General features: G+C 43.8%; 1 protein-coding gene and 2 long non-coding RNA genes across 12 annotated transcripts; 1 reads left to right on the plus strand and 2 right to left on the minus strand.

Annotated features, from left to right (window-relative positions):
* Positions 1-4034: 4034 nt before the first annotated feature.
* POU3F3 (POU class 3 homeobox 3) lies at positions 4035-7101 on the minus strand. Its single transcript, XM_062606918.1, has one exon. It carries the CDS (start codon positions 7064-7066, stop codon positions 5747-5749), a length of 1320 nt encoding a protein of 439 aa, XP_062462902.1. The 5' UTR covers positions 7067-7101; the 3' UTR covers positions 4035-5746.
* Positions 7102-10349: 3248 nt separating this feature from the next.
* On the plus strand, positions 10350-50225 carry LOC134157689 (uncharacterized). 7 transcript variants are annotated; one of them, XR_009962408.1, is made up of 7 exons: positions 19130-19492; positions 20241-20291; positions 26412-26494; positions 35465-35550; positions 44773-44899; positions 46914-46948; positions 48493-50225. It is a non-coding gene; the product is annotated as an uncharacterized LOC134157689 (long non-coding RNA). The 7 variants fall into 7 exon arrangements; XR_009962410.1 differs by lacking the exon at positions 46914-46948 and having other exon boundaries at positions 19132-19492; positions 48493-48645; positions 49109-50225; XR_009962407.1 differs by lacking the exon at positions 46914-46948 and having other exon boundaries at positions 19132-19492.
* On the minus strand, positions 13818-19915 carry LOC134157690 (uncharacterized). Of its 4 annotated transcripts, XR_009962414.1 has the most exons (5): positions 19424-19531; positions 18212-18400; positions 17293-17424; positions 14632-14834; positions 13820-14543 (listed from the first exon to the last, which is right to left on the minus strand). It is a non-coding gene; the product is annotated as an uncharacterized LOC134157690 (long non-coding RNA). The 4 variants fall into 4 exon arrangements; XR_009962416.1 differs by lacking the exons at positions 18212-18400; positions 19424-19531 and adding an exon at positions 19831-19915 and having other exon boundaries at positions 13818-14543; XR_009962417.1 differs by lacking the exon at positions 18212-18400 and having other exon boundaries at positions 13818-14543; positions 19424-19525.
* Positions 50226-71404: the final 21179 nt, after the last annotated feature.

The raw sequence follows: 71404 nt of genomic DNA on the forward strand, positions 1-71404 counted from the left end.
ACTGGGGCTGCTTCTCGACATTTTTACCTCCCCCTTTCTCTTCCCTGAGTGATGCTTGCCTCTCCAACCAGCCAGTCGGCTGCAGCTTATTTATTTTTATTATTATTTTCTTTCTTTCTTTCTTCCCCTATGGTTGCCAACGTCTTAATGTTTTTTTTTGATTTCAGAAAACTCAGAACGAAAGGGGGGATGCTGCTTGAAAGTGTGACTCAAAAAAAAAAAAAACCCAAGAAGAAAGGTTTCGCTTTACAGCCATCAGTAGCACCAGGAGACAGCTCCATTAAAAAAGTAGTTTTCCACTGCTCTTGAAAAGCCGTTATTTTTTACATCGCTTTTAGGAAGATAGATTAACAAAACATCACATTTCAAGCCACTCTGATCTGTAATTAAATGGAGGAGCCGGTTTGTATTCTCCCATGGCTTTTACAGAAGTTGCAGTGATCCAAAGTCAGGTTGCTGTGTCAGAGTGGCATTTTTATTAATGAGAATACAAAAAGCTTGCATATTCTTAGCCCGGCTTGAATTTAGTTGCTAAGCAACCGCTGTATGGTAATTCATCCGCGAAATTTAAATCTTAGAGAAAGGAGTCTGCGTTTTCCTCAATGGTCGCCACGAGGAATACAACTTGTGGGACCCGCAGCAGCTGCCGCCGCGGCACCGCGCGGCCCGCCCGCCGGCTCCCCCCGGGGCTGCCCTGCTCAGCCGGGAGCTCCGGCCCGCCCGCCCCTCCCATGCCGCCTCGCCCCGCCGCCCGGGCCGCCCCACCGGGGAGGGAGCGCGGCCGGGCACCGCAGGACGCCCCGTCGGCGCTGCCCCAGGACGGCCTTCCACGAGTGGGGGCCCGAGCGCCGTTCTCCCTGGGCGAGGTGCTACCCTCAGGGAGGAAGAGGAAGGAAGGGGAGTCTGGTCCCGGTGCAGCCCCGACAGCGCGGCCCCGTGGGCGCCCCCGAGACCCCGCTGCTCCTTTGGCGGCGGGGAGAACAGGGTAGACGGCTAGCCTAACCCCTCTCGGCCTTCGCCCCTTAGCTTTTTGTACTGCCAAAGCCTCTCAGCCCAAAAAATAAGCACCCGAGTGCAGTGTCACCGGTCCCGCGGGGCCGTCCGCCTCCTCTCTCTTTCCCCTCTCTCCCGCCGGCCATTGCAGGCGCAGCCCGCTCCGTTATTCCAAACTTCAACTCAGAATAGCGGTGGGGTAACCACCTCTCTGCATCGCCCTCCCTCGCTCCATTTATCTGTCCGTTCGTCCGTCTGTCTGGACACAGGCCACCACGCTCCTCGCCATCCTTGGCTCAAGCAAACCCGGTCCCTGCCCTAAAGCGCTCTCTTCACGCCTGCCTCCGAGGCCGGAACTTGTTGCATCCCTTTCCGAGTTTGATTAATTACCCGGGAACTCCAGCAAAGTAAAGTACATGTGGCGAAGAAGCTCTCGCCTAGAGTTTGGTCCTGCAACCTGCCAGGTACAGGGGTGATCCTTCCACCCCGGGCAAACCCGAACAAGTCTCTCTGCGCCTCAGACATACATCCCTGGATAAATGTATAGAAGTATTGATTTTGCTGTAGCTGGAAGATGTTGATCATTTATTACAAAAATAAACGAATAAATACAACAATATATTGTTGCTTTACGACAGGATAAATATTTTACAAATATATAATTTAAAAAGCAATTAAATTCTTAAAATTATTTAAAATATTACAATTTACGGATAAAATTATCAACAGTATATACTGCATTTGATAGTAGAACCGATTATTCTCTAAGCGTTCAATTGAAAACCAGTCATACAAAACAAGTTCTGAGCATCGTCATGTGCAAACACGAGCCACTACATTAAAGCATAAGGATTCTGGAAAGATCACTTTCCTAGTGGAACCGCTGTGTTTTTAAATCAAGGTAGAGCTCTCTGCTAAATTCCAACAGATACGCAGACCAACGGCAGTGAGATGGCTGTTTTCAATACACCTGAAAATGATTTCTTGTGTAAAGGCTCGATGGGGGAAGGATGGGATGGGAGGGAGTGAGGATACCGAGGACCACAGGATATGAAAACATAAACTATAAATAAGCACATGTCGGGATTACCCAGACTGATCAAACACAACTTCGTAAAACATTTGGCTTTCCTTTAGGCAGAACAGCAGGAAAAAAAAAAAAAAAAAGGGGGGGGGGGGGAAAGAAGGAAAACGATGCCGACTCAATTACCAAGCACAGAACACTGATATTAGAAATGAACATAATTACTAAATTCATTAAGAGATCTGGCGATATATAACAATATTTTCATTATTTACACGTGTAACCATATAACCCTTAGCGCAAACCCTCTCAGTGATTATCTACCTCTCGTTATCTCACAGCTTCACAACCCTGAAATTCCTAAATACATTCAAAGAGTTCCGTTTCTCGGGGAGTGGAGGGGGGCTGGGGGTGGGGGTAGAGCCTGTGGCCTCACTTTTTGTACGTGACAACTCCACGGAACGGGCATGTTTTGCCGTCCCACGGACCAAAGGTTGACCCCTATCCCCCCGCCTGCACCCCGGCTTTTCTGAGGCATCCTCCCCCCCAGGGTTGCCTTATAATAGAAACCAGTGCGAAGCCTCACGTTGGCTCTTTGTTGCCAACCGAATCGAGGAACCAAATAGCGCTCCGAAATTTAAACAGCCCTTCTCCCCGCCTAATAAACCGCTCCCCTTCACGGGTGGAAAAGAGGATCCCACCTCCTGCCTTAACGGGGCCCGGCGCTCCCCCCTCCCGCCCCAGCCGCGAAATGAGCCGGCAGCTTTTGCTAAATGAACAAAAGAAAGACCGTCCTTTACCCTTTCGTGTTTCTTTCCCTTTGTTGGTTTGGTTTTTTTTTTCCCCTTCCCCCCCCCCCCCCCCCCCTTTTTTCCCTTCGTGTCAGTGGGGCCTTTCGGATTTCACAAATCAAACCGACGGTGATATTTTACTATGAGCTGGTGGTAAAATAACGCATCCCGGTGCCCGGCTCTCAGAATGTCTTTGATTTATGGACTGACACAAGGCCTAATCTGGAAGGAAGAAATGTTTGTTGTTCCTACAGCAGTTTTCGGGGGGTTTAACCCCCTGCCTCAACAGCACATGGAGTAAATGGGGGGGGGGGGAGAACGAAGAGAGGGAGAGGAAGGTGAGGAAGGAGCCACGGATGAGATGGACCATAAAAGAAAACCTTATTCTGTGGTAGATTATCTGTGGGGGTGGGTGGAGGCGGGAGGTGCAGCTCTGTGGTTCCCACAACCTCCCCGCTTGAGAATGAAGAATGCAGAGAAGGTGGTTCACTTGTCCCTATATCACAATAAATTATAGCAGATAAATCTGACAGGCAGGTTTAGCGCATCAACCGGCATCTCCAACATTACCAGCACACGCGTGTGTTTGTGTGGGACAAAATTAGACTACAACACTTCACATCCCATAGAAAAACCCTAAACCAACAATAGCAACAACAACACCAACAGCAACAACAGAAATGGTGAACCAGGCGGACCACACGTAGGATGGGCTAAAGTATTATTCTAGTGGAAGAAAAAAAAAATAGCTGCTTAAATTATAAATACAAATATTTACACAGACATAAAATGCATCAAAATAATTTACAGTTTACAGCCCCCCTCCCCTCGCCCTCCACCTCAGATTGAACAGAGGGCAACCAAGAACGAACTTCTGGAGACAACCTTGCTCCGGGCACTGGCCCTACCCAGGCCCTGCCGGGCCAGCCTAACCCGCCCCGCACGGCCCTCCCTGCGGGAAGGGGGGCTTTCAGCATCCCTGATCTCGCCTTCCCTCCCCACGGCGGGGGGGCCCTACGCTGATGGTCGAGACCACGGAGATGTGCCAGCCGGGCAGGGGGGTATGAAGGGGGAATAGCCCCGGGGATACAGGAGGGAAGGCGACACTGCCCGGCTGAGCGGCTCGGACCCCCCCATCTTCCTCTCACTTCATCATTTGCAGTATTACCCTTCAGAGAACTTTGGGTTTTTTTTCGACACAGTGTTTATGCATCAGACACAGACTATTTCATTCTAACAAATTTATTTTCTCAATCAGCTCTTACGGAATCACTACTCAAATTAAATTACAATCAAATTATCACATCAAAAGATACCCTTATTACCTAACAACTGTCCATATTTTCATTTCATTTTGATTTGTGCTCGTCTGAAAAAAACACGTAATACAAGATCTGGGGAAAAAATAAATTACCGTTTTGCAGCAGTTCATAGGTATTCTGAATAAAATATTAAAAGAAGTCATTTAATGAAAATATAAAGCAAATTTTTTTTTTTTTTTTTTTTTTAGATCAACAACGGATCTAACAATTCTATATTGCCGTCTTTTTGAAAAGTCTGTTTATTAAAACCTACCAAAAACACTGCTTGGAAATGGCAGTATTATATAATCACATCCACAGCACCCATTCAATCAAAGTTGGCAACGGATTTAGGAGAGGAGAAGTTCAGATAAGTGCAGCTGCAGATGCTCAGTCCTTCTAAATCCCTTTATCTGAATCAGTCCAGAAATAAAAAATAAAAATATTAATAAAAAAAATATTAGCAGTGGATTTTTTTTTTTATGACTCTTCCATGATGATTGGCAGCCGTCAGGAGCAGGACTTTGACAGCCCTAAATTATTTCCCTTTCTCTTGCTGGTTCCCTTAATTCATGCAAAGTCCTTCTACAGAGCTAGAACTTTAGGGACCAACAACCTCTCCTTTCCCCCCCCCTCCCCCCGGCATCTCTCCCTCCCCCCCCCTCCCCCCTTTTCTCCTCAGGGTCAGTTTTTCGGCATGAGGGCTTTTATTTCCATATTTTTTGTTCTATAGCTATACCTATATATATAGATAAATATATATATGTATTTGCTTCCCTATGCAGTCTGCTTGTTTTTAGTGCTGTGTGCATATTTTCTTTTCCTTTTTTTTTTTTTTCTTTTTTTTTTCCTGGAAAAAAGTGGCCCCTTTCATTTTGCAGAATATATAGATATATATATATGTTTTCAGAGTGGATGTCTGCCTTGCACCAAAATCCGATGGTTTGGCCAAGAAAAACAGGGCGCTGGAATGCAGCAGACACCCTCTGATTAACCAGATTATTTTGCTTCTGCTTCCCTATTTTTTTTTTTCTGATTGCTCCCATTCAAAAAAAAAAAACAAAAAAAGGGGGAAAAAAAGGAACGAGAGAGAAAGGAGAAAAAAAGTTTCTGTGATTCATAGAAGAGAGCCCTTTTGGGGATAGGGGGAAGAGTGCGGGGAGGGGGGGGGGAGGAGGGGTGAGAAGAGGTGCAGACATCAGTGGTGCTCCTCGCTGCGAGAGGGGGATAATTTGGAGAGTGAAAATACAAATAAAAATAATAATAATTAAAAAAATAAAATTAAAAAAGAAGCTCGAGCCCACCTGCCCAAGCCCTCTTCCCACAGCCACCTCCCCGGCACAGCTGCAGTTTTGGTGCATTACGCATCTCCACCCCGCTTTCCCAGCGCGGTCTGAACGCTCTCGCTCGGATCGACCCTTCTCCACCGCTCCCTATCGGTATCGATCTTATATATATATATAGATATAGATGCACGCGTCTATCCATATATATATAAACACAAGCAGTCTGAACGAGCCTGGATCATGTGTGTGTGTGTGCGCGTGTGAGTATGTCCGGGTGAGCGGGCGGCTGTGCGCGCCGGTGGCGGTGCCCGTCCCGGCCCCCTCGCCTCCCGGCCCGCCCGCCGGTGCCCCTCACTGCACGCTGGCCTGCAGTCCGTGGTGAGGAGGCGGCGTGTCGGAGTTGACGGTGCCGACCTGGGAGTAGACATCGTCGGGGGTCTGCTGCTGGATCCCCGGGGGGGTCATCCGTTTCTCTTTCTGCCTCCGATTGCAAAACCAAACCCTGACCACCTCCTTCTCCAGCTGCAGGCTGTCCGCTAGGTTCGTAATCTCCTGGGCGGAGGGCTTGGGGCATTTCAGAAAGTGGCTCTCCAAGGCCCCCTTGACACTCACCTCGATGGATGTCCGCTTCTTCCTCTTCCTGCCCTGGGCGGCGATCTTGTCGATGCTGGTGGGGCTGCCCGTGGAGGAGTCGGCTTCCTCCAGCCACTTGTTCAACAAAGGCTTCAGCTTGCACATGTTCTTGAAGCTGAGCTGCAGGGCCTCGAAGCGGCAGATGGTGGTCTGCGAGAAGACGTTGCCGTAGAGGGTGCCCAGCGCCAGCCCCACGTCGGCCTGGGTGAAGCCCAGCTTAATCCGCCGCTGTTTGAACTGCTTGGCGAACTGCTCCAGGTCGTCCGAGGTCGGCGTGTCCTCGTCCGAGTGCGGGTCGTGGCTGTTGACGCCGCCGTGGTGCGGCGGGTGGTGGCCGGGGTGCTGGTGGTGATGGTGGTGGTGGTGCCCGGGGTGCTCTCCCAGCTCCGGCGTCTCGCCGCGCACCAGCCCCGGGTGCACCAGGCTCTGCCCGCCGGGGGGGGGGCTCAGCATGCCGTTCACCGTGAAGCCCCCGGGCTGCGAGTAGAGGAGCGACTGCTGCTGCTGCTGCCCGCCGGCCATGGAGGGCAGGTGGGCGGCCGCCGCAGCGCCCCAGGCCGCCGGGTGCCCCTGGTGCGGGGGGCCCAGGTGTGGCGGCCGGTGGTGCAGCGCCGCGCCCGAGTGCAGGTCGTCGCGCCCGCCGCTGCCCTTGACGTCGGGCGGCGGCGGCGGCTGCTGGGGGCTGCCTGTCATGCCCACGGGGCTGCCGGACCAGGGCGAACCCGCTTCGGCGGCGGCGGCGGCAGCGGCGGCGGCGGCGGCGGCGGCGTGGGGCAGGGCTGTCACCCACTGGTGGGCATGGCTCAGCATATGGCCGCCGTTGCTGGCGGCCATGGCGCCCGGCATGAAGTCGCTCTGGACCATCTTGGCCGCCGGGTCGCCGCGGTACCCGCCCGCCACCGAGGTGACGGCCACGCTGCCCGGCTGCATGCCACCGCCGCCGCCGCCGCCGCCGCCGCCCGAGTCCGCGTGAACGATGGAGCCGGCCGCCAGGATGCCGTTGCCGGGGAGGTAGGGGTTAGAGGTGGCCGCGGCCATCCCGCGCCCGCCACCCGCCGCTCGCCCCCGCCGCGCCGCCGCCGCGCTGCCGCCGGCGGCTGCCGGGCGCCCGCCGCGAGCGCCCTTGCCCGGCGCTGCCGGGGCCGCTGCCGGGGCCGCCGCCCGCGCCGCCGCCGCCGCCTTCCCAGCCTCACCGGGGCGCCGGGGCGCGGGGTTCACCTGCTAGCGCTCCGCGGCGCGCGGTCCTCCGCCCGTCCGCCCGCCGTCCTGGCTCCGCTCCGCGGCTCCGCGGCCCTTGCAGCCGCCGGCTCTCGCTTCGCCTCGATTTCCTTCTCCTTTTTGTTGTGTTTTTTTTTTTTTTCTTTAAATCGCTTTCCTCGTCTTCTTCTTTTTTTTTTCTCTTTTGCCAAAAACAAGGAGAAATATTTAGCTGTACATCTATTTTTCCTCCGCCGCCCTCTCGCCCGAGTTTGCTGCTCGCAGGGAGGAAACCAAACAAAGGCTAAAAAGCGAAAAAGAAGGGGGGGGGGAATCAAAAAGCCCCCGTGCCTTCTCCCCTCGGCTCCCCTAGGAGTACATCTCCACCTCTCAGCCTTCCCCTCTCAGGGCGAAACTTTTCCTTTTCTTCTTCAAGGCTTTGTGAGGGGGTATATTTTCCTTTTTTTTTTTTTTTTCCTTTCCTTTCCCCTCTGTCTCTTTCTCTTTCCGCGTCTTTCTCGCTCTCCTCAGCTCCCCGATCTCCTTTTGCTCTTTTATTCGCAAGTTTTGTTGTTGGTGTCCTAAGAAAACTTCCTGTGATGATGATGGTGGTGATGGTGGTGATGATGCATTTCTCAAAGTTGTGCTGGTGCTGGAGCACTTTGTCCCCTTTGAAACAAGAGTCCCGCCGGAGCCTTCTTGCGAGAGTCACGCTCTGGATAAGACATTTTTTTTTTCCCTCTCTCTACCTTTCCTTTAGGCGGTTGGAAAAAAAAAAAAAAAAAAAAAAAAAAAAAGAAGAGATAAAAAAGTTGAAATTTCTCGTTACCTCGCGAACTGTTTCTCTCCCTCTCGCGCTCTCTCGCTCTCTCGCTCGGTTTGTTGTTTTGGTTGTTGGTTTGTTGGTTGGTTGATTGTTGGATTTTTTTTTTTTTTTGGTGTTTGTTTTGCTTTTTATTTTAATTCCAGCAGTTGGTCGAGGGAGGAGGCGGAGGAGGAGCGCCTTGCTGGAGAGGTGTGGGTATGTGTGTGTGCATATATGGTATCCTTTATACACTAACTCCAGCCGGGAAGTTGGCTGCCGGGCTGGCAGCGCGCACTGGCGGTGCCGGGAGTCCCGCCGCTCGCCTCTCCCCGCCTCCCTCTCCCGGGCCGTGCCCGCGCCCTCCCTCCCTCCTCTTTCCCCTCCTTCCCTCCCCTCTTTTCCCTCCCTCCTTTCCCTCCCGCAGCCCGCACCCCCCCTCCGCCCCGCGCCGCCGCCGCCCGCGCCGCCACCACCCGACCCCGCCGCGAGGAAGCCGGTGGCCGCCGATTGGCTGCCAGCGCCGTGACGGACAGCCCGCCGCCGGCCGCGCGGCCCCCCTTCCGGCCGTTCCGATTGGCTGCCTTTTAATTTAGGCAAAGTGGCGTCGGAGCTGGAAGTTGTGTGTGTGTGTGTGTGTGTGTCGTGTCCCCCCACCTTCCCTCCATCCCTCCCTCCTCCCTCCATCCACCCCTCTCTGCCCTCCTCCCTCCGCCCCTTAACTCTTCCTGCCCGGCGGACACACGCACCTCAGGGCTCTCCCGCCGCTCCGGCAGCGGCGAGCGTGAAGGGAGTGGGAGGGGGCGGAACGCCGCTTATAATTAATAGTAATAATGACTACAACAACAACAACAATAATAATAACGGGGCTGGCCACGGGTAGGAACAGTGTTTGGGGGGCACTGCTGTGCACACGCCGCCCACGCCCCCCCCGGCAATGTCGGCACTGACCCTTAAAGCTCCCCTCCCGCCTGCCCTCCACCAGCCTTTGTCTACCCCGCACCCCGGGATGAGTCCGCCGGGCCGCCCCGTCGGCGGAGGGAGGCGGTGGGCCTGCCCTGCGAGCGGCGGTCACTCGCAGGGAGCTAGCTCCGCGGCATGAACCGCTACGTTATTTCTCGTCCGGCGGAAAGAGTTAAGGGGGGCGGGGGAAAGCGGTGGAAAGGGGGGGAAGGAGGGGGACGGGGGAAGCGGGGGGGTGTGCGGGAGGGGGAGAGATGCGACCGAGCGGAAGCGCTGCGCGGCGGCAACCTCAGTGAACCGCGGAGAAAAAGAAAGTGGCAACAAAAACAAGGGCAAATTGAGCACTCCCGGGGGCCCGCCGCTGCGGGGACACCGCTCGGACGTCTAGGGGACACGGTGCAGCTGGGGGTACCCCCGCCTCTCCGCACACGCGTGGGGAAAACACGGAGTGGGTATTGCTGCCATGGGGAGCGTGGCCCCCGCTTGGCTCCTTTATCCCCCGCCCCGTTCCCCGCCGTGTAACTCGGCCCCGAGAGGCGGCAAGCCCCGGCTCCCCCCCGGCCCCCCCGACCCCTCCGGCCCCCCCGATCCCGCCGGCCCCCGGTGTTCGGAGCTCCCACCGGCCCTCGGCTGGCGCTGCCAAAAGTACCGTGGTAGGTAGGTTTAGGAAAGCCATTAAAGTGAAGAGTACGGATCTGAAGGGCACTGGTAACCAAACCCCAAACATAACGATTATATATTTATATATATATAAAATATTTTTTTTTGTTCCCATGCGTCCTCCAAAGGTTTCTTTTTTATATCTAAAAGATCCAACACAGATTTCATTGAATAAATCTGAGATCTCCAGGTGCAGACGTTTGAATAGTCAGTGCCAGAACCCCATGTTTTCCTTTCCAGCCGATTTTGCTTGGATCAGGCTCAAAAACCGAGTGAGTCTCGTGGTTTTGTTTACACTGAATGGGGAGGATAGGAACGGTGCCATGGGGCCGTCTTTCATTAATATACAGTGAGGATTTTGTCTAAATTACTGCTATGAATTTCACAGTACACGCTTTCAAAAGCCGTCTCAGGTGGCCTGATGAAACGTGATAGCGCCTCTGCAAACAGATCTTTCTTAATAAAAAGGGGGGGGGGGGGGAGGGAGAGAGAAATCCCCCCCCCCCCCGATTAAAAAATAAATAAATAAATGTAAACCCTCATAACAGAGACAACAAAAATAAAGCTCGAGCTGGAGTAATGCTTTTTATTAAAAAAAAAATAATAAATTAAAACCCCCAAACCAACAACCAAGTTAGTTCCCCAACTCTTCCCACCCCCTCCCTTGCAGAGTGAGATTGTTTTGTCTGGAAAAAAATCCAAAGTATAACAAGGGGAGAACAGTTAGTGCTGATTTTCATTTGCATAAATTTTCATATATTTTGGTGAAAATAATAGACTAGTGGAGAGCGGGGCTTAGTGGAGTCAGTGCAAAGGAAAATCTTAACATGGATCGTTTCGCTGGAGTTGAGAACATGCTTTTTCCCCCCTGTCACCTTATTAAAATCAAAAATTAAAAAAAAAAACAAACCAAAACTCTCTCTAAATCCTGGAAGTATGATCGGTAAGTGTTTTACTTTTCTTTCAAAAATCTACTTTTGTTTTCTTTAAACTCTTCTGGATATATATTTTCAAAAGCTTAGAACAAGATAGGGAAACCCATGGCAACTGCCTGGAAGGAAACAGGCTAAAAAAAAAAAAAAAAAGAGGGAAAGGGAAAAAAAAAAATCCCACCAGCAACAAAAAGCACCTTAGTGAAATATTACATAAAAAGCGTGGATTCATTCCAAAGCTCAAGGCAGCAAAGCAATTCTTCAGAGCTGGAAAGTCTTTCTGGTTACTACTTCACTTTCCTGGGCACTGTTAATTATTGTAACACCAGGGCTCGGGTGGGGATGGCTGGGGATGGAGGGAAGGAAATCTCTCGAAAATATGACAGATTTATAAAGCAGAGGAGAGGCAGATGTGCGGGATGTTTGCAAACGCTGCTTCTCGGGGGGGGGGGGGGGGCCGGGGCCGGTGCTCGGTGACCCGGGCACCTGCTGCCGGGGCCGGTGCCGAGGGCCGGGAACGGGGCTGGGGTGAAGGCCGGGGAAGGTGCGGAGTGGCGGGTGCACGGAGAGGGTTAATATTGTAACTAGGGAACAGCCGGTTAAGCACAACATCTAGAGCTCTGTAGTGAAAGTCCATCAGAAAGAGTGTAATCAATCAAAACTAACCAGGACATCCCTTCATTTTATTCTCCGAGGAGGCTGGGGCTGGGGGATTACAGACCCGATCTCACTCGGTTTCTCTCTCCTGACAGCCCCGCTTGTCTCTCCGCGTTCCCCGAACCCCGTCTAATTGAGAGGTGCGGGCTAATGATCTGAAACTCTTTTATAGCGTTTGGGTCAGTGTGATAAATAATGTGATAAATAATGTAGGATTAAATTACTAGGCCAGATACCGCTCCTGAAAACTTTACTGAGGCTTAAATATCCCATTACGTGACTTTCATTTATTTTAATTTTGCAGTGGTATTTGCATACATTTTTTTTTTTTCCCACCCCCCCCCCCCCCCCCCTTCCCCCGTTGCTGCTCTTTTGGATACACAATGCCTGGTGATCATTGTAATTTCCTAGAATTAGTTACTTCTTTGGAAACGGTCGATAGTCAAATCAATAAAATGGCTTGTAAAACTAGGGAGGTATAGGTTTCAACTGGGGGGGTGGGGGGGTGGGGGAGAAGAATCGCTCATTTTCCACTTCTTGTTGACGTGCCCAGCGTCTCTTTTGACTGGGGTTAACTCTGTGTGCTCCATCGGAACAGATGCCGTATAGAGCTGCTCCCTCAAGATCATTTGTTTCCTTGATGGGGGAACATTTCTGAGCAGAACATATTGGTTGCCATAGAGAAAGAAATAAAAGGAAGAACACTAGTCACATTAAGCTATATGTTTGTGCACTGGGCTTTAGATAAAAGGACCTCGGTTCAAGCCAAGGGAGAACGGGGCCAAAGCACAGCTCCTTAGCTTCACTAAAACTAGCTTTATTTTGGTTTGGACTTTTACGGTTGAAACATGTAAGCTAATTTTTATTGGCTGTCGTTAATTTTATACGCTACGGCTTGCTGAACAAAATCAACTTTCGGAGCGCTACGTCAGGCGACTGACGACCGCCAGGGGGCGCCATGGACGGCCCTCGTCCGTCTCTACACCCCCCCCCCCGGCCCGTCCTGGGAAGGCGAGTAAGGGGGGCAGGTTTGGTTGTCCTCCAGTCCAGGCCTTTGCTCCCCAATTCCCCCCAGGCACCACGGCCGGGAGAGGAGAGCCCCAAAATTCCCGGGGCCGGCAAGGCGGTAGCCGAGTGGAGTGTATAGGAACTGCGGGCTGGGGGAATCGGGGTGGGAAAGGAGATGAGGGAGGTTGCTGCCCATTCAAAGGCCGCCCCAAGAGTGGTCCGGTTGGTGCGATGCCTCCAACCGACCCGGGGCCTGCGAAGGAGCGAGAGCAGCTCATTAAACACAGGCACGGGCATGGAGGCTGGGGAGAGCCTGAGGTGCCACGCAGGTTTGGCTGGGTTTTTTTGTCCACGTAAGGCACTTAAGCCCCTGAGGGTGCTGTAAAGCAACTCGTTTTGTTTTTGTTTTTTTTTTTTTTTTACATCATTTAATATTTTATCACAGTATTAAACATCGAAAAGTAGCTTTTTTTTTATTTCTTTCTTTTTCTCTGCCCACCCCCAAGGTGGCCACTCCTTCTATGTTTCCCCCCAAACTTCTCTACCTGTGAGTACCAGAGTCCCCCCCCTGTTTCCCGCCCTGCCTGCACCGGCCGCACACCGGGCACACGTTGTCGCCGCCCGGGACACTCGCAGACACCAACCTCAACTAAAACCGACACACATCGACGGCGGCCGCAACTCGGCACCGCTCGGCTCTCTGTCCCTTTCCAAACACACGTAGGCTCAGTCCCTTACCCCAAGCGCCCTCTTCTTTCCTCCGTTTCCCTCCCTAAGTGGCTGCAAGAGTGGGTAGGAAGGAGAAATTTAGTTTTTCTTGCGGTATTCCTCCCTAAACACGGTACGATGCTGGGCACACGGACAAGCGTGGCTGCAGCATCCCCTAGCGCACCTGCAAGGGGGGGAGGGGGCATGTCCCCGGCAGCCCCCGGAGCGGGAGGTGGGAAGAGGTGGCCCCGGGGCTGAGGGGAGAATTGAAGCCACTTTGTTCCCCTCCTCTGGAGCCCCAGCAGTTTCCGTCCGACTGGGAAAGTTTTATTCCTTGCCTCCATAAAGGAAAGACCAATTGGAGCCCTGGAAATCACACAGCCCATAAATATGATAGATCCTGGCAAGATGAGCTCCCCGCCTAAAAACCTAACACTTACACACACATACAGAAAAAGATGGGGAAAAAAAAAATGATGGGGAGGGGGGGAGAGAGAAAAGAAATTGAAGAGAGGAAACGACCTACACGAACATAAACTTTTCATTTAAAGTGTTTGTGGGTCTTCGTTTGGAAAACGGAGTCGAGTCTCCGTCTGTATTGACCGTGCGGGAAAAAGATTGAGATATTTACATGAACAAAACTTTCCACCTACCACGTTTGGCGAAATAAGCACTAGCAATATTCCAGACTAGTAAAACACATTTCCAGAGCGCAATTCTTCTCAGAAACGTGGTCGCTTACTCGAGATTTGCCGTAGTTAAGTGAACATTTCCCTCGCCTCATCAGCGGGTAGGTTTTTGAGTTGGAAGAGACCCCGCAAAGTCCATCAGCTCGGTTTTGGGACAAAGCGGATTTCCTCCCCCCGGTTCCCTCTGCCTCCCCTCACCCCCCAGTCCCCCCAAGTGTGCCCTGCGTTGTATTTTTAATAGCACCAAAGTTCGAAGCGCAGCTCCCTGCGCTGTGCCTCCCTCAGTCAGCAGCTTCGGGGTACCGCAAACGACCAGCAAAAACTTCACGCTAAATAGAGCAACAAGTTAACTCGGCAAAGCTCGAACTACTTTGCTCCCTGACCTCCAAAAAGCCCGGATCGGCCAGGATTGCCGGGTCCCCGCACCTCAATTGTAAGAGTGCTACAGGGAGCAATTTTTTTCCATTCCCCCCCCCCCGCTCCCTTTCATTTAATAAATGCCTATTTTGTTCGAAGGGACGCCTCTGGAAGAGAGATGTAAGAAGCGATGCTGTAGCTGAGCTAGGGAAAAGAAAGTAGAGTGTTTACCGTCTTGAGTATTCCTTTACTTCTAGTGGGAAATGATTAGGTATCTACTGATATAACCGTGGGGACCGAATGTCTAATTAGCATTCCCAAATTAAAATGTTAAACATAAAGACATACTCCGTATACAGCCTGCTATATGTAAAACTCATCCGGGCATAATCCAGCAGTCAGCTGGAAGAGCGAAGTTGACTGGCTTCCAGAGCCGCAGCCGCCTTGGCTAATGGGATCTGCCCGGGGTTTCTCAAGCTTCCCCCCACTGTAGTTCATAGGAGCCGGGTGGTAGCTGCCCCGGGAATGTTACACTAACCAGCCTGGAGGAAAGAGCAAAACACACGGGTTACTTTTAAAGGCTGGCGATAATAACGGGACACAATAGGCAGGCGGATCATCTCTCCGCACCTTTTATTCTGAAGGCTTCACTCGGAATCTTATTTTTTCTTTTGAGTATAACAGAGCACCTCGGGTCCTGTAAGAAATTAGGACAATAACACAGAACCGCCCTTGCAAAGCGGGAGAGCTGTTAAATCCGGGGTCCTTTGCTTCCCAGCCGCATAATTCTGGTATTTCCCGAGGTGTCATGCTCGGGGTTCACCTCTCACGGACTGTAGGGAAAGTTGCCAAATGAATGGAAGAATCTATCTGTTGTCTTGAGCTCAACGGAGACACATTACGTATGATGGAAAGCTAATGCTCCCACCGATGTTAAAATCAGAGGGCTATATAGTTCCAATCCAGCTTCTTGAACATGTAGATTTTTATTTATAAGAATTATTGTGCATGTAGCGACGTAAAAAGGGGATTTACAAGTTGGAGCCTTTTAAAGGAGACTGTGAAAACCTTATCCCCGCTTTTATTAAACATGATATCATCCCGGTTTGCGTGCTTGCCATCTCAATAGCGTTTCACACATGAAAAAAAGAAAGGGGGGGGGGGGGGGAGAAAGATCCATATGCATTTCATAGATTTTTCTTTTAGGTGCATAAGGACTGGCAGTCTCTTAGTGGATAAGAGGGTGAATAATTGTGATACACCAGGAAACAGTTCGTGCAGTTTGGCAGGTCTGGTTTTTATTATTAGATTTTTTGACATTTGAACTTGGCTATTGTCTGAGGAGCTCAGTGCAGATTGCAGTAGGTCAACCTTAAGGCTGCTCTTTTTGGCATTGCACACAAACATGCACACGCTGTCTGTTCTCGTTGCGTGAATGCAGCAGCTCCAGTTTTACCGGGCTTTTTCTTTTTTTTTTTTTTAAGGCACACCTATTTATATTTATCTAATCCGCTTGGGCTTTTCATGGTCGTGTGGTTAGTTTGTAGGCGCGTTCATTTTACGCCCGTTCCTCCCATCTCTGTATTTGTGCCTGATGCTGGATACTTCTAAGTACTCAGTCGCTTTTACAGCAGTATAATTCCAGCATCACGATGTTTGATAAAAGGGACTTACGGTAGCCCTGGGATTAAATGACATATTTCCCTGCCGCTTCGCTCAACTCCATCATGACTCCTACAGTCAAAAGTTAACTTTATTCATCATCTTCTCGCATTTATTCCCTCTTTCCCTCTCGGAATTCAGTCCCGCCGCCCGACTTCTGAAACAATTTCTTGCCTCTAGCGAAGAGCTGGGGGGGATCGGAGGGGGGAGGGGGGAAAAAGGGGGAGGGTAAAGGCGGGGACCCGAAATACCGGCGGGGGCCCCGCCACCACCCAGCGGCCTCCCCTCCTCTGCCGGCCTTTCCGCGAGCGCGAAGCTGGCCGCGGGCGCGCAGCGGTGTCAGAAAACGCCCGCCCAGGCGGGGCGCGAGGGGAGAGGGAGCCACTGCCAGGCAGGCAAAATGCGAAATAGGGATGGTTCCCCCCCCGGGGTGGGAGGAGGGAGCGGGAAAACTGGATCAAGTCCGGCAGGAGAGTCAGTTTGCCCTGGGAAAACCCAGAGACTGGGTCCAGATGACTTTTCCCAGGAGTGATTTGCGACTCTATCTCCTCCTTCCCTCGTTTGGTTGCTGTTGTTTTAAACTGAGGCTCTTCCCTCAACTGCTCGGTTGCAGGGATTCAGGCCGAACAACAGCCGATCTCTTCTTCTAGCAGTCTTTCATTTAAACATGTATCTATCTACATATGTAACTGTACGGATATATAGGTATACGTAAGCTCGGACGCACATACGCCTAGATTTGTTCCTCTCTCCCCTTCACCCCTCCTTCCTTCTTTATCAAGCGCCTGATAACGCGGTTAAGGCTGGTTATTTGAACTCTCAGATCAGCATGCAGAAATGTAATTGCAACGTTTTTCATCAGGAAAGAAAAGGAGGAGTAAGGGGGGGAAACCCTCCCCCCTAGACACCCAGTGCTCGGTAATCGCTGAGTCACCGTACTGGGGGTCAGTGGGTAAACACGAAGAAGAAAGCATCATCTTATTGAAAACCCCTGCGCAAACCGCATCCCTTCTCATCTCCAGCTTGGAGATCGCTCCCTCCCCTCCTTCTTCCCCTGGATTTATTAATTCGGACTTGGAATAAAGTGGCTCAAGTGCGGCCAGAGCCCTCTTTCTGGGGACTGGGTGTCCTTCTCAGGCGCAGTGGGACCCGCTTTGTTGCGGGGAGGGGGAACAGGAAGGGAAAAATAGGGGGGAGAAAATCAACATTAAACTGCTATTTAAGCTGCTGGGAGTCATTTTAAGGGGGAGAGGGGAGGAGGAGGTAAAGGGGAAGCACCGGTCAGTTCACCTAGGGATGTAAAGGAAAGAGAAAGCTTTCTTCGGGGCTGGGCTCTGGGCATGTTTATTCCTGTTTAAACGCTATTGTTCCTGCCAGCCTGTGACACAAACAGAAGGGATGGGGGGGGGCGGGGGGGGTTGGGGGGGGTGGTGGTTGGGGGTGGGGGTGGTGGTGGTGGCTGGAACAAAGCTGCTCAAACCCAAGGAACCCCCAAAGGCAGAGGAATACTTTCTTTTCTTCTCTTTAAAAATGTATGTGACATGACTTTCTGTTTGAGGTTGTTTTATGGGTGTCCCCCCTACCCTCTTCCTGTGAGCTGAGCGGAGTAGCTGGCTGTGATTCACTTACCAGGGCCCGTTTAAGGAGGAACATGTTCCCCCAGGTGGGTGCCAGGGAGCCTCGCAGGGACAGCCAGCTTCTCGGGCCCCTGGGCTGCCGGTGTGTTGAAGGAGCAGACTTGGAATCGGTTTGCGTCAAGGCCTGCAGTGGGAAACAAAGAGGCAGAAATGTTGTGAGCCCAAGGAGAGCCTGAAATACAGAGAGGCATTGAGCTTCCCTGAGATGCTTCAGCTTCTCAGTGGGGGACAGAGCAGGATCCTTTTTGGGCTGGCTCTGTGCAGTTGAGGGCTGGACTGTACAGCCCACACTGAATCAGAGGCATTGTGTGCAAATGAATAATCTCACATTGTTTTGAGATGCTGTTATTGTACTTAGGGTCGGGGGGAGGCGGGGGTTATATTTTGTGTGTGTGTGTGCCTGTGGATCTGTGTGCTTTCGAAAGGTGAGTGCAGATTGCAATAGTTGCTGCTCTGTTTTTGTTTGTCAAACAGGGCCCTTCTCTTGGGAGAGGGGCATGTGGCAGATCCCAGCCCAGGATTACATTAATCAAAGCATTATTTCCCCAGGGGTGTGCAGCACAAATGATAGTAAATCCTAATAAAATTGGATCGCTGAGAAATTGAACGCTTAAAGTAATCTGCTCTGCCTGATAAAAACTTCAAATTTATAAGATATTATGCATCCCCACCCCCAAACACCTTAGGTATCATTGCTATGCGTGTGTATTATACAGCTATCTGTAGTAGAGAAATCACTGCTCAGTTTAACAGGCTCATCACTATTGAATATATACATACACATAGATATGTGTGTGCAAGCACACTTGTATTGCATACACACAAATGCAGAGTCATTAAATAAGCAAAAATCTGCATGCACATAATAATAATGACCATGGTCAGTGTTTCAAGGACATTGCATTGGCCACCTTTGCTGTGGCAGGTGCTGTAGAAGGCTGGAATGAGGCTGTACATGGTTGTGTACCAGCACTGTAGTCTTGCCTGGGGACTCTGTTTTCTCTTGCTTTTTAGTGATGCTTACCATGGGCCTCTGTGGTGGCACCTGCGATCTCAGCCCCACTACGAGCGGCTTTGCTTTTTAAAGCTGATACCATGGGCTGGTAGGGAAATAATAACAATAATAAAATAATACATTCACATGAACATCTGAAGCTGTGGTTAGAAAGCTTCTGAGAGGACGAGCTTCAAAAGGAAGCTGCCTTGGACCAGGCGGGTATAATTGAAACAAGGAAAGGTGTTCGCAGGCCGTTATTCTGCCTTGGACATGCACAGTGCTGCACCCACAGCCCCTCTGCGCAGGGCCAGGCCACTGCCTCCCGTTGCTTCTTGGCAAGGGCCAGTGAAGGCTGGGGTAGCTGCTGGCCACTCGCTAGCTTCAGACCCTCAGTCGCAGCTACTTCCTCTCTGCAGAAGGAAAGTTTGTTTGTAATTGCAGCCGTAGGACATGACAGTAAGCTCAAAGAGACCCACTGTCCAGCAGGGAAAAAATAATAAATTGCTTCCTCCCTCTAAAAGACCGCTGCACTTCCAAAAGTGAAAGGGGCAGAAGGCATTTCCACTCACCCAGATGAAACTCTTTGAAAGGCTGCGAGCTTCCCCCGCAGTTATAAATGCCGATCATTCTTCCTACCCCCGCCCTCCCGGCAGCCCATCCGGCCGTGACACTCCGTTTCCCCCCGCGGGAGCCGGCCCCTCCGAGGACCTCCACTCGTGACCGTGACCGGTCCTGCCCAGCGACCCCGCACGCCTCTCCCTGCCCTTTCTTTCCTGGAATCGCTAGGCAGACCGAAGGTGGCTTATCCTTTCTCCTGGAGTGGGGTTTTCCTGCCTGTCCCTTCCCCGGGGGCTTGCGGAGAGGGCCCTGTCCTGCCCCTCCTGCCTGTGAGCAGGGAGAGGGGGGAAGCTGAGCCCTCTCACAGCCCCGAAATGACGCAGCCCCTGCTCCAGCATCGTCTCCCGTTTGGGCTGGCTCCATTTCAGGAGCGCCGTCTCCCCCCACCCCCTTCTTCCCAGCCTTCTTCCTTCCTCCTCCTCCTCGCCTCACCGTCACTCTCAAACACCCCCCCCCCCCCCCCCCCCCGACCGCTTCCCCCCGCCGCCCCAAACTCCTTCTTCAGGACCGTGGGATGCTGGTGAGCTCTGGTGAGAGTTGCCGGTCTCCATTTCCAAGCGGGGAGCCGCCGGGAGCGGTGAGGCAGCCGGGCCGGGGGGAGCAGCGGGGGAGGGGGGCTGGGGGGAGGCGATGAATGAAGGAGGGGTAGAGGGAGCGGCCCCTCACCTCCCCCCCCCCCCCCCCCCCCCACTTGGAGCACCCCCGCTCCCGGGAAGGGGAAGCCTCCGCACCCCGCCCGCTCCTGCCCGCCGCCGACACGGCGCAGCGGCGGCTCCGCGCTCCTCCGTGCGCTTCCTCCCCCCACAGCCGGCAGCGCTGCCCCGCTCCCCTCGACGGGGCTCCCGCCCTTCCCCGCAAGACTCCACTCGGCTTCCCCCACGCGTGTGCGGAGCGTGCGGGAGGGGACCCACTCACCCCGCCACTGACGGTGCCTCCTTTCCTCTACTCCCTTCTTATCCTAAAAGAGCCCGCACCCCACCCACCATCCCCCAAAAAACCCATTCATTTGCATACCGTTTGGCACCCTCGCTCGGTATATCCCCCTTCTTTTTTATCTCCCTTCCACTCCCTCCCAGACCGATTCCTTCCCCCCCCCCGCCTTTTCTCCCGCATCCCGGGTGCAACCGGATGACAAAAATCAAAGCTGGTTCCAATTTACCCCGGTTGTCTTCCTTTGAACCCCCGTAAGGTAGGTGTGGGGGAATACTGCGCTCCCACTCCCCGTGCGCTCAGTAAGGTGCCTTCCTCCCCTCCTTACCCTAACCTTCCCCGCTTTCCTGTCCTTAATTGGCTCTGTCTTGATGATGTGCACTTGTTTTGTTTAGCCTATTTTACCATTGAGGACGAGATAGGCAGAAAAAGGAGCGTTTGACTTGGTATGTCTCTCAGATTTGTTTTTTCTTTTTTACCCTCTCCCCCCCTTCCGAGGTTAATTTGCATTTGAGGTCTAATTCATATTTCAAAATCCTGGCGTTTGAGGATTGTATAGGAGCAGGGAATTCATTTCTGTTTCTGAGGAGGAATCTCTCCTGTATTTGCTCTTCTGTGTATAATTTCATTGTGTTCACAAGTGACAGGGATTTGCATCAGTTATTTTGCAAATTTCAGTGTTGGTTTTTTTTCATAAAATTTAGAGAGAAAAAAAGATCTTATTTTGCAAATTGCAAAGAGAGCAAACACTGGGAACTGCAAAAGGAGCATATGTTATTAACAATGTTACAAACTTAAACTTTAAGGCACAGACTATAAATTCATATAAACGTGTTAATCTGCATTCCTTGGAGTTGGATTTCTAGCTCTCAAGCATCTGTTTTTGATGACTATTAGAGAAAGTCATCTATGGAAATACTGAGGTATATTTATAGTTCCTTACTATTTACAGGTGATTTTGCTGCTGTTTGCTACTCTTGCTCCAGCACTTTATAATACTTCACTCCTGAAAGGCATTTCATAGGGTTAAATGCTGTTTTACTCATTAAAGATTTCCAGCCTGTCCAGGTGTAAGTTCCATCCACATCTCTGGAAATAGTTATCTGGCCATGTGGACTTTATGGAAAGCTTATAAAAGATACGTGGTCATATAAAAAAATTCTGGTTTATATCCACAGTTCTTTCAGTTCTTTGGATGTGATGAAGAGTCCATCTATGTTTAGGCCTTTATAGGTCTGTTAAGGACTTCCTTCCCATCTTTTGTTAGCATCTATAAAATGAATTTTGTTTATATATATAATGGTTACATGAATGGCATACGTTGCATAATATGCATATGAGGCATTTTGAGTATTTCTGCCTGCACACACGTTTATTTTTCACAAGCGTGTATGTGTGCGTGCATGTGTGTTTATACACGTGTGCGGTGAAATACATTCTGGGAGGGAAAGCTACTCAAAATAAGAACGTTCATAAAGGAAAAGCTGTTAAGGTAGTTCACTGGGAGTTTGCATCTAGTGCCTTGCAAAAGTCCCGTAAGTTACAGGCTTCACTGCAAATATCTACATACACCCCCATCTCAGCATAAAAATATTTGTGCTTATATTTGTCTTTCGAGAGCTAACGAAACAGGGCTATGAATTATGCCTAAAAAGATGCTACAGAGATAAACATGTATAAAATAGTAATGGAATATGGAATTTTATATAATGCCAACTACTTTAGCAAGATTCTTGGCATAAGCAATTTAGTGCAATTTCATTTGTCTGAACCAGAATGATATTACAAAGTGAATTAATAGAACATTAGTACTGAAAAAAAAAAGAAACACTCCTTCCTTTGAAATATGAAGTGCCACTAACTTGAGATGAAACCTGAAAGTCAGTGAATAATATATGGGAAATATTAATATTTTAAATGTATCATATTTAAAATTGCTGTGAACTTAAACAAGGTTTCATATCAAGAAAAAACAAGTAATTCATTTTAGGCTCCAATTTCATATGCAACATTTTACAAATGAAGCAATTCACTAAAGAAGTGAAGTCAAGTATGTAAGCATATTTTGTTATTTTGCACATGAAATATGGTCATTATGGAATATGAATTTAATTTGGGAAGTGATAAAAAAGAACATTTATTTTATTTTTCTGCTGTGCTGCAAGGAAAACATTTTTAAGCAGCTGATTAATGAGATGAAATGAATTGATATGGCCCATCATACCTGCATGGGCTTTTATACCTTGTGAAACTTCACCACAACGGGACCTTTATAAAAAGTATAAAGTGAAGTAATGCAATCATGTTTTAAATTTAGAATGGGAGTTGATGCGATTCAACTTGATGTTGTAAAAAGCGAGCCCTCTGGCACTTGGCATTACATGATTTAAAAATTACTCCTGCAAGGAAGGTTAGTAGAAAGCATGTAGCAGGGTTGAAGCCCAGCATGAAAGCTCGGGCAAATTGCAGTGCCACCGCCTGCCTTGCAGTTAGTTTTAGTAGGGAGAAAGCGTAGCCCTTGGTTAACTCCTCAGTACACGGCCTGTGGACTCCAGCGTTTGACACTGCCCTGCTTCAACAAGCTGGTACAGCTCAGCCTCTGGAAGACAAATCTTGTGCCCCTTAAGATGAGTCAAATCCTGCTTGTCCTGTTCATTGAAGACATCCGGAGGTTTGCCTCCTTGGAATGAGCAGGATCTGACCCTCTGTACCTCCATGAGACCTTCATATCAGCTGAGAGATTATTTTTGCATTTGTTTGGTGTGGATGGAGTTAGGTCTGAGGGCCACATTGACCTTGTCCTGGTGCCTAAGCCTTCTAAAGGTTAGATCCTACCCAGCTTGGCTCCGGCCAACCAGGCCAGCCCCAATGGTAGTCGCTACATATGGTACACAGAATACATATGACTGGGCATTTTGAACAGTTGGGCAAAAAAAAGGTGTCTTTGCACCATTGGGAAGTGCTGGGTGTGTATGAGCTTGTGAAAAGAGCACTTGCATGCTCTAGGGAAGACTAAGGCTGTCATGAGGACTGTAAGCACTTAGGAGCTGTCTTACTGATGGACAGCACAAAGCATGGTTAGTCCATAACCTGTTTCCCACTAGGAGCTAGTCACAGGTGCCACAAAAGAAGGCAGGTTGTTGGTGATGGGGGGACACGCTTGACACCTGCCACACAGCGGATCTCTTTCTGGCCACTTTTGCCCAAAGCCCTGGGACATTTGCTATTATTCTCTCAATTATCTCAGACTAATTTCAGTAGCTCGTGTTTTCATTACAAATGTCAGTGCCCTTCTGAAATTGGCTACTGGTATTTTGGGTTCAGAATAACTGTGATGGGGAAGAAACCCCTCAACTTTTCCTCTTTAAACAGTTTCACCATTTTATCACAATTTGTTTAAATATACATTTCTCTACTGTGAAATAACCTTTCTTTCCACATTTATACCCATATGCACAATGCTAGCTCATAGCAGAAACAACATTTTAAAACACTGTGTCATGCTTATAGGATAATTATTAACCTTGTCAGAATAAAAAGCATACTAAAAGTACTCCATACAAAGGTTTGTGCCTTAACGTTTTTGAAAGTTTTTTTTTAAAGTAATCAGAGATGTCACAACAGAGGGAGGAACTATACAATACATAGCACATAGTAAAAGTATATGAATCCTACAGGACTATTTAGAAATATGCGATTATTTTCTTTCTCCTTTTGGTTAGCAGGTTACTTGATGAAAAGGTATGTTTTTGTTTTTATTCCTGCTTGTGTCTTAGAGTTCTATGAAGATGATGTGAAACTGCAAATTCCAAATTTTAGTTGCTATAGATGATATAAAAATAAGGAAAAGAAATGTTCCTGCCATGCGTCTGGAGGGATAAATATACAAAGTCACGCAATCTGATAGCAGAAAGAATAGCTATTTGATGATAAACCTAACACTAAATACAAACAGAATAATATTGTTCTAGTGAGAAATATAGCAAATAAAAAGGTATGACAAAAATACAGGTTTGAAACTCTCTCTGTTTAGATCTTTTCCAGTTGAATGTTCATTCTTAATGTTTTGTGACCACTGAGATACAATTAGCGAACAAGTTACCTAAAACTTAGCTGTCTCAATTTTCATGTCCCATATCTAGAAATCCCAAAATGTAACCTGTATTAACCCCATTTAACTTTAGGAAGGTGGTTTTACTGGTCATTGAGTGGATTTTCTTGAGACCTGATTCTTCATGCTCAAACTTGTGCTGAAATGGATAGGATATGTTAGCAGGGTTTGTAGGGTCATTTACTTTTTTTGTGCAGGAGGGCTAGCCTTGTCATACTGGGGGTTCATACAGGTGTAGGAAAGGGGTACTTCAGGAAAGGGACTATTTTTCAAGGGCGTTGGGTGTTTACGCCTTCATTTGACTTCAGTGAGAACTGTGAAAACTCAGTATTATATAAAAAATGTGGCCACTTTTCTTTAGGAACTCAAATGTGGGCCCAGAAATCTGACTTCTGGTACCTCTGGCTGAAAAAAAAAAGCAAAGCTGAAAAAAAAAAGCAAAATGCTATCACTGGAAATTTCTGTTTTTATCTTTGTATAGGTTTAGCATCAGCCCTATGAATATAAAACATAAATCTACCTTTCCCCATGTGATAACTCTTTGTCTTTTCCCTCAGAGAGGCAGGAGAAACGGTTGAAACACTACCACCCTGAAAAAAACAGACATTAATAATAGAAATTATTGTTCATTGCTCAATTAAGAAAATAAGAAGTCTGGAACCTGCATAGGGTGAATTATGATTTTAAATGCTCACGTTTTGACTTTCTGAAATTAGGATCTTAGTACTGAACCCTTCCAGCTATTTCTTAAGACTGTTAGGAAAGAATAAGACATAAATTTTAAAGACCTGTTATAGGGACAGCTTTCTCCACTGTGACGTGCTGAAACCTAAGGAAAATATAACAAATGTTTTCAGGAGCAGCCAATGGCTGGAGAGAGGAGAATATGCCGTAAACACCTCTGCTCTGGTGAACCCTGTAGAAGGTCGCATTCACCTGGGTTATGGGCTCCTCTTCAGATGAGGAGAAGCAGGGGAACCAAAACCTGTGACTGGTTATCAAAGTCCTCTCGGTGCAGCACCACCAAGTTTTGGGATCCATTTTTCCTGATGGTGTTGAGACAAAAGTGGGAAAGGGGTCCAGCCTGAAGCTCTGTGCACCCCTGGTGCCCATGCTCGGAGGCATAGTTTTTTTGCCTGCAAGTGGTAGGTGAAGCTGGGGGACCCTCCTTCCGTCAAAACCAGGGACAGGCTGGCCCCATAGCCCCAGCAGGAGCTGGGGTACTCGGGCGGGAGCGGTGGCCCTCTTTTTTGTGCCGAACCCGTAAGGATGGGGCTCCCCTCTGCATCCTGGTTTCAACTTTGCTCTTTGGTTTAATGTCTAACTGCAGTGCGAGGTTTTAATTTTATTTCAGGTCCTGTCTTCATCTAGAAATGATTGGGTTGGGCTCAGCACTGGCTGTCTTGATAGTTTTGAAATTCCTGGGAAACCTCAATACTGGCATTTTATAAACAAAGTAAGCGAAGCACGCTAGAATATTAATGGACGAAACACGTTTTAAGGGGGCACCATCACTTTGTAATTTTGCCTATAAAAATATATCGGGTAGAGGCAGTTTGGGGGAGTTGCAGCAAAGCCACAAGTGTTCTTTGCAATTTAAAGCTTCTGAGTTTTAATTATTTCTTTTTCTGCCACTGTGAAAGATCCCTAGAGACAATGGGGGCTGTGACATTGAGGAACAGGTTATCCTGACTGTGCAGGGAGTGCCATAAAAACCACAAAATGGACACACAGAATAAAATACAACCCCACTCACACTCCCCCTTCCCAGTTTCTCTAATTTCTGACATTTATAGTAGTTACATCAGCAGCGGGTAAAAGGGAAAAAAAAAGGCAGACGGAAATATGGTCCCTAAACCGACAGAGCCTCTTTACATTTGCTTGGAGAACCATTGCAAGGGGAAAAAATAATAATAAAAGACATACTACACTGTTATGGACTTTATTTGTTTAAACACAAATTTATGGAGCTGGCCACACTCCAAAAATTGGAGTTTGGTACTGCAGTTGCTTTGGTTTATTTTTCAGCATTGTAATGGGCTACAGGGAGACAAAGAAGAATATGAATATATGGCAGTTGATATTTAGATTTGGGTGACATTTTTGCTTGTTATAACTGTCATTTTTAAAAATTCATTTTCCTGCTATTGAATTGCAGCAGACATCGATAGAGAAAAGCTGGAATTATTTAATAACCAAAATTAGGAGTGATTTTTGTGCTATATTTCTCATTACCCACCTCTTAACTAATGAGGAACCCTGAGGTCCAGACTAAACTCACCCATGGGGTAGATAGAATAGGCTGTTAAAGAGTGAGATGATAGATGGACCTTTTCTTCACCCCCAAAACCAGTTTCTTTATAAATCAGTAGAAAGCAAACCCTTCCTTAGAGCATCAAAAAGCAAGCTCAAGCATGACACTACTATCACACCTTTCACGCTATTTTTTTTTCAGGAGTTCGCCCCCGATTTTAGTCCAAAGGATCTGCTTCTGGGAATTGTGTGTCCGGCTCCAGCGTTTTGCCTGCTGAGGAAGAGGTATGCCCTTTGTCCCTCACCTGCAGATGGCTTGGATGCTTTTACTTTTTTGCGGTGAGCCCTTCCTAGTGGGCTGCATTCAGAAAGTGCTTTTCATAGCATTAGTGCAGAACCAAGTTACAAAAGAATATTAATCTAATACATTCCAAAATTCAAATATGTGTGATTGATAAGCATTATTATCTATAAATAAGGCTCTAATGATACTTTGGCAGTGTTGTAAACACAAGAATCAGAAGCAATTATTGTCATTATTGTTCTGCAAGTACTGTCCATGAATACCAAATGGATATTACTGTCCAGCTCCTTGGCACACAGAAATCCTGTAAAGAAACAGTTGTCAGTCAGTAAGGTCTGGTCGGCTGCTCTTAACTACGTTTGTCTAAAATACAGCGTACCTAAAGACAAAGCCTGCAAGTTATTGAAAAGCAACACTGTTGTTGATTTAAAAAATTCTTCGTCTTTTGCAACCCCCCCAAATGATGTTAAATAAAGCCTATGAGAAAGTTTTCACGTCCTGTGAGATGAACTGTTTGTGTGATGGTGGTGATTAAAAATGGAAACGGATTCTCTGCCAAAAAAGCTGCCCTTCTTTGTGTGAAACCCACAAAGGTGAGAACACCCCAGCTGGAAGGTGGTGTGAAAATAATGACAGAGCCCCCCCCCCCCCCCAGGCTGCTAGAGGTAACCCACAGCTAGCTTTCAAGGATGAGAGATGAAAGGGGCGTTCATCCCCTTCACGTTTACCTCACCCCAGTTTGCACAGGTCCCATAGACCTGAGTCACGCTGGTGGCCGGGTCCCACTGGCTGTGACACCCCCACTCGCCTTCCTTTGGCAGTCTCACCTCCCTCACCAATCCCACCACTTTAGACGGTGCCAGCCAACAGCAGCATTTTGTGGTGGGTGTCTTGTTGTTCTTCAGATGCCAGGGTGTCATTGCGAGCGGGAACAGTGTGGGTCTGACTCTCCGAATCTGCAGAAAGGGAAAGAAAAAAAAACAGCCCCAAACCCCAAACAGTGAGCTTTACTTTCCAAATGTGTTCAATTCTTCTTTCTCTCCTTGATATTTGGGGCGTGCAGCACCCTATACCATGTGGTTTAACATTTTGTTCTCTATTTGTAGGTCAACATTTCCATGATTAAACTTCATCCTTTATTCAGCCTGTTCTGGCTAGGCTTTGCAGCACATGTGATATAAGCTGTTTTCACAGCTAGTAGGCCAAATCTTACTCTGGATAAGGGAGCCAAACATATGTGACTGAGTCAGACACTTAAATCAGCTCCCTGGTAAATGGAAGATAACTCCAGGTGCAGTGTTGAACACTGAGAACCAAAGAAGTGGGAAGGGTGACCAGCCTTCCTTCATGTGGGGAAGAAGACATCCTATGCACACAGGCAGTGAAATCATAGCCCTGCCCACATTTTGCTCTCCCACATTTGCCTGAGGGTATGGGGCCCTCATCACTGAAGTCATTGGGAATCTTTCCTTTGACTTTGGTGGGCTCAAGATCAGTCCAGCCTGGGGCAGGCTCAGATGGAGCTGGCTGTGGGATGGGCTTACACAAGAGGGGCATGAGGTGGAGGAAGCAAGGCCCTTCTTGGTGAGCCCACCTTGCACTTGCAGTGTTCATCAGGTGGTTGCTAGGGGGTCAAGGAGCACCCTGCCTGTGGTATTGTGTTTCTTTCATTCTCCCTCTCTTCATCGCCCTTCCATATCTGGCTCGTTTACTGACTGAGGCTGGTGACTCTTGTTTTGCCTGGAGCTGGTAACAGTTACTGTGACGTAGGGTTGAACTGGGCGACCTCTCCTCATAAATCAGTGGAACAATTCCTGGAAGTGCTGGCTGCCTGGACTGAGTGTTACCCAGCCAGGTAATCCTCAGTGCAGAGGATTTGTGTTAAAGGACTCTCTTTCTGGCTGCGTGGCCAACAGCCCTCCTCCTCCTTTGCCATTGCTTGGTAACTCTGGTAAGTACAGGAAAAGAGGCTTGCGGGGCTCATTAAGTGCAAATGGAAGAGACAGATGAGCAGGAGGGTGTCATATATGGTCCAGAGCTGCTGTGTCATTGCTGTGTGACATTCCTACTTTCCCCAGGGCTGGACTGGCCCTGGCTATGGGACTCGGTGCTACACAGAGAGTACCAGCATTGACTAGAGTGAATAGAAAATGAGAGCTCCTTAGACAGTCCAGGGAGGACACATTTTCCTCAAAGGGGCAAAGCTGTACCCATATTATTGCAGAGAGAGGACTGAGCTTCATCTATTATTTGGTAATGAACTGCAGCATCACAGAAGGGATCTGGCAAAGAACCATTTCCCTCAGAAATAAACCCTTCCAGAGCTCCACTTGGGCTGACTCCCTCAGCTAAAGGAAATACTGGCAATGTAGATAGCAGGACTTTCAGTGACTTTTATCTTTTTTTTTTACGGCACCTATCCTTTAGCTTTTGTTCATTTGCTTTGATTTTTTTCAATAGATTTTTCATTTAGAAAAAAAAATCTCCTGCCCAAATCCAAATGTGACTGCTAGATCTTCAGTGGATAAGCTCAAATAATGAATACTGTGTGCGTGTGAGCACTGCGTTACCTGCTGTTCAGAAAGTTCTGTCCTGAAAACACACACGGTGGCATGTAGGATGAGGTGGATGCACTACTCCAAGGCTTTGAAGACCTGGGTAAATTCCTGGGCAAGCAGGTGGGCATCTGATTGACTTCCCTGCCATTGTATTGGGAAGAAAAAACCTGCTGGCTACAAGAAGAAAGTTGTGAAGACTTAATAGAGGGCAGGTGCCTTCAGTGCTTGTCATGATGTTAGGGGATGCTGTCTTGAAGTGGGTCACAGAATTAGATGGGCTGGGCTGGTGTGCCTGGGGACATGAAATGATGCAAGGCAGAGGGAGGACGAATTGCACACTCCTGGAAAGCAGCCGGTAGAGTACTAGGATTCTGCCCTTACTGGTGTGAAAGTTGATTAAGAATATGCTGGAATAAATCCGTATGTGCTTCAAAGATGCATTGGTGTCAAATTAGTGGAAAGGAGAGGGGAATTCAGGCCAGTAAGATCTGCTGATAGGGTCAGGTGGCCTCCCTGTCCCTGGGTCAGCCTTTTGGAAACACAAACTGCATTTTGGTTTCACTTAAAAGTGTGAGCCAAATTGTGATGCTTACAGAAAGCAACACGAGTGGAAGAAGATGGGGAAGTGTTATATCAGGGTGTGAGAGGATCACACCACGGTACAGTGATGTGAAGTTGGGGTAAAAGCAAATTAAGCTTTTTCTCTGTGGCTATTTAGACAAAAGAAGTTAAGTCACCATTTTCTTATGCTTAAATAACAGTCTCCCTCTCCCATGGTACAAAAGATCTCGGGATCACACAGGAATGAATTAAGACTGTGGTACCAGACGTAATTTCAAGCTAATGAAGAATCAGTGTATTTTGACTATCTTTTCTCTTGTTTCTGATTGTCTTTTTTTTGGGGGGTTGATATTGCTGTAAGTAAATACATTCGTCTTTTGTTTCATTTTCCCCTTGTGACCTATTTCATTTAATTAGAAGGAAATGTATGATAGGAAATGAGTAGCATCACACTGGGCTCCATCCAAACCCTTTGAAATTATCAGGAATCTTTCCCGGGCTTTTCACCAGCACCGGATAAGGCCCAGCAGAAAAGAGGGGCTATTTCCACCTTATCTGGAAGAACGTGTGCTGCCAGCATAAAAATATTACACTGCTCATTTTAAGATCTGGCCCAGATACTAGGGAAGCATTTTGCTACTGCATATGCCTTTCTGTGCCACATGTTTCACATCTGTGGCAGCACATTAAAGGATAAAGGTTCCTAAAACCTTAACTCCAAATATACATATGAAAAGAAGATACAAATTAAGGAAAAGATAAAATATATTGATGGAAGTGCAGGAGATGCTCTTTAACATGCATATTATTGACTCAATAGATTGTTACGGCTTCAGAGCTATTAGGGTCTGCTGTGTCAATGTGTACTTAGGGACTGTTTAATATGCAGATGGTTGACATGACAGACCGAAGCCATTACAGTCTATCATGTCAGAGGGGATACATGAATACGCACTTTGCCAACACTGTGAAAAGTCCCTTTAAAATACAGTTGCTGTGCATACTTAGCTGCTTTTTAAAATGATTCAATAGCTTTGGTTCTTTGGATGCCCACAGACTATGTTGCTGGATTTATCAGCAATGAAATTTATTTCCAAATTAAGCCATTTTCCATGTGGAATATGCAGTCAGGAGGACAGGGTGTAATCTCAGATATGCAGCTCCTATCAAATCTTGTAAAATTAGCTATTGCACTTGTGAGTGTGTAGAAGAGATCAGAATCTATCTGTCTGCATGTGTCTTTTTGAAGAATATAGTTTTGTCTTTTTGAGGGGTAAGGGAGAATGTCGTCTTTTTTTCATTCAAATAATCTTCAGTAGCAATTAAATAGCTTATGCTACCTAAGAGATCAGTTATTACAAGATAAGCGGCATGACAGTTTGGAAAAACTGAGTAAGTCTTTGATTATTTACTAAGTTTTGATATCTGCTATTTGCCTCAAAATGCTAAAAAGTGAAGTATAAGATACAAACATGAAAGGCTCATTTGATCATCATAAGGAAAGGAATCAGTAGTTTTGCTTTTCTTTTCCTCAACAACTTATTTTTTATTAAAATAGCAAAGCCAAGTGTTGTGTTTAATAAGATTTTTTTTTTCATTTGAATATCAAATGGAAAAATACAATTAAAATATTTCTGCTTTTACATTAGTTGTAGGCTATATTTCAACAACACATATATCTAAGAAGATCAGCATACACATTTGGTATATATTAGATGCTTCTAACAGATGCCCAGACCTCTTCCCCTGTTTTTTAATGTTCTTTCTTATGGCAGCGATCCAGGGACATTTTAATTTGCAAGCCTGTGAACTTGGAAATAATACTTGTAGTGGGGCATTACATCTACTCTGTTCTAAGTTTATTGTCATGTGTCACCTAGCTTTGATTTTAGTTGATTTGCTGGACTGAGGCACACTGCGGAACTCCAGCACAAAATTCACCAAGCAAAAGCACTGTGCCTTGCAAATAATAGTAACTGTGCAAAAGCATAAAGGCCTTTCTTCTAATCTGTGGGACAGCTTAGGGGCAAATCTTGCAAAGGAAAAGTGCATTTTCAGGCAAATGTGATGGCTGATTTTCTGACGGCTCCTTTTACTGCCTGGTACTAACAGGGAGAACATCGGGACAGTCGGGAAGTGGTGGTGGTGGGTAGGGTAAGTGCCGTGAGGTAGGAAGTATGGAGAGGACATTTTCCATGGCTTGTCACACATATGTTCCTGGGTCGTCTGTGAGATTTCTGTGGTGACACGGAAAAGCCAGAAAAAGCCTCGGGGAAAAAAGTGGTCCAGGAAAACCCAGGAGGTGGCTGCTTCTTACAGCTGAATGAAATCACCATGCACTCCAGGAGAGGTCCCTCTCTCTGTGCTGAGTTACCTCTGCAACGAGGAAGGACCAAGCAGCAGGAGCCTGTGCCACAAGAAAATTTATCATAGCCTCAAACATCAGTGCCGGTAGAAAAAGTGCACGTTGCTTCCTCCCTAGCCCTGGGAAAGTGCGTGTATCCCTGTCATTTCCTCTTGGCAATAGATGGTGACCACAGCAGTGGGAGCAGCAGCATCCACATCCCTTCCTGCTCTACCTTGGCCCATCCGGGTGGCTGGGGGGGTACATCTGGTTCTCTGGGGCTCTGACTTTCTCCTTCCCAGGGGCAGCCCTGGGAGCTCCACATCCCTCTCTCTGTGCCCACGTGGGCAAACATCAGCTGAAACAGGCATGTGAAACAGGCATGTATGACAGTATGATATGGAGAGCTGCTTTACCTGGGGCTAATCCATAAAGTGAAAATGTAGCATTTTGACAGCACTTGTAATTTTGACTATTGCAATGGTGTGCCATTTCTTTGAATGCAGCTTGCTTCCGTGCCCCATTAAAGCATGGCTGGCATCGCTTTCAACTATTCACAAATGCTGAGATGTTGAAAAATGTAACATTTACAAAAGATACATCTGGTGTATATTTACAAGGCTCAGGAATCATTTAAATAGTGCCTGTGCCATTACCATATTAGGAGAAAAGTTAGTCCCAGCCCCATATGTGAAATCAGTAGTCAAATGTGTGCTGGTGGAAAGTCCACTGATATGATACAGTAATTTAGGGTATTAAACGTGAGCATACCATACTGGGTGTAATACCCAAATGAGATAAGTATAGACTGGTTTAACACGTGTGACAATTGCCAATATGCACCTGTTTCAAACTATGTGGTCAGAAGATAATTATGGGTTTTGAGGGGCAAATGTTTGATGTTTTGATTAAAGAAGAACCTTTTTTTTCCTCATTGAGAGGTCATTCTATTTATTCCTATTCTTCAACGAGAACTGTAAGACCTATCCAGGAATCGAGGAAAAAGACGTTGAACAGCTTCCTTTATATCACATAACACATCGAAGACAAAAAAGTGTTTGTGTCCTCCTGCCAATGCAATACCACTTAAGCTGCATTTGAAAACTATTTTTTAATTAAAGTGATGGGTCATGTTTTCACCACCCTAAGGCAGGAAATTCAAGGTAAACCAGATACTCCCTTTCTCAGTCACACAAACATGAATTAAGCATGTAGCATCAGACTTAATTTCAATTTCTAGGTCTGTAATTGAATCTAGCTCAATGTGAACTTTTTTTTCTGCACCATCACATTGATATCTGGATGTTAGTGACATTATTTAAAGCAACAAATCAACCTATAGGACTGTGTTCAGCTATACTTTATGTCATTTGACAGTAAATGGAATAAAAAAAATGTTACTTTTCTCTAGGGGCAGATTTGTTAAAGGGTTTTCATCTTTTGTCAAGATATTTAATCTTGGAATGTTACAAAAAAATGCACAGTTTGTACAAGTGCAGATTTCTGCATGCACAGTTTGCCTGATTGCTAATTTGGATGAAGACGCTTAGGCTTTACACAGGCAAATGAGAGAGGAAAGATAATTTTTGCATATATCCTTCTGAGTCAAGTGTGAGTCCCCGGACTCTAAGTGAAGCAGGTATCCACTTTTGGGGCTGAAGGCTGTCACTCTGGATTGCCCCATACATCAGTCTCAGTTTATGCATGCCAATGAGAACAAATTCTAACAATGAGCTGTTGAGTGATGCCAGCAGAAATGAGCGTTTCTGAAAGCTTTGGGTTTTGGAGAAAGCAGCTGAAGCCGACTCTGTGGCACTCACCATGGAGAAGGAGACTGAGATTTTGAATGAAGGAGAGTGAGATTTTGGTAAAAGCCTCCCACATAATAGACAATTGTGAACACACCCTTGTTTTCCAGTGGGCTGAGTAAAGCTGATATGGGACTATAGAATTAAGCCAAAATGCCCAGCCATGATATTTCCTCAGAGGGGCTCACTACAGAGCAACCTATCCAAAATTATTAGTGCTCCTAGTAATTATTATTATTAATTCCTGTTGGTAAGCTTGTTCCTCCATCATGGTATCAATCACGTGCTGGGATGTCTACTGCTTAGGACACTGTACGCTCTTGGAAGTGGATGATTGTTTAATTGGTAGATTGTAAAGATGGTCTGACCTATTGCCTTTTCCCATTTTACTTTGTTTCAATTGCCTGGACTCTTGCAGCTCCTTAGTAGCTTTTCTGATCCATCATGTCAGTCTGGCAGCTGTGCCTCTGCACTCTGCCTGCCCGCCCACCGTAAACCAGATTTCAATCTCAGATTCATGGCATACCCTTTTCCCTCTCTGTCCTCTCACCAGAGAGCTGATTTTGCCTGCACCTCTATTAAATGGCTTCATTTTAATGGCAACTGTTTTCTCCCGTGGGTCTTCTCAATCCGGGGCGCTAGGTGTGCAAGGACAGAGGAGGGCACATTCACAGATGTCTCTAGGTGTGTGCTACGCATCTGAGATTAGGCTTCCTCCTCACATCCACAGGCTGAGCCCTCCATCTACCCCAGAGAATGACTCTGCTCAGTACCACGGCCATTTTCATTTGGAAATATTTCCCCCATGCTGTGTAACTTCTGCCCTTACTGCGGACTCTCTGCTTCTCTCAAGCTGAATTTATCTGTGGCATGCAGGCCTGCAAAAGACAGCTTCTCAAACTCCATTTTACATTAGGCCTCCTGGAAAATTGTCCTTGAAGGTTTCCACCCCCTACCCAACACTAAGAAAAAAATGATTGAAAATGTTTGAAATTGTATTAGCAAATTTTCAAGAGGAAACAGATTTTTTTTCTGCCAAGCTGTATAATGGGTGTTTTTGAGAGGTCGTTAACTTCAACATTACAGTCAAAAACAGTGTTACACCCCACACTGCATCCTTCTTTAGTCAATTAAGTTACTGATAGGCTTTTACATTTATTTACCTTGATGGAAAGATATGTTTACTCAACCTGAGTACAAATCAACATGAGGAGGGTGAAGTTCAGACTAAATTTGACTAATGATGTTGTGTTTTCATCCTTAAAAGAAAGAAAAAAAGCCTCCTTGCTTTTGATGCTATTTTATCTTCATTGGAAGGGATCCGAAATGATCCCAACTGTCATGTGAGCACTCAGTTAGGCTCAGATCCTCTTTGATTGCAGCTGAACATCTCTCTCTGTTGGCTCATACCTTCCCTTATATGAATACAGCGTACTGCACTTCAGGTTGTTTATTGAACAGTGTTTTGACTCTTCCTCTGTGGATGTTCTCATGATTATATATCTTTAAACAAAATATGGGTTGCAGCCACCTTTGCCTGGAGAGATGTTAATGCAGCCACATCGCTGATGTGAAGGAAGAATTTCCTCTTGGTTTCAGAATAACTCCTAAATTACAAACCTAAGTGGTATAAGTCATATTTCTTTCAGTGAACCTTAATTATCTTTCCTTTTCTTTCAGGCCCACTCTGTTCTCCAGCCTTGTTTCATGGATTTCTATCTCTCCAAGTAATTCCTCAGCATCCCCTTGAATGGCATCTACCGCACGTGAGCATCCTCCACCGTCTCTAAGATACTTTTGTTGTTTTTCTTTTTTGAACATTTGTTTTTTTTTGAGATGACATTGATAGACGTGAGGCCTAAGTCTGGAGATGTTCTGTGGGTAGAGCTCACATTTATTTCAGTATGCCGAGCAGTTTTAGGATCTGATCCATATTGAAGACTAGCACAGCGTAATGAGGCCTGGGCATATAAAACAATATGTATTCTAACACAACTCACTCAAAACAAATATGTTCCCTTCTCTTCTGCTGGTATAAACAAACAATCTCCATTGTGTTCGGCATGGCTCTGCTGCACCGCCTCGCACAAGGCGAGAGCTTGGCTTCCCAGATCATGAAACAGCATCTCCATCCTGTGATGCAGGTCTTCCAACTGCATGCCCAGAGAGCCCTGAGCCTTAGGACGCCAGTTGTAAGGGCTGACATTAATCTGGTGTTAAGTCCTAAGTGCTTTATCCACTACAGATACATATAAAGGTGGTCTTGTTTCTGAGTCCTATGCTCTTCAGTCTGACAAAACGGGTTCTGGATTTCAGGGCAGTTTTCCACAGTGGGAAAGCAGAGAATTAATGCAATAGTTGTTGCAAGATACCTCCACACTGACCCACAAAATCTTCCCCTCAGATATCAAAATTTTCTTCTGATAAAAATCATCAGCCACATGAAAAATTTGTGATGGCTTGAGGTGGAAACATTAGCAGGGGCTAGTTCAAAACTCATGTGAGGGATTCATTGTCTGTGTTTGAACCCAGGTGTTCCTCCTGTGATTGAACTCAGACTTTTATGCTGTTCTGCAAAACCATTACCCTGTAACTTGTGCTGGAAGAGGAGTGAGCTGTTTTGGCACCAAAATGATTTCATTGTTAGGCTAAGTGTTACACAGATGGCATTCTTAAATGTAAATTTCTTTTTATGATTCTTTCGATTTCATATTTATTTCATTAGATCATTATTTATGTTAAAGAGTCACCATTAATATGAAGTGTGCTCAGCTTAAAAGAAAATGTTGAGAGGAGTTTGAGGTATCTGATCCTCAATCCTTTATTTTTTTGTGTTTTGCATTTTCCTATTTAAAATGTTTTTTTTGTGTCTCTAGGTGCTATGTGACAGATCCACACAAACAACAGAGGGGAAAGAGCCTCACTTAACTGATTAGAGGAGAGAAGCAGTGAAAGGGAATATGCACAAAGTGCTGCCAAGTTCACAGAGCAAAGGAATAGATAAAAAAATAGAATAATTTCACCAACATTTTTTTTTTTTATTTAATGTGAGGTATTTCTTATACTAGCAGCAGGGACACAATTTTCAGACAAAAAAGTGATTTCTTAATCAAGTGTGTCTCTAATTCAAAAGATATTTATTTAATAAACAGTAATTATGATAGCTGCAACTACTAATTCATATCAATAATTCATTCAGAAGTAAACCATATCAACATATTAGCATTTATTTTTCCATTTAATAGGTTGTGATTTAAAATAAATGTAAATCATCATAATCATTCAGCTCCATATGCTGGGAAAGGAAAAGTCACCTTAAACCAGATGCATATGTTGAAAAAAAACCAAGGGGGAAGACAAGTTGTTCTAAAGAAACAACATATGGGGCAGATATTAAGCTAGGGTAAAGATGCTCTGCTGTGTAGATGTTTATATAGCTTTAAAATGAAAGAGGGTCAATTTAGACTAGATATTAAGAAGAAATTTTTACTATGAGGGTGGTGAGGCCCTGGCATAGGTTGCCCAGAGAAGCTGTGGCTGCCCCATCCCTGGCAGTGTTCAAGGCCAGGCTGGACAGGGCTTGGAGCAACCTGGTCTAGTGGAAGGTGCCTATGCCCATGGCAGAGGTGTTGGAACTGGATGGTCTTTAAGATCCTTTCCAACCCAAACCATTCTGTGCTTCTCTGATCCTATGATAACAAGCCTGAGTTATGCCAGATGAGATTCTGGTCAGTGATTTTGAAGAACGGGCTGTTTTAGAGGGTTTTCCACTGGGTCATATAATAATTTCTTTTTTTAAGAAAAGAGATAAATATGATTTCTTCCAGTTTTAATCAGGAATGGGCAATAAATGTGATCAAGAAAATTCTAGTTTGAAGTTGTTTATGTGTGGAAACAATAGTCTGTTTGCAAGCGGTAGGCTGGCTCTGCACGTGTATGTGCTTGTGTGCGTGGAGCTGTATTTATTTTTTCCTGTCACTCTCTTAACTTGTATCCATAACTACCCACCTTGTTTTGTCAGCTGACAGCTCTTTTTAAGCTCCCTAACCCATCAGCACTCCAGCAGCAAGCTCTGCTGAAAGCCCTTCTTTCTGTCCCCTGTCTGAGGTCCAGAGAGCAGCGTTTGGAGGCTGCAGAGCACAGTTGCACTTGTTAGAAAATTCTCTTTTTCCCTTGGGCATAGGAGACAGAACAATGAAGGACCCAAGCCCTGTTCAGCATGTGTTACTGCTGCTCGAGCATCTCAAGCACTTGGTGCAGATCTCATCTTGCAGGTTTCCTGTTGCTTTTGCTTTAAGCAGGTGAGGCTAGAGCCCGTGATGAAGAGTGCAATGTCACTGTGCTGCCTGTTCTGCTACCACGTCCGAGCCAGTGCTGATGGCACACCCTTTGGGCCTCGCCAGAGCCATAGGGCCCTCTTGTCCTCTGATGAGCTCAGAAAAGCCCTTTTCCTCCCACAGACAGAGCACCCTGTGTTCTGGCTGGGAAAATAAGGCTGTGCACGCTTCCATCCCCAGACCTCTGGCAGTGATGCTTTCAGGGGACATCTTAAGGCAGTGGTTGTGGTCACAGCGTGATGCGCACTGTGTGGGTTAACCCTGCAAAGAGATGTTTTCACAGCTTCGCAGGTGAGTGTTGTCACTCTTGCACTTATCCTGGTACTTTTCCGAGGCTGCAGGTGCTGTCCCAGTGATGACTGCCCTGCACATCTAGTCTGTGGTACTTGGGGATGTATGGCCACAGGGCAGGAAAAATAAGGTACCTGACTTTGTGCTGTTAATATTCCTCCAACAGTTTTTAAGGAGAAAAGTGAGTCATGTTATTTAATTTTTCCCATCCTAATAAGGAGGAGCCATGCTTTTTCACAAGTTATTGCATTATTCCTCTGTCCGGTGTGGCTCTGATTTAGTGCTGGATGAAGCTCAAAAGGAGGATTAGTGTAGATATACTTCCATATGCTTGGATGCATTTCTGAACTGTGTCTGTACCATCTTCACTGCTTTTGATGGAAAAAGCTGGGCTATAATCCTGATGAGAACAGACTTCCTTGCAAGATGTTTAGTATTTCCTGCTTCCATTTGGGCCAGGAAAACAGCACATCCAGCCCCTTTTGGCCCTGCAGCTCTTGGTCATGGGCTTGCCTGAAATTCAAAAAATGACAGCAGCAGAAAATGAATGGGGGAATAAAAGGAAGTTGATTTTTCTCCACTTTAATAAAGGATAGATTAGGGTTTAGTTCTGGTTCTGGCAGAAACTTTGCTGAGGAAGGGCATTAGTAGAATGTTTTTATTTTAATGGAATTGGTTCATCCATCTTTTGGATGGTCACAGTGGAGCGTGAGTCCGTTTTTATGGTGCTGAGTAAAAGAGCCTGTGCTGCTTTTTAAGGGCTGTACCTTCTGGGAAAATTAGGGCTGGCTGTAAAACCCATATGTATTGTATTCAAGCAAATCAGGAACACAGGAAGGGAGAAAGAAGAGAAAGAGCAAAAGAAGGAGGGAGGAAGGCTTTCCCAGACATAAGCTGCTACAGCGAGTTGTGCTACTTCTTGGTGTCACACATGGGGGCTTCACTATACTAGTATCTGGTAATTTTTCTTGTTGGTAATCAAATAGTTTAATAGTTAAACACCAAGCCACACCGAACTTGATCCTAAATCTGCCAGTTAGGGACTTTCTTCTTTAGTCTTTATATTTTTTTTTAAGAATTTCCCAATAGTACTGTAATCAGTTGATTGTTTTTGCTGATTCTCCTCTCCATTACAAGCGTTTCTGAGTTTATGAATGAAAGCCTATGTTTTCTCAACCAAATGCTCCACTCCTCTCTCTGTTAGTAAACTAACGTTAACTTACAAGATTGGACTGAAACCTCAGGCTCTGCCAGCTGGATGCTTGGGGAGTCCAAGCTGGCTAGGTAAAGAAACACCTTTTTCACATGCCCCGGTCCGGTTCCTGCGTTGCCCCACAAGTTTCTCTCAGTACAAAGGCTGACATTGTCTGCAAGGAGCAACTCAGATTACGGCCCCTTCCAGCTGCATTGCTCCTGACCCTGATCCTGCCCTGGCCTGCCCATGCTCTGCCCTCCCCACATGCATGGAGACTTCAGGAGCAGACCGCTGTCTGCCAGTGTTGTCTGTTCTTGAGGGTGGCCTTGGATGCATTTTAAAAGGCAGTGCAGATGCTCTGCAGGGATAACATGGAATGATTATTTTAGGGCAGATTTTCCCCTAAAAAAATAATAGTTCTACATGCACGCAGTTTGATCTTCGCACAAAGGATTTATATAAGAACTCCTCTCTGTCAGCTACAGAAAAAAAAAAAGCAGCGCACTGGCGGGATTTAGGGAACTGTGCAGTATAGAGGATAGCAGCAGACAAAAGGGAGTTTTTCTTCTAAGAACATCTGCACAGCTGGAGCTCTGGAAGTGCTGCAGTTAGAAAGCCTAGGTGTTGCCTGGCTAGGGCAAGGGACAGTGTCTGTTTGGCACCCTTCTGACATGCAAATTTGGCCGGTGGTTCTTAGAGCAGTCCTCAGTCCCATCCCCTGCTGTGTACACACAGATGTATTTATATTATTTTGCCACCAAATGCCTGGTTTTGGGAATCTGCCACCCTCAAGGTAAACTGTACATAAATGATCTGAGGGTAAGGGTGGAGGAAAAAGCTGTGATACCTTTACATGCTAAAGTAGATGTGAAACAGGCAGAAAGTTCACCTGATCTCTCAGGAACAGAAATGCTGCAATGACTGTAGACCAGCATGACATCCCAACTGCTAGATGCTCTGCAAAAATGTGCCCATAGCTCAGGGTGGAGAGACTTAACGATAAGTCCACTAGAGAAACAACCTCATCAGCTTAGCAAGGGCCTAGTAGGATAGGGAAGATGCTCCCTTTTGGAACCTGTACCCCCAAAAGACTTTCTAAGACCAGGTCTCCACTGTATGAGTGGAGACTGGCTAACTGTTCGATCTGTGTTGTGGCATGAAGGAAATGTGCATATGAATCTGAAGTTACTTGGATTTTTTGTCTGTCTCAGGACAGACAGAGATGGCCCCATTCAGCCATCTTTGTGCTTCCCGGGGAGTAATCCCCAAATCCAAAGGCAGATCCTAACAATACAACCTGTGTGCTTGCCTTTAATATAGCATGATTTTAAAAACTGAATATAAGCAGCGATGAGGCTTTAGATCTTCCTCAAATCTCGATGTAACTTTGAGGTTGTCAGACAGTACTGAAATGAGAGATCTGGAGTAGGAAAATTAGCGAACACAAAAGTCATGATATTTACTCAGTTTATGCATTTTCTCTCTTTTTTTTTCATAAAACCTGCATAACTGGCATGTAATTGTTTTGCTAAGTGAGCCTTGAAAGCAAAAGTCTTGATAGCTGTCACATATCTTCTTTGTAGTACAGTGTGTTGTCCTTATAAGCTAATCAGTAGAACTTGCTCAGAAGAACTTAATCAGCAGAACTGAGCATATTGTCAGTGCTTAACAAATAAGAAATTATAATAATATCACCAGCTCCTTTTGACACAACCTATCAAACTTTTGCTTTACTTCCAGAAGTGCCTTATTTGCCTCTCCTTAGGATTTAATACCTACTACAGCCCTGCTTACTCTGGTTGAGAGGACTCGTGAGACGACTTAACACAGTGAAAGTATTGATTGAAATAAAATTTTGACAAATGGCAGAAAAAGAATCGTGAGAAAGTTCTTGGACTGCTCCTTTGCACTTACTGGTGTTGCTTATAAGACTTGAAAATTGAATTCAAGAATAGATTTGATCTGTTCAATTGTTAAAATGTAAAAAGCTTTTCTTACAAGTTAATAGAATCACATTTGAATTTCCTGATAGTCTCTTTTTTAAAAGACAGACTCATTAGGCTTTCCTTACAGAAAGGTGAATGTATCCAGAAGAACATCTATTATTATTAATTATTTTTATTATAAGGAGCTTGGGTAGCTCAGAGAGTTGTTAATATATCTGGGGCTATCACTTCTTTGTCACAATTGTAATTTGGCCCAGGCTGGGAGTTACTGACAATACTTTCATTTTCTGATTGTTTGGTAGTTTATATGCAATTAGTTGGTGGGGTTTATTCACTTTCAGCAAGATGTATACCCATGTTATAAAGAAAACCACCAGGTCAGCTCAAAGTTGTCACTAATTGTCACAGGCTTAAATGGAACTGTGTCAATTTATCCCAGCTGAGGATCTGACCAGTGATCACAACTGGCATTAATTAGCAGATGTGTTATCAGACTCCATGGAGATGTCCCGGGTTGAGTGGCAACAGAGGCGCTCAGCCGCCACAGCAGGTGGAACTGTGCCAGTTTGGCAGCTGAAGGCAGGTGGAAAGTCCAGGTCACCCCTGACAGAAGCATGGTGATGGCTCCTGCCACGAGTCCCAGTGCAGATGGAGCCCCAGAGCATGGAAAGGCTGGTTGCATTGAAATACAAGCCACACAAGGCACCTGGGAGGGGGGAAGGCAGGAATGCAAGAGCAGAGGATGCTCCAGCACTGAACTGAATTCATTCCTGAAGTTGGGTATGCATGAGAGATTGTACTGTTAGTGCAAAGAGAAAGCCACTGTCAAATGTATTTGGGCTCTGGCTTTCTGGGTGCACCTTCTGAACTGACACTGCAGTGCCAGTTGCACGTGTGTGACAGAAGGGTGGGGGAGACACTTCTAAAAAGAGGGCATCCTAAAAAGCAGTAGGATTTCACAGTGGCTGCTACTGACACCCACAGCACTATTATGGATGTAAACTAGGGGTTTGGACTATGACCCGCGAAGTATCTTGAGCAGGTCATGAGGGTGAATGAAGAGCAGAAACATGACACATTTGAGAGGCTGTACCTTTACCAGGAGAAGGAACAACTTGCCATCCTCCCTCTGCATTTAACTGAGTGCAGTGTGGGTTAAAACCAAGCCAGTAACCTGTGCAGATACTCTTTGCACAATAGTAGCCACACCATCTCCTTTCTCATGCCCACCCACCACCATGGGATGGTGGTGGGGAAAAAGCTGCCAAGTTAATGGTGTGGGACCTTTGTAAAGGTTTCTGGTCTCTCAACGTTCACAGGACAAACCTGGATCTCAGGTAGCTCAGGGAGTAATCATTTTAGCTTCTGGTGCAGTTTCAAAATTAGCTCAAGTTAACTGACCCTATGCTTTTTGGTGCACTGGGAAAAAAAGTCTTTTCACTGTGAGAACCTTTTGGGGTAACCCATGAAAGGGAAACAGCAGAAAATTGAGGATTAAGTGGTACTGGGAATGGAGAGGTCTATAGGCTAGGCCCAGGCCTCTGACCCAGCTGATGGGATGATGCAGAATATCTGAAGGAGGTGCAACAGTAACCACCACCTGCAAGACCTCTGTCACCCTTTCTTCACACTTCTCCCACCATTTTAAGCAAGATGTGAAAAGAGGTCTAGTCACCTATTTGCTGTGACAAATCTGTTTCTTTCTCTAAATAGCCATTTCTGGGCCCAAAGCCAGAAAAGGAGATGACTGAGACTTATGTGGAGCATAGATGTCAAAGTCCAGGACCGCAGTCCACACTCTTCCAAGTTCACCACCCCCATTTTTTCTGAATTAAAGATCTTAAGACATCTAAAATCTTTCTTCTGCTAATGCCCCCTGGCCAGAGAGTCACCAGCTCAGCACAGCTGAACTTCTCAGTAGCTACTCCAGATTCGCCTCATTAAACTATGCACTGCTTTGCCCCCATGTCTACAAAGAACAAACTGACAGAGCATGTGTAACACATGCTCAGGACTGAGCAGTACACAAAGTACAGCAGCTGCCTTCACTGTCATTCAAAGTAAATACATGCAAAGACCACCTGAGCTTCAGGGGGTCCAAGCCCTAAGGATCTCTTATCTGTGAAGAGAGCAGGAACCCTACTCAGGAAGCTATAAGCTAAGTATTGATGGGGGAAGATATTTTCCCTACTTCCTGCAGAAGTGGTGCTGATACACATAAGGTTCTCTGGAAGGAGTTTAAAGCAATAGTGTGGAGAATAAGATACCTTCTCCAGCCCTCCTCTGCTGAATTAGCTTCCTGTATGCTTCGCTGTTTTGGATTGGTGCAAGATAGAGGATTTCGTTAGGTATACTCATTGCTGTGTAAGGGGTTTCTAAAATACTGGCTTCACAGCCTAATGAAAATACAGTGATTTTTCAGAAAAATCAGCAGAACATATCCTCAAAGGATATACAGACCTGATGATTATTGGAGTTTTAATTAAAATATCAGGTAAAATAAGTATTATGGTGTGTTATTGTTTCTAAGATAACAACAGAATAAACGTGCCCATTTCTTTCCCAAGTGCAATTTTCTAAATGAAAAAGTAAACATTAATATCTTCAGAGATCTTACTGATCTTATACGATAATTTAGAAAAATATCTCTATTAAGGATAGTTATATATGCTTTTTGTTGGAAATGCAATCACAGGATATGCACATAGATGCAATCTGTAGACAGATTAAGTAAATTAAATCACTCAATGTCTTTTTTCAATAGCTCTAAAGTTAAAAGTAATTTGCAAAGAAAATACTCAGTTTCAATTGGTTTGTAATATCTGTTAATGATCTTTGGAAAAAATTCTGATAACACGCGGGAATTCCCTCAGGGACAGGGTTGTGAATAAGTGGATTTTTTTAAGTTTGAGATGTCATTAGCTAGTGATTTTTTGAAGTAAAAAGCTGTTGCAGAATAAATTGCAGAGGTATACAAGTGAACAGGACAATCATTTTTATGAATAGTATACATTATTTCCACTGTGCTTTCTCCCCCCCCAAGAAAAAATTTACAATCTAACTTGCCATTACAAACATCCTGGAATCACAATTGCTTGTGTATTTTGTGCTTACTGTATGCGTGTGCTCTGTCTTTATACAAAAGTACAGATTGCTGGTGTAAAACTGCTAGTGTAAGTGGTTTGCTCCTTTTAATATTTTTTCTTTTTTTTTCCTCAGTAAAGAGCTTTTCCAGCCCACAAGACTGAAAAAACTTCCCATAACTGAAATGACTCCAGCACAGCTATTCCCTAGAAGACATCCCCCCTGATTTCTTGTGGGGCCTGCAATATATCTGAAGTTGTAGGTAAGTGCAGTCATGAAAAAAAGGGCCTCTATTTTCATGGTACCATGTTAGCACTGACAACTTTTTAACGGTTCAGAGATGGATCAGATATCTATCATACGTCACCACAGTAAGGTAACATTTCTTAGGACAAATGAGATCTCTCGGTCTCTGCCCCCTATGTGAGGATATCTGAAGTAGAAAAGAATGACAGAGGCACTGCAGAGTACACCTGCCCATGGGGAACATTGCCGTGCTTCTGATATTCAGAGGTATAATTGAGCCATGGGCAGTTGAGGATGTCTCTGTAGGTGGGTCTAGGTTTAAACAGGGACAGGGGGCACTCTGAAGGGATGCTGGTCGGGGTAATGGACTAGGACTCCAGGGTGTGCTGCCATCCAGATCAAAAGATAAGGCTAGTTGCAGTCATTGAGCCTTTGTTTTCCACACTTTCCTCCAGACCTCTTTCACCCAAGACGTTACTGATCTTGGTCTGCTTTTTCCTGATCTGTAGACGGGGCTTAAGACACACCATGTTAGCATGAATGTGATTGCTGCCTTCAGGGTTCCCACACAGGACTGGGGAAAAAACAATTTGTTCAGCTCTAGAAAGAGATGTGAACAGGCACCAGTCTGAAAAGCTTCCTAGTCTTTCCTCATCCTCTGAAGGCCCAGGGTAGGCATCCATACCTACCCTGATGATCCATCGTAAGTTAGACAGTCCCTCAGTTCCCATAGATAGATGTTCAATGGTGCTCCACACTGACTCTGAGGGTAGTAGCACTCCTGCTTGGCTGCTTCTTGGTGGTCGCTGGCACTGATCAATCCTAAAATGCCTTTACTTTGACAGAGGCCAATAACAGACAATATGAAATGAGGCTTTCCCTCCCCACTGTGTCTTTAACAGTGTAAGAGTTGACTATGGATGAAAATGCCTTCCTAACCCTGTCTATTGACAGGCATATGCCAAGAACTGCTGGGATGATTAGGCATTATTACATAATAGCAGCTAGTAAAACTCTCACAGATTTTTTTAAGGCTAGGAGCAACCATTATTATCATCTAATCTGATCTTCTGCATAATACATGCTATGGAATTGAACCCAATCTGAACTTTGTGTGAAGATTTGCTTTTATGCCTAAAACGCCTCCTTACTTACAAATATGATGCTGTTTTTCTCAGTACTATCTGAGCAGCAGCAAGCTCCATTAATTAACTGCACATTGTTTGGAAAAACAATACCTCTTATCCATTTGAAATTTGATACCTCTTCGTTTCACCTTGCAGGGTAGGAAAGGTTTGGTTTTTTTTTTCCTTTGCTGCTAATTAGGTTGGAAGATCATGAGGGCGAAATGTTGTTTATATTATAGTCATGCTTAAGTAGAGCTCTGACGAAGCCTGGGGATCCCATTGCACAAAGTGAGGGAGACTGTGCAAGCCCTTCAGGACTGAAGCTATTTGAATAGACAAATGGCACATTTTTGTGGGAGCTGCGTGATTTAACTGGAAAAATTGTCAAGCAAGTCAATGGATTTGTACCTCTGAATCACCTATGCTTTTCTGAAAAACTCATTCAAAGTCTGAAAAAAAAAAAAGGCATGGAAAAGCAAAGTTTCTAAAACTGAGGCTGAAAAAACAGATTAGGATATAGTCAGCAAACAAATAATATGTAGCTCTGTGTCAGGTCTGCTGCCCATACATCACATTGGCCTCCAGTGGCAACAAGTCCTCTAAGGAGAACAGGGTACACTGAACAAAATATCGTCAATGTCTGCTTCATGCAAGGGCTCAAAGCCTTCCAGAAAAACTGTTAGGGTCCAAGGACATCTTCTAGATTATCCCAGGCAACAGCACTTGTTCCAAGTTTATGGAGAGGGTTCATGTAGAATTTGCAGTTCCATGAAGGCACATCTTCCCTGAGAGAGAAGCTGGTGCTTGTGTTCTTTATTCTCAAGAAATTTCCCACTCTTTTGGCTTTTATCATTTTTATCACCATTCTCTGGACTTGTTCTATTTCTACTTTCTTTTTTTCAGGGTTGAGGTGACCAAATTTGAAGACAGTATTCAAAGTAAGGATGTGCCACTGATTTATATAATAGCATTATAATATTTTCCATATTATTCTCTAAAACTCTTTTCTTCGTACAAACCCCATAAGATTCTTTTTAATTCTTTGAACTACAGTGCCTTTTAACATCTGTAGTTTACTCTGATCAGATTTTGACAAAGGAATAAAAGGCTCCATTTTTCACATAGAATTTTATTTATTGTTTGAACTTTAGAAGAGAAATTGGTTAACTTACAATTTAAAATTCTTGGCAATGTAGACCATTGGGCAAGGATTTAATTATCAAGCCTTCTATGCTTTCTGTAGAAATGCATGAGGCTGAAAGTTGGTGCACAAGGTCTTGGCTTAATAGACTTTTTTGTTTTATAAACAAAACAAAAGACTTAACTGGAGTTGCCAGCATTCCCAAGGATGTCAGAAACGTCATTCACCTGTGACTCCTTCCTGATGAAACATGCTAGGACCATGCGTTTACATTACAACTGGGACCACACACACATACAAGCAGTACCTGAGTTCTGTGGTCTCCTGTTTATTGCACCACACACCTCCATGCCAGGCCAAGGGACGACCCTTTTGAAAATGGAGTGCTTGATGACTGCAGAGGGTGAGGATCTCACTTTTGTGTCACAGCTGTGTGTTACACCTTCATCAGGGTATTAAAAAAAGCTCAGGGAAAAGAGTTACATCTATTCTTATTGCCTAAGACACTTCCTGCAGCTACTGCCTTTCCTTAGAGTTACCAATCCAAGTGCTGACCCTTCCTGACCCTACTTATGTTGTAAAAGCTGACAAGATCACAGCCTGAAGCAGTATAGCCACAGGCTCAATACTGGCTACCAAAAAGTCTGTTTAGTATTTTCAAGAAACACTGTTCTAAAGATTTGCAATACTTGCTGTTAGATATATGGACAACACCAGCACACAGCCCTGACCCCTGAACATTCAGCCCCACTTACACAGAAATCTGTGCCTCTCAAGGGGCCAACACTGAGCTGCCACAACATAGTGATTCCCTACCTGCAACTGAGCTGGAATTTAAGCACCGTTTGAGCATATACACTCAGATATTAAGTAAAACTCTTTGAAAACTACAGTCATGAGTTCAGAATTCATTGTTTGCTTCTTTCATTAGTTGCATTAGTGCTTTAGAAATAGAAAAAGCTCTGCCATTTCTGTGTTTTATACATATATTCATTTTAGTGTAGAGAATCTTCTTCATTCTTCTGTGACCAAAGCAGTTTTTCATCAGAAGGTATTTTTAGATGAACTGTAAGTTTCTTCCCTAGCAAACATTTTGGCTTCACTGTATGAAAGCAAATGCACATTACCTGGGATATCTCAAAGGCTAAACACAGGTTTAAATATCCAAGAAATATTAAGGGACCAATCTGGTTTAATTTCATATACATTCGCATATGCAATTAACTGTATCACAGTATACTGTGATACTGTGATACATTCATACAATATACAATAATAGTTCTTGCAGAATGGTTTGGTGTGTTTGGGTTTTTTGGTTTTGTTTTGTTTTTTTCATTTTAGAATAGCGAGGACATGGAAAAGACGTTGAAGTCCTATTGCTCCTGTTGGAAACTTCTGCTGACTACAGCATGAGTTGGATTGGGCCCAGAGAAACCAAATACACACAAGTAACAACGAGTTGGCCATACAAGCAAGGAAAATCACAGGTAACAGGTGAACACAAATTAGCAATGCACCTTTTAGGTCAGCCAGTACAGTTCCCTGATACCATGAGATTGTTTCCTATGGCATATTTTTGGTTGTTTTGTGTGCATAGATTAAATGTCCTAAGAGATGCCATGTCCCCAGGGATAGGCTGTGCTGTCTAGAGTATATTGTCGTCAGAAGGGTTTTTTTTACCTTTCTTAACATCATCATATTTCTTCTAGTTACATCCCTTTGCAAACTCTTTATTTTCCTTCACTGATGCAATTTTCTTCCAGTATCTTTTAACTGCTGTGTTTAGTTAGCATAATGCCAACCCATAGCTATTTAGATCGTATAATCTTCCCTAACACATCAGTCCTTTCAGTCTCCTGGTTATTCCTTCTTTCCTCTTGTCACACTCCTGCCTGTCAGTATCTTTTTTAGTTCTGAGATTTTAAAGATGTGATGCATTTCTCTGAACTAATGACAGATTCAGTATAGAGCTGAGCACCCTCAATGTCTTCTCACTGAAAACCCCTGATGTGCCTAGGGAAAGCTGCCAGCAGTCTGGACAGACACACAGGTAGTAAGTATCCTGCTCAAACCACTTCCCTTGTGCCACTTATTCTATTGGCCAACAAAACCCTGTTAAAACAGTTAACATAGTAGTCAAAAAACCCACAAATACATGTCATTATAGATTTATTTTATTTCTTACAATATTAGGAGGTGAAAGTAGCACAGATAAAAAAACCTTTGTTACTGTTGTTGAGATTTTCTAACTCTTGGTCATGGACATCACAGGCTAAAAATTAAGGAAAATGCCATCTTCCATAACTGAGTGTTAGAAGGGTACATTGTAGAAAGTAATTATAAACATAGTCACAAGCTTGGCTGTTCACTTCAGGCAATAAATTCTGATCAACAAACAACACCCCTTTAGTGCTAACTGAGATCTTGGTTGTAATTGAATGTCTTTACCTTTGTGTTCTGTTGGATTGGAGGAATATAATTTTAATCTGCTCTTTTTAAATTTTCATTAAGGAACGTTTCAGCTACCTGCAGCCTCATCTGATAATGCTTAATGATATCACCTAGCTCAGTCTTCCGTGTAGTAGCAGAAGCTTCTTTAAATTGGTCAACTGTATGGAACATTGTTTTCAAGTTTAACTCGGAATCAACCTTTTAAAACAACGGCATCTCTAAAGACAGTTTATATACATAGTGCACACATACATGCATGCATTTATATGTGCATGTATGTGTATGCATATATGCACATATGTGAACACATGTACAGAAATGTTAATCTTCACCTTCTTGAAATCATTACAGATAGTATTAACATAAATGTGCTGTTAAATTGGCAGTGTTATACATTTTTGTTGGAGTTTACTCCTGTAACATAAAATCAGAAAGATAAGCTGTGAAACTCATGCAGCTGATGACATAATGCTAGGATCTCGTGATGCTGAATCTCATATTTCTAGGAGTGTGGGATGGATGTTCCTTGCTGAAATAATTATACTGCCTATTGCAATATATGTTTCCTTGTTTTCATGTGGGCACTGGGATGTCCAAACCATTAAACGTATATGGTATAATGAGTCCTGTGTTTCTTATTTATTCTGAAGAAGGCATTAATTTTCCACTGTTGTTTTATTGTATAATAAAGCCAGCTACTCTAAGAATCTGTGGTGAACATAGCAATAATCTGTGACAATATGCAAACTTACATTTAATAATGATGTCCAAATGTACATGTGTGCATATAAATATGCATATATGTATATACAAACACACATAGACATATACACAAATTAAATGGAAGCAATTAGAATGTGGCAGGAATAAATTCAAAGATTACCTGTTATGGCTGTGTGAAAGGGTAATTTGAACTATAAAGACATGCAAGAAAGCATAGCTCAATACACTCCATTGGCTCGTTCCCATTATGCTCAACAGCGACAGGCTGTATGCTAAGACGGGGTACCAGCAGACATTCGTAATGACAGCTGGTTCAAAACAGAGCTTTCAAAATAGTGCAACACCCCTAACTTCCTTCCAAATCTTGGTGCTTGCCAGCACTTAACTGAGGCTGGTTCTTAAGGTCAGATATTCAGATTAAAGTTTTTCAGAAAGAATCTGGTTATGTTTGAACTGTATATATGTTCAACATAGGCTCTTTGTTGCCTGTGAATTTGCATTTGAGCTCAGAAATGGAATATTCTTGGCTGCTACCTGCAAAAATGATGGATGTTTCTCCCTGATACCATGCCCTATTTGCCTGAGATTGTGTTCTATTGAGTTCTTCTCTCTCCTGTGGGCTATATAACCCACAGTATCTAGACAGTAGCTGTTTCTTTTTGCTGAGACAAATTAACTCCCTCAGCCTCTGTATTGAGAAATGGAGGAAAAGTGGCTTCCCTTTAATGTCACCCACATCACAGCCACGATGCTCAGCCAACTAGGAACACAGCAGAAAAATACTTCAGTTGTCCTGTGTGACTTTTTCTGGTGGATGAGTATAGAATCTGGAAATAAACATGTTCCTCCTTTGCAAGGAAGTGCAAACAGAGTTTATCTATTTGCATTTGAACTCAGTGAAACATAAAAAGGCCCAGAAAGCAAGCTTAAATATAAGACATGAATATAAGTAAAGCTAAATTTCACTAAGCTAAATTTAAGTGAAATGTGCCACATTGTTATAATTACTACATAGAACATGCGCTAATTAATTGTTATGCTGTGCTGGTGAAATAGTTATGTATTCCATACGGGGCAAATAGAGGAGTTTACCCTGGGATGCTATTGACTTTGCTGAGAAGCCAGTATGTGGGGAGCATGCCACGAACAACCTTGTGAAAATTAGGCTGGCTAACTGATTTGGTCTTAGAAATTACTTTTCAGGGTGGTTAGAAAAATATTTTAAATCTGTGATAAATTTTAGATGTAGCACTGGACTACTAAGTGTGTGCAGGGTGTCCAAAATAGTTTTTCATTTACCATATCACCTGGGGACCCCAAATGATAAGTATCATACCTTCACAGGAATTCAGGCAGCTAAAAATACTGCTGTTTAGGGATCTTCAGAACTGCCTGGAAACTTCTCTGCAGATGAAATTAAGGAGACCTGGGCATCAGGGTGCTTTGGAAAAGCATTGACCAGGTGCCTATGAGTCTCCTGGGGAGCTGACTCATTTTAGGAGTATTGACCTGGCTTCAGCTGGAGGTGCCTCTAGGGAGATGTTGAGGGGAACAGGATGAGACTGTGCTCATTTCTGGAGGAGATATGTGTCTCTTGGAAACCAGAAGGCTTGTGCAGGTTTACTTCCCTACAGAAGGCTTGCTTGGCTTACTGATACCCGTCCTGTTAGCTCGAGCATGGTACATGTGAGTAGTGTGGGCCACGCACTCTGGCTGGCGGTGCTCCTGTTTGCCATCAGCCTTCTCTCCTGGATCAGGGCCGCTACCGATTGCTGAGGGGTGGCCAGGAGCAGCTCCCTCTGGTGAACCGCTTTTGTGCTTTTATCTCCCTCTTCTTGGCAGTAAGCTGCCACTGGCTCTCAGCCATGGCCCTCTCGCCCTCCCCAGTGCCCAGCTTGCATGCTCAGCCAGCGCCTAACATCTCTTCCAGCAGCTGGCCCTACTTTTCCTCCACAGCTGGCTGCTGCCCCCTACTGTGGTAATTATTATTTATTATGGATATTCTGTGTACATTATGTGTCCAGAGTCCAGTACTGTCTAAATCACTACCAGGGTCCCACTGTGTGGGCAGAAACATGCAGCAACACATAGTTGTTCCACATTGGTATTCACCCGACTCTCACACAGGGAGATACTGAGGGGGAAAGAGTGAAGGTGGCTTTTGGCACCTCTTAGCACTATCTGATGTGACATGTACGCTCTGTCTTGTGTTACATGAATCCAGCAACAGCACAGCTGAGTGCAGAAGGGCTTTTTCTCCACCTTGCTGTCAATGACAGTTCTCCTGCTATTCTTGCCATTTAGCAAGAAACACCTGAGGTGTTTTCCAAAAGTCATGGCTGCTGCTCAGTCACAGTTTAACTCCCTGCTCCTCTGAATACAGATACTGCTTGGTTTTCAGTTGCTGTCATGACATAATGCCCTTAGACCACAGCACGGTTATATGGGATATAATCTTTGTTCCTGTTTCTCTCCTCCACCTTCTTCTCTGGGATTCTCTGCTCATGCTGGTTCCCTTGTGCATGCGGCCTTCTCCATGCACTTCACTCTTCCTCCTCACCCTGCTTCCCTGAAGATACCACCCCCAGTTAAAAACAGAGGAGCTTTTAACACCCACAACTTAGAGCACAGGCAAAAGCACCTGGATGAAGAAGCAGTTTCTATACACTCAGAAAAATACAGAATCCTAGACATATTTCACATATATATGTACATTTGCGAGAGGCGGGTTCTCAGCTGTGGTGGTCAGGGTTACCTCTGTTCAAGAAGATGAAGCAATATGAAGCAATAATGCTTCATGGCAGCTGAGGATCTGTCCTAGTATGTAAATGTAAATATCTATTTTTAGAAGCCCTCCTACAGGTTGCTTAAAAAAAAAGAAAAAAAAAAAAGCTTTCTTTTTTAGACACTAAAAACGTACCAGCCAGTCAGAAATGTCCCACTTTCTATATTTTGTCTAATTCCTACCCCTGACTTAGTTTGAAAGCTTTCAAAATCTAATGAATTCAAAAGAGATAGAGTGAATTAAAACTGATGTAACTTTGCCTTTAGTGCACTGGGCCTGTAGGAACTGAAAAAAAAATAATTGGAAATGTTTGCTTGTAAGTGGGCTCACCAAACCCAGCAAAATTCCCACTGTCCTATTATTTATAATCTTCTGCCCTTTCAGCTAGATGCATCAAGTTAATATCAAGAGCAAATGCTCATGTAATGTAATCTCTACATCAGAGCTCTTTCTGCCGTGAATCAGTTTTCAAATTGTTTTGCGTTTACATTTAATTGCTTCCTTTGCATGCTATGTGTACACATGCACTCCTCCCGCCCCCACTATGTTGTACGTAACTGTCATGTAGGCTGGAGCAATAGTCTTTGGGTACGGCGTAGTCAAACCTCAGCTCAAGGAGTTCAGGAACTGATTTGTCCTCTTTTAAGATGGGAAACACATGTGTGACTTGGATCCAGATCTTGGGGTGGATTCTGGGTATGCTGATTTGAATGCATTAGGGTTTGGGATTCAGACTCGTTTATTTGTTATGACACCAGTCTTAATACCTTGTACTGGGTGTTCACCTTTTCACTCACTAAAAAGAGAAATGCTTCTCATATTCATTTCCTCTAGGAACAAATAACCTTAAAGATGCTTTTCACAGTTTTATTTCTTAATGTCATCTATGACAATTGCTTATAGGTGACCTCTGCAAAATCTTTTGAACCTTTGGATCACTTAGTCACCTTCATCTGAGAAATGCCTGTTATCCCACTCTCCCTCTGAAGGCCACTCCACTGTTTTCTCAAGGTACTTCAGTCCTACAGGGCGGTACTTTTCCCCCTTGTAACAGCCTCAGTGGTTTGAGAGATGGAAGAGCACCATCATAGGGTGTTCCTGTCCAACAAACTCTCTCTTGAGCTGCTGTTCAGAACTGGTTTCTTGGGCTCTCTAAAACTGTGGTAAACTTCAAAGCTCTGCAATTCTCAGGATTTTGCTGATCTCTTTTTGAAGACAGGCAACATAATAGGGCTTCCTAGCTTTCTTGTGCTGCTGCATTTTCCGAGGGAAGAAGCCATCCCCTTGTCAGTATCTTGGCTTTTTTTTTCACTTTATTTCCCCTCAGAACTCCCAGATGAACACCATCCGGTTGCGGTGATTTACTGCACTTGAGTTTCTCAAGTTACTCTACAACTTCCTCCTTAGAGACTTCAATCTGTATAAAGGCCACACTCTGATTTTCTTTGCAAAGTGCCTTTGGCACAGGAATTTCTACATGACTCTCAGCAGCAGACATAATGCAAGAGATTCATTTAACTCCTCTGTTGGCTTGTTGCACTCTTCTCCTGACCCACTTTGTACGGTTTTGCGGGGATCTCTGGGGCGTTTTGGTGCATCATCCAGCCTAAGATTTATATTTGCCAGCACGTGAGGCTTGGCTTTCAGCTGGTGTTCTCTTTCTGTTCTACTGAAGGATATTTCTGCATATGACTTCAGTCACTCTTCGCATCCTATTTGTCTGTTTTATTAAGCCCAGTGCCATTCCTCTGCACTACATCTGTCACAGGTGGGTTAAATCCTCACTGTCCAAATCCAAACTGGCACTGTTGCTAGGAAGACATTCAGGTGAAAAGCTGGTCGTGCAAGAGCCCCCTCTTCCAGCACTATGGCAAGCAACCACCTGGTATGTTATGGCAAAGGGACAGGCAAGTGCTCAGCACCACAATATAGGAGGAGGGGGCCCATATCCTAGCCCATGGCCTGGCCCTCAGCCAAGACTGAAGAGCCCTTTACTCTCTTACCTCTGATAAACGGAAGTCAGAGGGCTGCAGCAATCCTTTCTCTTTTCCACTTGTTCCTCTGTATATCTATTTCTGTTTCTTCCCACCCCCTTTCTGTTTTAAGGAAGACAGAAAGTTCCCTATGGCCAATCTAATCTTTAATGATTGTGAAGGACAGAACTAGGGCACCAGAAATGGGGCAAATATCTCTGTGTCCTGTTTTAGTCTCTGGACACCGTATCTGGCCTTCAGTCCAGATGTTTCAAAAGAAGTTCAGCTCTATGAAACGTGTTTGCAAACACTACTGAGCTTTGTGAGATAAAACTTATTTCAATGAACATTAATGACCGTTACCTGGTGTTTTAATAGAATCAGACCCTAGACACTAGCTTAATTTGTATTATGGTCACTAAAGATACATATACCTGATTTGGGATATGGATAAACTTCCCTTTCATATGGGATAGATATGAGATCGACATTAGCTATAATTGCCGAAGGCACAGATACGGAAACTATATCTGAAATTAGTTCCATGGCTTCATCCATCAATGATAAAAGTCTTTCTGCTGTTGTTGAGGTTGTCCTAGGTTTCATAAAGTGTGATGGGTATCCTATTTCTCTAAATTTCTTATTTCAAGTGAAGAAGAAATATCTGATACCAAACAGCTCTACTTGCTCATTGGCTTTTGGGAACAGATAAAAGAGCCTGAACTTCCTAACCTTTCTAAGTTGATGTTAAATATGTCTCAAGATCCATAATTCCAGAGCTGCCAGAGTTCAGCCTATGAAATCTATGTTAAATACAAATGGACATGGTCACACACAGCACATCAGTTTAAATAAAGAAAAAAAACTTAGAAATAAATTAGGTCCTTAATATCCCAAAGTTTGGAAATTCATATACAAAGCAGGGTTCATTACGACTTGCTATAGCTATCTCACAATTAGCTATCTAATCTCAGGTGATTCTTCTTTCTCTGTCTGTTGCAGATGGAACCTCACTTTGATCAGGTATTTCATGTGTCTGTTTTAAGATGGTATCTCAGATGTCCAAAGTAAAATAGGTCTCTGTTGCTGGTGGAATCTCTCTTTCTCTCTCTTGACTGCAGAAGAAATGTGGGCAATTGCCTTAGATCAAATCACTAAGGTGATGTTATCCCATTGTTAATGTCTTGGTTCATTGACATTTTTAATTTAATCTTGTACTATTCTGATTTGATGTATATTTTTTCTTTTCCTGTAGTCCACAATAATGACTCCCAAATATCTCACTTCTAATCTGTTTTTACTGAAATTCAGATTTTCTGCTTTACATGATGTAAAGAAAAATGCTACTTTCTTGGTCTAATTTTCATCAACTATAGGTGTTCTCATTTTATGTTTCCATATTTTGACTGAACGCAGTGATATGCTAAGATCCAACTTAACAGTACATGATCAAAATCTCAGCAAATGGCCTTGTAGTGCAGTAAAGTTAAGATACAGAGGATAAACTGTAGATACAATTTTTAAGATGTTTCTTCTACCCGATATAACCAGTTTTGTATTATTATAATATTACATTGACAGAACATATCACAATACATTTTCAAATAAGTTTGAAAGTATGATCTCAGTGGGCAGAACAAATATAATGCATGGATATTTATAAAATATGGTTAGCATTAGCTAAGTGAAGTAATTAAGACCATACTATGCAAGACTTAAGGCAAGTTCTATTTCCCCCTTTTTGCACCTTGCCTTCTCACAAAACAAGCAAGTTACACAAACGCTAATAAATAAGTTTCTGAGAGATAGATATCTTTCAGAAACTTTTAGGACAGGACACTCAAAGGTATACAAAACACAAAAAGAAAAGTATCTGTTCATGTTAGTAAAAGGAAGACAACAATCCTAACAAAGCAGCAAGGCAAATCTTGGCCCTTTATTTTCATCAGGCTTCTAGAATTTGAAAAGCCAGTAACATGGCCCTTCTGGTGACAGAAGACTATCTGTTATCCCTAATGATGTTAGCAAGGTGCAAAACATAGCAACCTTAGCTTTGGGTTTTGGGTTCCATTTTAAGTCTCTTGACCTGTGGAATGTGTGGGTGACAGGCTGGTCCCTTCTCAAAACTTTGCATTGGCAATTATTTTTTCTCATTAAAACCTGTCTGCTGTTCTCTTTTGCTAGTACCTTCCTCCATCTTTAAGATACTGAAGTAATTTTTGCTGCCTCGGGTTCTGGTTCACCTGTCAATGATCTGGTCATTCTCAAAAGAAGCATTCTGAATACTATTGCATCACCTCACCATTTTACTACAGTTTAACCAAGAATGTGCACCACTTTCCTCTCCTTTTCATGGGATTTTTGCCATGACTCTACAAAGTCTTACCTTCCCACAGGATAGGGCAGATAGTGCCCAGGATCACCGCCTCCTGTGTCAATCAGGCTTCTAGTCTGTCTTCTCAACCATTCACCCATGTCCCTATATGACTTACTGCATGGAACTATAAGAAAGCTAGACAGGATGGATTTTTTTGGGAGAGTGCTTTTGCATTGCCTTCCTTGCACATATCTGCAGTCCCACACAATAATCCATATTTTTGTTTCTTATGTATGAGAAATATCCATAAGCAAATAACAATCACTATCATCACCTTCTTTGAGGGTATCGGTGTTGTGTAGGTGAACCAAGAGAGAAAGCTTATTGTAAAGTAACGGGGGTTCTTTTCAAATCAAGTAAAAACTATGTTGAAACATCCCACAATTGAGAATATTTGCAGGGATGATTACCTCTTTACTTCACGATATTCAATATACTGCTCACTTCTGTCAGTAGGAGCTACTTTCTGAGGGAACACTACCAAGTGGAAGAAAATCTCCTGTGGCATAGGCATGAATTTTGATACAAAATGAGTGATTAGAAAACATCTTTCAGCTGGTGTAGAAAACACAGATTTGCAAGAAATGAACCTTGAACACAAACAGAATTATTTGGTTAACATCCCTTCTACCCATTGTGTGGTTCATGGTTATCTTGTGTCTGCAGAAATTCATCAGCACTGGAAAATTTTGCCAAAGCTAAGATCATGTCAGGACCTTGGCAGAAATCTATTACTTGCTCATGCATTTGAGTCCAGACAACAGTTCCTCATTTGCTCACAAAAATTTTCCTGATTTATCTATCACCCCTGGAGTCTTTCAGATTTTAGGAAAGTTCTCACACAAATTTGGATGTGGAAAAGAGATCTTAATGACAAATGTACATACTCCTGAAGAGCTACGACACAACTTTAGCTTGTAATTCTCTGTTCTAGGAGGAATTTTTATTAAATTTCATATGTGAATGTCACAGTTTAGAGCCATTTATAAAATCTGTGAGTCTTGCAACTGGCTCTGAACATTAGTGTGCTTGAGGGGACCCATGACAATCATGTGATCTCAAAGTGGCATCTTGGAAAAGCATTTTTTAGTCTCCTTTTTCTCCCTATAGATCCTGAAAAATATGAAAATCTATGTGATCTGTTTCTCATACAAAGAGTTGAAAATTCAGCTATGGATCAAAGATTAGAGCATATGCCTATTATTGCGGCTGCCAGTTAACAGATCCAAATATTTAACTCTTTAAAGAAATAGAGGGTCAGCAGCTTTCTGAATAATTGTTTCCAGACAGTCTTCTGTTGGTTGGATTTCTCTATCACATTCAACTTCAATTGCTGCTGTAATTTATCTCCTCTCTACAGACTAACTTTACTAAATTCACATGTTAGTATTAGAGTCACTTGTGCTTAGACAAATTCAGAGCATGCTTCATTATCATTGATTGTTTTTTATGGTGCCTCACAGATTAAATGAGAAAAAACAGTGCCATCCCAAGACCTGTAGACCTTTTGTTGTGCTAGGAAGTGTGTAGAGGAAGAAACCAGGCCAGAAATAACAGAAAAATAAATGAAGGTACGTACTAACTTTTTTGTAAGCTTATCTTCACTTGGGTGTCAACAGTCAGAAGCGGGGAGTTTTGCTGACAGCCACAGTTGCCAGCATAATGCTGTGTTGTGAGTGTACGCTTCACGCTTCTTCTGCGTTGCACTTCCTCGTCTTTCAGTCTTGTCTTCATGAAGAAAAGTACTTTAGAGGTGGTTTGACTGTGTCCTTTGTCCCACTCTGGTGGGCAATACCTCACCTTCAAGGCCCCCAAAGAAAGGACTTTGTGTTGGAGGCAGCAGAACCAGCCACACCTTCAGTGCTTCCTCCTGGAGAGTCACTAGCCACTGTCTACCATATGCTCTAGTGCTGTGTCAGTCTGTCTGCTTCACCAACCTCCTTCCATCTCAGTGCAGTTGCAAACCAACCAGTCATTATCTAAAATGATAGCAAAAATGGTGGATGGATTTTACTTTTAGCTGATTTTAAGCTGAAAAATAAAAAACATCGCAACTCTATGCATATTCCAAATTTAGTAAGGGTTATTTAGTACCAGCAGGCCCTACTTCATCAAATGACCAAGCCTCAAGTTCAGTATTTTCCTCAACAGGCACTTGATTTTAGTGAAAAGAGCAATGTTTGAATTTGAAATAAAAAAGGCCAAGGAGACAAAGTGGTAAAGGACACACTCTAGACCTTTAGCATCTCCTCAGAAGGAATGATAAACAACTCTCTTTGGCCAAGTCTACTTTCCTACACCTTTCTGAAGAGAAGTAATAGAGAGTGATATTTATTATGTGTTGGGATGAAGGCGGGGAATGTTTTCCACCATTTAAAAAAATAAAATCCAGAATTTATGGGAGTTTGAAAAGCAATTTCCTTTTAAGGTGCAAATTCTTAATTTGCCACATAAAAGTACAGGAATTAAGTGCTAAATCCTTCTTTGCCAGTGAGACCTGTGAAAGGAGGTATGAAAAAGGAGTTACTGTTAGGTTTCTATTCATGTATCCTGAAAGCCAATGTATGCAAAAGTGCACTGAAACAGCCCTGATTTTTTCAAAGCCTTCCTGCTGTTCTGACTGACTTTTAAAAAATGAACCCTTGTCTGGTTTTATTTGTGTGGTGGGTTCTGATTTTGTTCTGCCTGTACTGTATCACTTTTCTCTCCTCACCATTAATCTTCCACGAATGTTCCCCAGGGCACAGTTCTCCCTTTTCTGCATGGAGAGTTTCTATTGAAATTAATGGACATTCTTCTCATGGGTGGAGGGAAGAATACACCCTCATATCAGCCTTGCAGCAAAAGAAGATTATTCATTGAAAGGAAGCGTTAGTCTCACTCCTCAAAGCCCAAGGTCTAGCCGGACAGATTATAGTAGGAGATCCCAACAGGAGGTCTGGTACAGAAGTGAGAATTACTTATGCAAATGAAAACAAAAGCTAGAACAGAAAACTTTTTAAATGTTGGAACAAAATCCCATGGAAAATCAGTGGTTGTACTCTGTGATGAAGTGCACTGTCCCAGACCTAATTTTAGGGAAGATACATTCACTGGAATACGATGTGGTGAAGATATCCATAAGTAACCTGCAGAAGCAGGCATGGTCATGAGACCAGCACGGCACCAAAGACTAGTTTGATCTGTAAAGAGGTGTTGCAGATTGGCCAGGGGTGCTGGGCCTCTCAAATAAGGGTATATTGTGCTGTGCAGATGTATCACCTCATTTGGAACCTGGGCTCGGGATCTCAGGCATCTTTAACACAGTCGTCCATTACACAATATAGACATGCTAATAAGTCTTATACCCCTTAGAGGCTTAAATAGAAAAGTCTTATGTTCCTTCACAGAGAACCCTTTAATGAATTAAAGAGGGTGTTGACAACCTTCAAGCGGAACTGCATAAATTCTCATAGGAAGGATAGTAGCTGCAATGTGAGGTCTTGAAGCAGGAGGATGACCTTCTAAAACATACTACTGTATCTAAGTTTAGTAAAACAAACACACTATATTTAAGTAGACTATGGAAAGGTAAATACACTCCAGGAGTGGCCCCGAGCAGTTTATGCTACAGTAATGCTACTGTCATGTTTTGAATAGATCATTACTGTAGATACTATAATCAAGGTGAGGAGATGATAGAATTTAATATACATAGGAGAAAGTTAAGGGATAAAAACCCCTCCTTCCTCAAAGGCATTTTCAAGAATGAATCTCTCCTCCACCTTGTACTTCAAAGAAAAAACAAGCTTCTCTAAAGAAGCATTACATGGATGTGTTAGGCTACTCCAATATTTTTAATTCTTTGAGATATTTCATGGAGGAGTCCTATTTGCAAGGATGTCTCCTTCCGCTGTGCCCCTTTGCTTTTCTTGATGCCTTGTTTTATGTAGTGCTGGAAAGGGTGATAAAAGTTGCAGAAACACAGAGGTGGCCAAGTAGGGATTTCTTGTGTATTTACAGTTTGTGAAACCATGATTGTTGTATAATTAACATGCCAGTTACCCTTGGATTTTCAGTTTCAGCAACCAATGTGTTTTTAATGTTTAAATTTGATTTAAGAATCTCTGGCAAACCTCTGCTATTCATTGGTGCATATTTGTATTTTGGTTGAAGATTATACACATATCTATCAAAATGATTGCTTTAAACAGTGCTCTGTCTGCTCCTTACACCAAACCTGGAACGCGTGCTGTAAGATTAGCCTTGTCAAATTTACTTAAAGTGACCAGGCAAATACCTACAACTAATTTTGTTATAGGCAAAATTAACTAATGCTCTTTTTCATGGTAAGGTGCTGTAATGATTTTATATAACAGTCAAACTATTTAAATACTAATGCTGCCTTCATGCTGTAATCACCATTCCAGTCAGATGTCATTTTTAGTAGCCTATAGGGAATTCCATCCCTTAATTATTCTTCAATACACAAACCAAGCATTCTTTAATTGGTGTAAATTGAACAGTGTTCTAACGCAAACAAGGAGAGGACAAACTAATCAATGATTCTGTGCATGTCTATTGGAAAGCTATTGCCATTAGATCAAGTAACAAATCCTCTACTCCATTAGCTTCAGTGGAATGATGGGGAAAAAATACTGCTAATGCTACTTCTTGTTATCAATCAGTAGAGGAAAGTGTGTAGGAAATCCTATAGCGGAACTCCATCTTTTCTTGAAAGTGCTCATAATAATTTAAAATATGAAGATATTCTGACTTCAGAGTCTGCAGTCATATGTCTTTGATGGGGGTTTGTCTGGAAACAATGTGTTGTTATCCTTGGCTGCCTCTGTTGTGTGGCCTGGGTTTTACTTTGCTCTTTTAAATAACTCTTGAATGATAACATAACTTTTTTCAAGTTGTCAGGAAATTTTTGGTGAATTTTCTGGCTCTCTCAGGCTATGCTCCATATATTCATATGTATTCACTACTGCAGCACAACATAAATTGGGTGGCTCTCCCGTCTCTTTTTTTAATACAATCTGGAATAAAGGTGCTGTATTTAAGAAATAGATGAAAAATCCTTCTCATAAATGTGTCATACTCACTTTTCATTCTTGTCTCTTTTTATCAGTTCTCTAAAACTGATTATTTATCACTGGAGAGGGAAGAAAAAAAATGTAAAAGGCCCATTACAAACCTCTGGCCCAGATCTGCCAGTCTTACAGTTTTAGTTAGTGTGGAAAGTGAAACTCTTCTGGAAAGAAATATACTGGCTATGGATGTTCACTTTTTAATCTATTTGTTTTTGATATAATATGCTATTTACTGTTTAAGGACCTTTCATGTTGGTTTAAATTGAAGTTTTTAAAACCAGTCTAGCATAAAAAGCTCTAAGTGACATAGACTCAGTAGAGAAATACTGCATCTTCTACAGATAGCCTTTGTTCATCACATTACAGTTGAAAGAATTGTAGAACAGGCTCGGTAGATAACCCACCTTCTTAAAACAAGAGGGTTTCTAATTTTCACACGTGCTAATCACAGCCACATTAGTTCACTCTGTGTACCAGACCCCTCAGGGCTGGCTCTAGGTTTTGCTGTGAAGTCACATGTGTGGGCCCTGAGGCACTTTTCCATGATGCCTGCAGCTGAAGAGTGTGAGATTTGGGTTCCTTCCTTCCTTCCTTCCTTCCTTCCTTCCTTCCTTCCTTCCTTCCTTCCTTCCTTCCTTCCTTCCTTCCTTCCTTCCTTCCTTCCTTCCTTCCTTCCTTCCTTCCTTCCTTCCTTCCTTCCTTCCTTCCTTCCTTCCTTCCTTCCTTCCTTCCTTCCTTCCTTCCTTCCTTCCTTCCTTCCTTCCTTCCTTCCTTCCTTCCTTCCTTCCTTCCTTCCTTCCTTCCTTCCTTCCTTCCTTCCTTCCTTCCTTCCTTCCTTCCTTCCTTCCTTCCTTCCTTCCTTCCTTCCTTCCTTCCTTCCTTCCTTCCTTCCTTCCTTCCTTCCTTCCTTCCTTCCTTCCTTCCTTCCTTCCTTCCTTCCTTCCTTCCTCCCTCCCTCCCTCCCTCCCTCCCTTCCTTCCTTCTCTCTCTCTTTCTCTCTCTCTTTCTCTCTTTCTCTCTCTCTTTCTCTCTTTCTCTTTTTCTCACTTTCTCTCTTTCTCTCTCTTTCTCTCTTTCTCTCTTTCTTTCTTTCTCTCTCTCTTTCTCTCTCTCTTTTTTTCTTTCTTTTTCTTTCTTTCTTCCTTTCTTCCTTTCTTCCTTTCTTTCTTCCTTTCTTTGTTTTGTTTTGTTTTCCGTTTTTGCCAGTTAGGATTCTCTAACTGGCTCTGTTGTCATGGGTGGCTGGCTTGGGCAGTAAGGAAGAGAGCAGCACTAAAGTAATTGCTCTCTCTGTTTCATACTTATTTGTGATGAGGATGAAGATGCTGCAGTATGTGTTTTCTGAGGAAAAAGGAGCTGCTCCCCTTGCCTACTTTCCCAAACCAGTGTACTTGAATTTGAAGTAATGAATTCCCCTCTGTTTCCCTGATTTTGCTTCTTTGCTGGTTGGCTCTTGTTTATGGTTATATTATTCCTCAAAAATGTAGGGTCCAATCTGATGTAAGGCATCTTCTCTCTGTTACACTTCAGCATCCTCAGTAATAGTTATAAAATTGATGCTGATGCCAGCAATTGGCTATGACGCTTACAGTGGGTTTTATTGAGTGCTGAAGGGGCTTTTCATGAGTGATAAGCTCCTTCTTTGCTCCTTACTCTGCTGAGAGCATGTTCTGAAAGGCAGGGGGTGCTTTGGAGTCTGTGTCTGCTTCTTTCTTTTTGGAGATTTGGACCCTGAAACAAAGCGACGTCAAGCACCTAGGGCCCAAGAGGCTGGGAGGCACCCAAAGAAAGCTCTTGGGCCTGCTGTTTGTTTCAGGTGGGATGCATACTTCGAGATGACAACACACAGCCTGTGGAGTCTGCCTCTGCCATGTTATATAAAATAGAGACCTTTTACATTGCCATACTATGATGATGAAAAATCTTTAACAAAGCAGAATGTTAGATCAGACTTTTTCCTTTTTTTTTTTATCCAGAAGCTTATAAAGTCAAACTTATTTGTAAAGCTTGTGAATTCCACTTATTTAAAAAGACAGTTCTTGAACCACTGTTTACATGCACAGGATCAAATCTTACTGGAGTTGAAACCACATAAAAGAAGAGTTAGTCCAACTTCAAAACTGTATTTGGGATCCAAATGACACCACTGGGAGGGTTTAGCATAACAAGTTTACCCAAAGTTGGAAACAACCATTTGCAGTGGTATGTCAAATGTGGCTTAGGTTATAAGAAAAGGTTAAGATTTGTCATCCGATATTTATGAAAAACAAAGCAAGGCATTCTTAACTTTGGTTTCTCATTCAAAGAAAAGTCCCAGATTGCTAGCAACATTTCAGTAGAATAATTTCTTAATCACCTTTATATTCTTAGGCATATCTGGCCTTTAAAGTCCATATTAAAACTCCCAACTGATTTCCCTGGGATTTTGTCCTTCAGAATGTATGACAGGAAGAACAAATACTTGCCAGGCCTGGGCCATTGCCTGGCAATCTCAAGGGAATGCCCTTCTGATCCTCACAAGGCAATCCTCAGTCACTATTTTACAGGATGAGGAAAATCCCCCTGTTCCCAAGGATGACAGAACGAGAGAGACTGCATGAGGTGGGATGTATTGTTCCCTGTTTGAGACAAAGAGAATGATAGCAGATGAGCAGCCAAGAGAAAGGAAGTCAGCAGAAGGCTTTTGTAAAGCAGCTAGAATATTTATTGTTGTTGCTTCAATGTAAACAAATACAAATACATTAATAAAATATCATGAAATGTCCTAATTTCAGAGTGTGACAGTATTTTAAAATTCCTTCTAGTTTGGTATGTACTTTAATGTTTTTGCAGATGACTCCGGAGATCACTTGGATTTGAAGGATTTATTTTTTAGACAATATGACCTATGAGACATTTATTAGGTTTTTCAAATTTAAGAGTGAAGGGCTCTATTAATGTGTTGGGGTTTTTTTTGTTTGTTTGCTTGCTTTTCTTTTATTTGCCAAATAAACAGATACTACCTGGAAGAAATAATCATTCTCACTTAAACTTTCATTATTCCAGTTCTGCTCTGTGTACCTTTGTCAAATTGCTATTATACCAACTTCGGGCCAGAATCTGAGATTGCTTTGCCTCATACCTCTCTGCTTGGTCACACTCACAGTGACTTTGATCCTACAAGATGTTGAATAAACCACAAATTCCATTATAAAGTTCTGTCATATTGACTTCCTTTTTTTTTTTTAATAATATTTAATGCCAACTTACTGATTACTGAAAGTTCTATTTATTTATTTTATTTTAGTAAGCTCACTGTTGATGATGCAGACCATTCTATCTATCTGTCCTGTTTCTGCAGATAAATGCCATCTGCAAGTGCTCTCCCTAATGGCAGCTGTGCTAGGCATTCATAGTGTGTTTCTTGTCCTTGATTAATTTTGAAGTTTATTTTTTACTACCACAAATGTAGGAGTTCCATCAGCTTCTTAAAGTCAGTTAAAAATATCAACATAGTAACTGCTAAGGGATTGCTTTCAGCCAGAACCTATGTTCACATTATTTTGGAAAGCTGTTTGCTCAGTTTATTCTCAATGGTCTTCAGTGAGGGGAACTCCAGATACTCCACAGACAATCCCTCTGCAGCTTCAATATCTTCACTGTGAGAAAGTCTTTGCCAACATCAGACCCGAATCTCCTTTGTTTCAATGTAGGGTTGTTACCTTCTGTCATTTCACTGTAGACCTGAAACGTAAACTCTTCCCTGCCTCTTTGCAGAAGGCTCTTTCACATTTGAAGTCTTTGTTATTATGTCCACTCATTCTCTTCTTCTTGAGAAGAAATCACCCCAGTTCAGGTTTCTTGCAGGTCATGTTTCCCAAACTTCTGATCATTCCCATTCCTCTCCTACGGACTGTCTTGAAGACATCTTTCTTCAAATGTGGTGCTTTAACAGGGCCCATGCCAGTGCTCAGCTGACCTGCATGAACATTGCCTGTATCTTACAAAAGAAATTCTGTCTGTACAGCTACTAACAGCTTAGCCCTCCCATATCCAGCTATATGTGATTTTCTCTCCCACAGCTCTGGGGAAAAAAACATTATCCCATATTCAAAATGAAGCTTCAGTCTTGTGTTGCCAGCTCCTAACTGGTGAAGCCTTCTTCAAATGTTGCTTAAGATGGAAAGAGTGTCTCAGGCATAATTGGAGGAGACTGGAAACCAAGCTTTTTCTGTGTAGGTGAGACACGTAATTTTGGCTCCATACAATTCTCTTTTTGGTTTTCATTCCAAAATGAAAATCTCCTGAAAAAGCAATGTTTAGTTTTATCTTTCTGTTATTTTTTCCTGGATTTATTTTCCCCTCACATAATTATTTAAAATATTAATTTAACTAGAAGGTGCAAAAGTAGAATTTTGCACAAAAGATGAACAAAAAGAATCTTGACTTTTAATTTTCTTTATTGTTATTCCATTCAAAGCATCTTGCATAGCTAAGCATGTTAAATATGGCTTGTCATGATCTGTTTAAAGTTTCATCTTAAGGTCAGTAAAAATTTTGTAAGAAAACTCTCACACAATTCAAGAGTGGATGCTTTCCTCCCTGGCTTGAATCAATTAAGCAAGTGAACTGTTAGGAAATTCTAATGTAAGTCTGTCAATTATGTAAATTCATTCAGATTTTATATCAGACTAGTTTGTTTACAGCTGCATATTTTTACTGTTTTCTAAAATATTGCATGATTTCAATCACAGAAAACTTAGACTTAGGGGCCTCACTCCCTTAAAGTCAACAGAAAGCTCCCTTGAGCTTCCTTTGGGAAGGACTGAGCCTTTAATCTGTGTTTGTTTAATAATAAAGTCCCTGAGATAGACAGATAGGCTTGTAGATAGGTTTCTTTGAGCCACACTTGTAGCAATATTAAGCATGTTTTTCTTTCTGATGTACCCTGGTTTCTTAGATTGCTTAAGCAGGTACTAATGACTGTTACTATGGTCTGCCCCCAGCCTTCTGGTTTGCCTTTCTGTCCCTAACCCATGAAGATAAAGAAATATTTTGCAGTAGAAGTGTGAAAATATGTATATTTTTAAATGAGTAGTTCATCATTACTCTGCTGTTTTCTTATTCCACTAAATGGCATCACACACGATAATTTCTGAACAAACATTTGCAGTCAATATTTGCTAAAAAAAGTCCACTCAACCTAGTAAATAAAGTATTAGAAAACATAATGTTTTCTTTTATCCAGCTAAATCCATTAGACTTTAAAACAAGTAGAAACTAAAGACAAAGGGAATTTCTTAAAATACGAAGGCCTGTAGCACATTTGCATTTTGAAATTAATTGCTGACCTAATTATTTGTCAGTAGTAGGATAAGTTAATCACATATAACTTCCAGTAAAACTTCTAAACACCCGCAGGATTTTTTCCCCCAGAGTAAATTGTCATAGTGGTCCAGTTTGACAATCCATTCTCACTGTCATCTTGTGACCAAAGGAAGACTATCTGGGAAATGGTACCATATGGAGACACAAGAGAGAGTGAAATACTTAGATCTCCTGTACAAAGGCATGATAAGCTAGCAGTCACCAGAGGAAGTCAGGAACGACAAAGCTTTGAAAAAAGAAATACCCTGCCTTTCAAATCCATTTAGATTTATTTTTATACTGTCTCTAATTTGGACTAGAATACTCTGACATTAAATATGTATATAAAATAGAAAGCAAAAGTATTGTGTAATGTTTCATTTCTAGTGTATCTGTGGATCTGCAATTAATACTTAGCATCAGTTTGATGGAAAGGCCTGTATTTAGACTAGACTAGGACCTTTTCTTCATGTTAGGGAAACCAACTGTGTTATCCACAAGTAATATGTCACAACCAACCACTTCATGACATGAGGCTAAGGTTGCACAGTATTATTTCAAAAAGCACTCAGAAACTGAATCTCAAGGAAATATCAAGTAATGTGACCAATGCATTATTTTCAAATGACATACTTAGACATTTGAGTTAGAAATACCTCATCAGTAGTAGTATGAACTACTTCATTGCTTCTATTATTACAGTACTGCCTCTCCCCTGTCATCTGCTGGCAATGGCAACCCACAGTAAAGGATGTTTTTCTGATCATTTTGCACTCATTAAATACAGCTGTCACAAAGCGGATGCGAGAATGCATACAAAACTTTTATGCCATGTCAAAATAAAGCAGAAACATTTTAAAAAGATCTGAAACCTTTGAAGCTTTTTCTTGAGAAATATTGAAATATTGCTTTTTGTTGTTGTTTCCAACAATTGAAATTGTTGCTCTACGACACGCATTAAAACTCACTGCAGAACAAAACATCATCCATCAAAATTAAAGAAAAAGGAGAAAAAATGGAGAAGACATAAAAACAAACGAATCTCTCAGAAGCAGAAAATGTTTGGTTTCTGGGTCTGAAGTTCTGGTTCATCACCTGGTTTTTGGGTCTGAACACACATTGAGTTCCAAAATCTCAAGTGAGCTGACATTTACTTCTGGGCCATGGATGAAATCTTGCCCCATAAAGCTTCCAGCTGAGTGAAAACATCTTCCCCAAGTTCACCATTCTGAGAAACGGCTCCCTTTCAGACTAAGCAGCAGTAAATTCTGTAGTTGTTTGACATTCTTGCTATAAAAAAAAATATTTAAAAGGGCAGCATAAATGACCCCAAAGCAATTCTGTAACCAGTGTGAACACAGAATCTCATGAGTAGCATTAGTTCATATTCTTGGCTGTATGCAAGTGTGTTCTGAAGAACTGTAACATCCAAGGGGACCTGTTGAAGGCTTTGATCACCCTCAACTGGAAGAGGGTTGTAATTTTCACCTGTCTCGAACCTCCCCATTTCAGGTTTGCATGATTACTTTAAAAACAAATGGTTAACTTTAAAGCATCTTGAGCTGATTACCATCCTGGAACAGTGGAGCAGAGCCCTTGAGCAAACATACTCTGTATCAAAAGATACAGATTTTTCAAATGGCACCCACCTTGTGGGTAAAATAGCTTCTCACAAGAACAAACTCAAGATATTCTGGTTGTGTGACCTTAAGCTTTAATCAAGGGACTTTAAAGACTGAGCCACACAGGTATAAATCTACTACTTTTATTACTTGCAGTTACTCATTTAGCAAAATAGCAGAAACTCCATTATCTTGTTGCAAGTCCTACCTTCTGCCTCTCCTGAAGATACGGGCTGGGGCCGATTATGTGATTTACTTGTTGTGGGCTTTACATTCCCTTTTAATTTTTAATTTGCAATTTTTGTGTGTGCAAACAGTGATGGGAAAAATATGCAAGTGCATGCATGTGTATGCATGTGTGTGGGTATAAACATACCCTTAACACATACCTGAGAAGTGCTTCATGCTCACAATCATGTCAGCAGTAGGATGCAGCAGGGATGCTGGGAAAGGAGGCCCTTGAAAGCCATGGCTGGGCTGGAGCAGCCCCAGGCTGTCTCCTTCCCCCTGCAAAGTGCAAGTATGTGATGGCCAAAGGGAGACAAGTTCTAGCATCCATGCACTTGGCACCCATGCAATGCAAGCTGCTTTCATTATGGAAAGCTAAGTGTGTCTCTGTGAGATATGGTGACACTACAACTGTTGTGTGGAGATATACGCAGCTGTCTCTCTCTCTCTCTGACTGGCTTGTTCCTGATGCAACTGTTTCCTGCCCCCTTCATTTCTCTTTTTGGTTGCCTTATGCATTGCTCTTTACTTTTGTTGAAGGTGTCTTTCCTGAAATGAAAGAAGGAAAAAAATTATCCCTGGCTTTGGGAAAAAGAGAAAGACAGCATGAAGCTTACTCCAAGAGTGTATTCACCTAGAGCAGCAGTTTTTATTAATGGGTATAGCAAAAGTATGATAGAATTTGTGGGTGAGAATATTAACACTGGGAAGAGCATTCCTGATCTCTCATTTATCTTTACTACCTACCACTCCCATTCACTGCTCAACCTCTCAAAGCTCAGTCCACCTGAGTCCCCTGCTAGCTTCTACTTCCCAGACTGCAGAAAACTTTGCAGGGAGTGGTTTAGCAAAACTATGAATCTCAGGACACTATGTAATCTAATCTCAGCTACGGCTGTAGGGTCAAGTCACTTTAGGACTTAACTGGGTGGGGATGAATCACAGTGGAGTGTCCAGTGGGAGAAAATACAGCCAGAAGAATCTCAGCACGTAGGTTGTGGATGACTATGAACAGAAATTAAAGATGAAGAATTTGGCACACCATACAGAGAAGAAAGAGGTGAGCAAGAATTCAGTTAAAGGGCAGAGGTAGTGAAAAGGAAGATAGAAGAAGAGAAGAAAAGCAGAAACATGAAAAATATGCGAAAGAGAGGGGGAGATGCAGTGGAGATAAGGAGAAAAGGATTGGTAAAGCAGTAGAATGGAAAGAAGGATGCTGCCCTTAATGAAGGGCAGTACATGCAGTGAAAAAAAACTTTTGGGGAAAGTTGAGAGAAAGGGGAGACAAAAAAATGTCACGAAACATCTACAGGTAACATCCAGCTCCCCTTGCACGCATCCACCTCTTCTCACTGGTCCACAGAGTGCGACTTCTCTCGTAGTGCTAAAGCCCTCCTGGCCTTGGGCCAGCTAGAGCATCCTGCTGATGCCCTGGCTGATGCCTTGGCTGCTCCTGGCCCTCCCTACTGGGACCTGTGCTCCTCACTATTGTCATCTCATGCCAGACCAGCACATTTGAGTGTCTGGCCAGCTCCTGTCTTATAGCTTTCAAAAGTAATTTTCAGACTGGACCATAATCTCAAAATCTGCCCAAGAGGGCATGGTATAATCCCAGCTCTATTTTAAAGGTCAAGTCCTGCAGGTTTTGGTCAGTTTTGACACATTCATACCTT

The sequence above is a fragment of the Pezoporus occidentalis genome, unplaced genomic scaffold, assembly GCF_034315485.1.
Source record: "Pezoporus occidentalis ecotype Australia unplaced genomic scaffold, CSIRO_AGI_Poc_V1 ctg99, whole genome shotgun sequence".
Lineage (NCBI taxonomy): Eukaryota > Metazoa > Chordata > Aves > Psittaciformes > Psittacidae > Pezoporus > Pezoporus occidentalis.

Coding starts and splice junctions, on each gene's coding strand:
- POU3F3 (XM_062606918.1), bottom strand. CDS start 7,066: ATGGCCGCGGCCACCTCTAACCCCTACCTCCCCGGCAACGGCATCCTG.